Source organism: Cucurbita pepo, chromosome 10 (assembly GCF_057944985.1).
Source record: "Cucurbita pepo subsp. pepo isolate OVF chromosome 10, ASM5794498v1, whole genome shotgun sequence".
Classification (NCBI taxonomy): Eukaryota; Viridiplantae; Streptophyta; class Magnoliopsida; order Cucurbitales; family Cucurbitaceae; genus Cucurbita; species Cucurbita pepo.
The window spans coordinates 19,621,441-19,693,529 of NC_141807.1; the positions used below are offsets into that span (position 1 = coordinate 19,621,441).

General features: G+C 37.5%; 2 protein-coding genes and 1 pseudogene across 2 annotated transcripts; 1 reads left to right on the forward strand and 2 right to left on the reverse strand.

Moving 5' to 3' along the window:
- The first annotated feature begins 12,975 nt into the window (after window positions 1-12,975).
- Window positions 12,976-14,703, forward strand: LOC147790949 (uncharacterized; annotated as a pseudogene).
- A 12,623-nt stretch (window positions 14,704-27,326) lies between these two features.
- Window positions 27,327-27,635, reverse strand: LOC147790950 (uncharacterized). Its single transcript, XM_087127882.1, has one exon. It carries the CDS (start codon window positions 27,633-27,635, stop codon window positions 27,327-27,329), a length of 309 nt encoding a protein of 102 aa, XP_086984008.1.
- Window positions 27,636-31,243: 3,608 nt separating this feature from the next.
- FRI (FRIGIDA-like protein) lies at window positions 31,244-37,273 on the reverse strand. Its single transcript, XM_023688128.2, has 3 exons — window positions 36,001-37,273; window positions 32,331-32,506; window positions 31,244-32,176 (listed from the first exon to the last, which is right to left on the reverse strand). Exons 1-3 carry the CDS (start codon window positions 37,076-37,078, stop codon window positions 31,457-31,459), a joined length of 1,974 nt encoding a protein of 657 aa, XP_023543896.2. The 5' UTR covers window positions 37,079-37,273; the 3' UTR covers window positions 31,244-31,456.
- Between the last annotated feature and the right edge of the window lie 34,816 nt (window positions 37,274-72,089).

Genomic DNA, 72,089 nt, shown 5'->3' on the forward strand with positions numbered 1-72,089 from the left:
TGTCCAAAGCATATTGCCTATGGCCGCATGACAGATGTCCCAGTCTTGCTTGTCTAAGTCGGTTGACAGGGAGGATGTCACGGTCATGCTTGTCTAAAGGATGTTGCTTATGGCCACATGACAGATGTCTCAGTCTTGCTTGTTCGAGTCAGTTGACAGAGACGTCAACCAATTGAATGGGGGAGGATGTCACGGTTATCTTGTCCAAGGCGTGTTGTATATGGTTGCATGCCCATTTCAAACCCCTTTTTCATGCTTTCATCTTAGATAGATCTTTACCATTTCATATCGGGTCAATACGGGGGTGTATGACCATTCACCAGAATCACGTCTACACCCGCCTGGGCAAAAATGCCCCAAAATGTTCTATAAGGGGATATGACTAGTTGTCAACTTCTTCCTACCCGATAGTTATATGCAGTAAGCCGTTGTTGTTGCCTTTTTGCTTACATTCCCATATAACACCAATTTCAAATTTTCAAATCTTGCTTTCAAAACACTCTTTCGAAATCTCTCGGCCCTCGTTTTAAAAAACTTTCTTCTTGAAACGGGGCCAGAGGCTCGAGTATACGTCGCTTGGCCGTAGGTGACTCAAGAAAAAGTAGGCTTAACTCGCTGCTGGGAAGTGAGTGCCGCACAATCGCAAGTCCGCTGCCATCAAAGTGCGATTGTGACACTCAGCGTACTAGTAACGTGACCTAAGACATTGCATAACTACTCTGGTTCTGCCGCCTTACTTGCTTTGATATATGTATGTTTTACTAGAGAGATAATCTGTCGGTTACCTAGTACACAAAAATCATGATCTAAGCATTCATGAAAGTTTAATAAAAGAATATTCCTAAAGATCAAGTAAACACAGACAATCCCTACATACATGCTCAATAGATTAACAACGTCCATCTAGCACTCAGAGCGCATATCACAACACTCCCATCTTCCAATCACGTGCGCCTTGTGTCTACTTCTTGGCCAACCGCGCCTCTCCACTCGTTGTGCGACACGCGTCCTCCCTTGTTTTGCCTACGAAATTTGGATTTCAAGATTCTGATGAGTTTTTCGACCTCTTCCCATTTTTATATCTTTTTATATAGAATCCATCTCTATTTGGTTCTTTCATGAAAGTTGTAGAGTTCTATTCCATCTACATTAATGTATTTTTCTTGGAATTTTTCATCAAATATGTGCAAATTTGTTCACGATCAAAGTTGGCTAAAACATATTTTCTTACCGTTCTTGGAGGCTTCTCGAAACTCCTACTTTCGACTCGATTCGACTTTAGACTTGTAACGACCATAAATTTCTATTTACCTAGAGCCGTTACCGTCATCATAACGTAACTATTTTATGCGAAAATAAGAATTTAAACTATATAATAAAACATAAACTTCATCTTAAAACAGTCACGGACTTATGTGGTCTAAAACATCTTTGAAACAACACAACAAAATACTAAATGAAATAAATAAGTGTTAAAATTACAAACACACTACTCTAACCAAAGTCTAAGAAAATAAGTAGAACTACCCTATGCTTGTGTCATGGTCTTGAATTGCAATGACGAAATAAGCTGTATAGGGTGTCTTGCCTTTACTTGGAATTGAAGTAGCACACGGCTTGAGTATTTTAGAAATACTATGTAAGTGACCTCATTATTGGAGTCAGAGAATGCAAACACATTCAACTCATGATCCAGGGACCTATTGTTAAAACCATCATAGGGGTAGCCTCCAAACTTGACAAATCGTATGTGTAGTACTTCCCTACACACGACTCTCGTGTGCGAGCGTGGATCCCCAGGCGGTTCGCACCGTCCTGGACCCATCATAGTCGAGCTAGCTGTCTGTAACGACGTTCGGAGGTAAGCAGACCCCTGAGTGTCATGCGAGGCATGCTCATCATCATCATAATCGTGTGCGCGTCTGTATTCATCATCATAAATGGAGAAGTAACCGGATATATATGTATACAAAAATGCATGAGGTCCCTATAGTATTCATCTTTAAATTATTCTTATGACACATTACCCTAGTAACATGGAGACATTGGTCTTCATACATTCATCATTGTTAACACCAAATAGGATTGTGTCTTAGAAAACGCATCGTCATAATGCTTAAACGCATTTAATACACACATCATCTTAATATAAAATATCATCATATTAAATCATCTCATCATCATTCATCTTACATCATCATATTTTCATGCATCATCATCATCATGTCATCATATCATGTACATCCTCACATATTCATATAACGTCATCACAATATCACATAACGTCATCACATCATCACATAGCGTCTTCACATACTCATATAACGTCATATTATCATCTAAGACCATAGTCTAATAAGTTTTTTTTTTCCAGTCAGAGTCAAGCCGAGTGAGTTACACCCATCACGCATATATAAGGAGGCTAGAGAATGCGCGGGTCTTCGAGTTGGGTCGGGTTACGTTCTCGGGCGGGCAAGTATCCATTGCACCGTGTGGCTCACTGGGCCGTGAGCGTATGTTGGGTCACAAGCATCTTCTATTGGGTTGAGCTGGATTGTGGTCGTGTGCGTTGGTTGAGGGCTGCGTAATCAGACATGGCCCATGGGTCCAATTCGGTCTAATGAGTCCCTTTACATACTCAATAAGATCCCTTCTACTTCCATTTTCTTGCTCTACAATCTTTTCAATAAACTTTAGAAGATAAAAACATACACTAATGATCGTTATCATTTGTGTTATGAAAATATCGACATATTTCATTCTCCCCCTTGCTATTTTGAAAATAATTTTCATGAAATTCTAAATGATATTGACCCATACAAACATCTTTTGTAATGACAATCCAAAAACCCTCGTGAGGCACGTACAAATTTCATGATGTAAATCAATGAGACGGAGCATATGATATCTCGTTATGTATCGTTCTCCCACTAAATACAATCTATGCTAAATTGATTTATCTAAATTTCTGGATCTGCCATTTTCATAATTCTAATGTTGATTAAGGCTTATCACAATAGATACTTGATAGACGAAACCTTCTCACCTACTTGTTTGCTATAAGCAACTTCATGTAAGCACGTGGAATTGAATTCCAAATTCCAATTTGTTCCTCACGTCGATGATAAACTAAAATTTACAAAAATTATGAAATTTACTTCTAGACATTCTTCCATTTCTTCTATCGTTTCTTTCATTTCTTTCACGTATTTTTATATATAACTTTAATTTTTCTTTTCAACTCTAATCTCAATTTTAAAGTTTTTGTATCTACCACAACAAAAAGTAAGAACTAATTGATTTACCGATTATAGTTATTTATTTATTTATTTATTTTAATTTCGTTATGGTTCTAGATCAAGAATTTACAATATATATATATTATTTATTAAATCACTTCGCTAGGTCTACATTCTATGTCCTGCAATACAATAATAAAATTTAAGGTTTTGGATATAAAGGAATTTGTTAAAGTTTTAAAGTTAAGTTTATGGATGGTTTAGAATATAAAGATGAAATTTATATTTTTTAAAAAAATACTTAATTAAAAGTTTTGTAAGGGTATAATTCTTTTGGTCTCTTTTCTTCATATAAAATATAAAGTAAAATTTATCTCTATCAATTTATGTTAAATGAGGGGAAGGTTTATGCCAATTTATATTTTGTTCGACAGATTTAAAAAGAAAATCATCTCTTTCTTTACATTATTTAATTCTAAAAGTATTGAGAAAACAATTTGATTGAAGAGGTTTTAAAAATTTAAGTTCTATTTTTAATTTTCAGAGAAAATTAAGTAAATACAATCTAGATGATATAATTTAGACGGTGATTCTATTATTATACAAAATTCTTAACAAAGCAAAATTTAATATAAAACAAAGTTGAATGTCTTAGTTGCAATATAAAAAAAATGGATATTGGTGAATTAGAGATATATATTAGAAACTTGATGATATGATGAAATGAATTGAATTATATTCAAAATTATCTATTTAGCTAGATACGTAGACAAGTATGAAACTTTTATTTTTATTTTTTTTATATTGGAATTAGATTCGCAAATGTAATGTACGTGGATTCATAAGTTGAAGGTGAAGAAGGAGGAGTAGCATATGTATATATAAAGGTGAAAGTGGTAAACAATTGACCTAAGGCAAAACAAAGCAAAGCAGAAGAATTACGAGGGTTTCTTAATATATTAGAGTTACCCTGTCCATCAAAGCTCAAGATGACGTTTGGAGTCATAGGAGGTGTGGTGGATTCGATCGGACAAGTAGGTGGTAGTAAGCTTGGAATTTTCGAACCGATTGGGAATTTGGCCGACCAAATTATTCTTGGAATCGCACAATTTGCACTGAATTTTATTGCCCAGGCGTTAGGGCTCGAGCTGAGGTTGAAGGGTTTGATAGATGCTAGAGTCCAAGTGTCGTTGAACGGGAAGCTCTATTACTTTAAGATGGAAGTGGAGGCCGTCATCAATGGCGTATGGGTAGCTCAATATTATGAATGTGAAGTTTTTGTTCCGCTCATTGGCGTTTGGGAATGCAGATCTTACAAGCTTTGCCAACCCAACTAATTCCCTCTCCTACCAACTCTATATGAAATGAATTATGCATACCTATGCTCTTTCATCAATCAATGAAATAAACCTTATTATCTAAATCTCTCTTTTCACCTAATCTATCAATCTTCCGCTCATTGCTTTCAAATCATATAAAATAAATTATAAGATATATAGTGCCATTTTTGAGGTTTCGAGAAATCGGACAACAACGAAAAGAAGATAATGGAAATAAAAGAATAAAGAAAAAAAGAAAAGAAAAGGGGAAATGGGTGATTATAAAATACTCAGTAAGCAGCCTACATGTAGGCTCTCATCGCATTCTTAACCTAATATGTTTCCACGAGCTTGCCATAGAGTCCTAAGAAGTTCAGCCTAGTTCAGGAAACCGTGAATGTTACCTCACACCACACTAGTGTCTATCACAAGTTATTCAATTTGTGTAGTCCCTTATCTTCTCTCAGAGTAGGTTTCCTCCACACACTGGAGTAGCTTCTCACAATATTGCTTATGTTGTGCCTCGTCCACTCTCAGGTGGGTTTATTCTACATACAATATTATATCCTCAATCATCTACTTGTTTAGTCACTCGTCCCCTCTAAAGGCGGGTTATCAAACACACAATAGTGATTCCTTATGCTATCTACTTATGTAGTCCTTCATCCACTCTCAATGCGGGGTATTGTAAAAATAGTAGCAATTTCTCATGTCATCCATTAATGTAGTCCTTCGTCCCTTCTCAAGGCAGGTTATTATATACATAATGGTAGCTCATTATATCGTCTACTCACGTAGTATATCTTGGGTGTCGTGGAGATATATTAGGTTATAGGGCGTCTAGGTGGATTTGGTCACAACAAACATTTCTAGATCGCTCGTGATTTTCTCCTCGTAGCTAAGCCAAATTTCGGGATGCACCTAGATCTCTGATTGTCGTTGATGATCCTAGGGTGCTCAGTGTCACGGTCATGCTTGTCCGAGGCATGTTGCCAATGGTTGCATGCCTATTCCAAGCCCCTTTTTCATGCTTTCATCTTAGATAGGCCTTTACCATTTCATATCGGGTCAATACGGGGGTGTATGACCATTCACCAGAATCACGTCTACACCCGCTTGGGCAAAAATTTTCCAAAATGTACTATAGGGGGATATGACTAGTTGTCAACTTCTCCCTACCCGATAGTTATATGCAGTAAGCCGTTGTTGTTGCCTTTTGCTTACATTCCCATATAACACCAAATTTCTAAAGCCGACAGGTTCAACGAGATGGCACGCCACCTTGAAACAACGCCTATCCTTGAGTTAATTACTAGGGTCGAGACCCTAGAAGACAAGGCCACAAGAGCTAGTATCTTTGAATGTGGGGATTGTTCGACAGGCTCTGTTGCTCGAACGGCGGAACGCACCGAAGGCTTAGACAATGCTCAACTAGCGATCATCCAGATGGTCTCAAAATTGTCTGAAGACTTTAGAGAATCCCTTAGAGCCGAAGTTGTTAGGTTATGGAGCCTGTTGCTTATTTATGGCTTGGTCAACGGTTATATCCGGTAAAGTTATATTTGGTAAAGCTATATCCGGTAAAGCTATATATGGTAAATAGCTATATATAGTAGATGGTTAAATCGGGTAAAGCTATATATAGTAAATAGCTATATATAGTAGATGGTTAAATCTGGTAAAGTTATATATAGTAAACTGAACTATATATATATCCCGTCCGGTAGAGCTTTGAAAATGTACTTTCTATTCTCTGTAATTCTCTCTTACTGTACATACGTGAAGTCATCAATAGAAAAATCCTTTTAGCCAGAGTTCTCCTTGCACTTTTCTCTATCCTGTTCTTTGTGTTCATCTAGATCGAGCGTGTGCGTTGTTGTGCGATCCTAACAACTGGTATCAGAGCTAGGCGAAATTCACCACGATCTGTGAAGATGGAAAGTTCAAAAATTGGAATTGGGAAGTTCGATGGATCCGATTTCTGTTTCTGGAAGATGCATATTGAAGATTATCTGTACCAGAAAGATCTTCACGAACCTCTATTGAGGGTGAAGCTGGATACCATGACCACGGAACAGTGGAAGCTCAAGGATCGACAAGCCTTAGGGATAATCCCGTTGACGCTATCCAGAAACGTGGCGTTTAACATCATCAAGGAGAAGACAATGTCAGATCTGATGAAGGAGCTGTCAAATATGTACGAAAAACCATCGTCTATGAACAAGGTGTATTTGATGCGTAGATTGTTCAATCTACAGATGTTTGAAGGTGGACCTGTTGCTGATCATATAATTGAATTCAATATGATCATAAGTCAACTGAGTTCGGTGGAAATTAATTTCGAAGATGAAATTAAAGCGTTGATTTTGATGTCATCCTTACCCGAGTCATGGGATACTGTTGTTGCAGCAATCAGCAGTTCCCGAGGATCTGATAAACTGAAGTTTGGTGAAATTCGAGATGTAGTTCTCAGCGAAAGTATTCGCAAACGAGAAACTGGAGATTCATCAGGCAATGCTCTCAGTGTTGATCGAAGGGGAAGAAGTAAACCAAAGGGCCTAAACAAAGGGCGATCAAAATCAAAGAACCGAGAAAAATCTCCAAATAGACCAAACGTAACGTGTTGAAATTGTGGAGAAAAATGTCACTTTCGTACAGGTTATACAAGACCAAAGAGGAAGCAGAATCACAAATCTAGAGATGATGATGATTCTATAAATTCCGCAGAAGACATTGGGGATGCTCTAATCCTCAGTGTGGACAGTTCGATTGAATTCTGGATTTTTGATCCAGGTGCATCTTTTCATTCGTCTCCAAATAAAGAGTTGTTCCGAAATTTCAAGTTTGGAAATTTCGAAAAGTGTATCTTGCCGACAACAAAGATTTGGAGATTAAAGGAAAAGGAGATGTCTGCATAAAAACTCCGGTAGGAAATGAGTGGACATTAAAGGATGTCAGATATATTCCTGGTCTCAAAAGAAACCTGATCTCTATTAGTCAGTTGGACAGCACAGGTTATGCAACAAAGTTAGGGAATAGTTCGTGGAAGATTAAGAAGGGTGCTATGGTGGTAGCACGTGGCTCAAAATCTGGAACCTTATACACCACTGCAGGGTGTATGAACATAACTGCTGTTGCTGAGAGTGCTTCAAATTAATGTCTACGGCACAATAGACTTAAACCTATGAGCGCGAAAGGAATGAAGAGGCTGGCTGCGAAAGGATTTTTAGAAGGTCTGAAATCTGTTGATGTGGGTCGTCGTGAGAACTACGTTATGAGCAAGCAGAAACGAGTTAGCTTCACAAGGACCGCCAGAGAATTGAAGAAAGTGCGGTTGGAAATGGAACCAGATGTGGAGCAAGGTTCCAAGACCATGAAGCAAGTGGGAGTTGAGCTTGAGTTGCAGGGAAACTCACCTAGTGATGTTGTAGCAGATACTCAAGAAACTCCTAAAACTACTGCTGAGGAACCAGATATGGAGCAAGGTTCCAAGACAACAAAGCAAGTGGGAGTTGAGGTTGAGTTGCGGAGAAAATCACCAAGTGATCTTGTAGCAGATACTCAACAAACTCCTGAGGTTGTTGCGGAGGAATCAGCAGTGGAGCAAGTGACACCTGAACTGGTGTTGAGAAGATCATCCTGTACTATAAGAGTACCATATATGTATGTATCTTCATTACACTATCTGTTGCTGATGAAAGGGAACCACAACCCTTTGATGAGGCCTTACAATTGGAGGATACAACCAAGTAGGAGCAAGCCATGGATGATGAGACGTCTAGGCTTCAAAAATGCATTGTACTGAGGCTGAGTACGTGACAATAGTTGAAGCTGGAAAGAAGACGATATGGATGACTGACTATCTGGAAGAATGGGCAAGAAGTAGCACGAAGATATTCTTTACAGAGATAGTCAGAGTGTCATACAGTTGGCGAAGGAACCCGGTCTATCATTGAAAGAGAAAACACAGAAGACGATACCATTTCACTTGCAGGTTAGTGAAAGATGGTGATGTGTTTGGAGAAGATAGAGGGTGCAAAGAATCCAGCAAACATGTTGACAAAAAGTGTTGATGTTGGAATATTGAGGTTGTGCAAAGCTTCAATTGATATGGTGCCATGAAGACCATGAAGATGCTCATGGTCGTTTGAGAATGAAATTCTTGGTTGACTAGATCAGTCTCCAAGTGGGAGAATGATTAGGTTATGGAGACGGCTGCTTATTTATAGCTTGGTCAACGGTTATATCCGGTAAAGCTATATTTGGTAAAGCTATATTCGGTAAAGCTATATATGGTAAATAGCTATATATAGTAGATGGTTAAATCTGGTAAAGCTATATATAGTAAACTGAACTATATATATATCCCATCCGGTAGAGCTTTGAAAATGTACTTTCTATTCTCTGTAATTCTCTCTTACTGTACATACGTGAAGTCATCAATAGAAAAATCCTTTTAGCCAGAGTTCTCCTTGCACTTTTCTCTATCTTGTTCTTTGTGTTCATCTAGATCGAGCGTGTGCGTTGTTGTGCGATCCTAACAGAAGTGGTGGATCTAAACACCAAACTAAAGCTCACTATGAGAGCGGTGGGGAAACAAACCCCAATTGGGGGTGTAGCACGATTTAACAAGGTAAAGGTTCCAGAGCCCAAAACCTTATTTGGGGTTTGAGATGCCAAGGCTCTAGAGCACTTTATCTTCGACCTTGAACAATACTTCCTAGCCACAAATATCGTGGCAGAGGAAGGGAAGGTAACGTTGGCGACAATGTACCTAGCCGACGACACAAAGTTATGGTGGAGGTCCAAGTACATGGACATTCAAGATGGTCGATGTACTGTGGACACTTGGGATAACTTGAAACAAGAACTCTGCTCTCAGTTTCTCTCGGGTAATGTCGAGATAATAGTCAGAAGAAAATTAAGAGAGCTGAGGCATACGGGCAGTATCCACAACTATGTTAGGCAGTTTTCTGGGCTTATGTTAGATATTCGTGATATGTCCGAGACAAACAAGATCTTCAATTTTATTATGGGGCTGAAGCGGTGGGTGAAAACCAAACACTACGAACAAAGAGTTCAATCCCTTTCTACTGTTAGATAAATCCCTACCTTTGAGTGAGGGTGATCTGTAACTTTTAGTTAACTATTTTTTAGGTAACTTTAAACCCACAAAATTAGAGTGAGTGGGAAGTACGCCTCGAGCAAAAGCGCCTGAATTAAGTTTTCCACATCTTTCCATTTTTAAATGTAATTTATTATTTAAATATCCCAACTAATGACAAATGAAATTCATCGGGTCTTCAGCGCATACTTTCTCCCTCTGGTAGTCTTCCGTTTATTTTTTTTCTTTCAACAAATTTCCTTCGGCCATTTTTATTCCGTCGACGATTTCCTCGCGATTGTCAGAAGTCAACATCCACAGCCTATGTTGTTGCCGAACGATTGTTTGATCTTGATAGCAATGAAACCTTAGAGATGGGGCGAATCGAGCATCCACAAGTGGTGAAAATGAGAATTATCGACTAAACTCCCTTAGAAGTGGGGGAAGTGATAGCTCCGAAGACGAGGAGGAGGAATACGAATCCTCCCCACAGAGAGGTAGGGCTCCTTGGCGGAGACCATACAAACAGACTAGTTAGTCAAAGCCACGACCCCCCTTCTTGCTTCATATGTAAGGGGGGCTCATCAAGTATATGAATGCCCACAGAAGGCAGCATTACGTGCCTTCCAAGAAAAACTTCGAGCTAATTCAAAAGTTGAGTACGAAACAGTAGAAACAGAAACACAATTAGATAGGATTGTTGGATATCCCCGTATGGGGCACTAAAGTACTTGTCCGCTCTTCAGAAGAGAGTGGAAGAGATCGAAGAGCCAGTGGAACGCGGTCTTATGTATGTCGTGATTTGGGTAAATCATAAAGCAGCCAGAAACACTATCGTCGACTCTAGAGCCACCCATAACTTCATGATGGAGAACGAAGCAAAACGTTTGAATATCCTTTGGTATTGAGATGGAGGGAAGATGAAGGCCGTCAATTCAGCAGCCTTACCCATCTTAGGAGTTGCGAAGAGAACTGCCATCAAACTGGGGACTTGGACGGGATGAACCGACTTTGTTATAGTCAAGATGGATGACTTCGACATCGTGTTAGGGATGGACTTCCTAAACACAAAGTCATCCCCATGCCCCTAGCCAAAAGTTTAGTAATAACAGGGTCACACCCGACGATTATCCAGACAAACACATGCCAGTCAGGAAGGGTGAAAAAGATGTCAACACTACAGTTGAGGCAGGATCTAAACCGTGATGAACTTACACTTATTGCCATTACCGTATCAAAAGAGGGAAGCTCGAGCGAGTCAACCTCAACAAAAGTCTCGCGGTCAACTCAAAAACCTCGCGACATGAGACAATGAAGCCTGACAAAAGTATTTATCTCCATCTAGGAGGATAAATAGCAAGCTTGATGTCATATCAGGGGTTGAATCACCTGCCACGAATGAATGTCATACATCTGAACCCGATCTAGCTGATTTCTACGGCTAGCTAAATGACTTACTAATAGTTGGGTCCATCAGGCCCTCAAATACTATTGTTTTTCGATAATCGGCCAGTGAAATCTGGTGAGAGGAAATCGATTGACGGGAAGTTGTTGGAAGAAAATAAAAATGCGAGAAATAATAGAGAGAGAATTGCTGAAGACTTTTGCTTAAAATGAGGTGATGAAATCTTCTGAACAGATTTACCTATTTAAATATCTAACTTATCCTAAAAATGGCTAGAGAGTGCCAACTAAATCTGATTCACTTCCTGCAAAATTGCCATCTAAAAATTTGGTAATCCATTCGACGTGTTTGTCAAATGGTCAAACGAAGGTATTCAATCAACTAATGAAAACGTGTAAATCTAAATAAGGAAAACCTCAAGTTTTATCTAACAAGCTCCTCCTAAAACCTGTGGTATATCTACCTTATTTTGTTTGAACTCCGATTTGAGCCCTATGGCTCGGTGTCCCTGGCAGCATGTCCTACAGACTCCACATCTTGTTCAGCCACCTCTTCTTCGAGCTGGCGCGCCGCCAGTCCAGGTGGTTTACCTCTTCCTAATAGGTCTTCTATCCTCTGGTACCTGGCCGAGAGGTTGACCGGTTGCTCTATCTCCAACTCTAGGATGTAAAGGCGGTTTGCCGTGCACCGAACTTGAGTGAGCAACTGTCGTCGATCATCGCGGATCCTAAGTAGCCCGCGCTTGATGGAAATGTGGCAGCCGGCCTTATCGAGCTGACCCAGGCTCACAATATTAGCCTTGAGCCTCGGGATGAAGTAGACGCCGGTCAGCTTGTTGTGCTTGCCTCCCTTGCCGACGAACAGGATGGTGCCGCGCCCTTCGATTTCGACGACAGAGCCGTCGCCAAATTTTGCCGTCCCGCGAATCCCCGAGTCAAGCTCGAAGAACGTAGACTTGGCCCCGATCATATGGTTTGTTGCCCCTGTGTCGAGAACCCATCGCCGGTGCTCTTGCTGCTTGCCTCTTTCACCGATTTGAGCGAACACTCGCTCCTCCTTCAGTTGAATTGGCTCCCCAGCCGGTGCCTTTGTTATGCACAGTTGGAGCTCTTCCTCGAGTTCGACGCTCACCGGAGCAGTTATGCCGTCGTCGATTTCCTCCGTGTATTTGGGAAGCTCTTCCTCGAGTTCCACACTCACTGGAGCAGTTATGTCGTCGTTGATTACCTTCGTAGATTTGAAATCAGAATTAGGGACGTCAGGTAGGACTGATGCAGTCACCATGAAAAGAGTCGGCTCGTCCTCCTCAGATTGAGTCACATGGGCCTTCTCGACCGTCTCCTTGTTTATTCACACCTTTGAGCGTGAGATATTGTGACAGTTGGTATCAGAGCTAAGTTGATACGGTTGATATTATTACTCAACGAGATGAATGGTGGAAGTGCTTCTATGGGTTCAGCCGACACTCCACAGAATGCTGAACTACGCCAAAAATGGAAGATAAAATGTGGAAAAGCCTTATTTACATTGTGAACTCTTATTAGCAAGGAATATATTGATCATGTTTGTGATTTAAAGTCACCAAAGAGAGTGTGGGAAACCCTTCAAAAGTTGTTCACTAAGAAAAATACAGCTCGATTGCAATTTCTAGAGAATGAACTGGTTGTGGTAACTCAAGGTAATTTTTCTATTGAAGACTATTTCTTGAAAGTGAAAAATCTATATTCTGAAATTTTAGAATTAGATGCTGAGGAGCCAATGAGTGATGCTCGATTACGATGTTATCTTATTCGTGGATTACGAAAAGAATTAATGCCCTTTGTTTCCTCAATACAAGGGTGGGCAAATCAGCCTACAGTAATTGAACTAGAGAATCTTTTTTCAAATCAGGAAGCCTTAGTTAAGCAAATGACTAGCAGCAATGAGTTTTCTCCAAAGTTAGAAGATGCGTTGTATGTCAAAGATCAAAGGAGACAAAATTATCATTCAAAACCTTCATCCAGTAATGGGAATAAACTTAGAAGTGAGGAGTCATCAAAGAAGCCATTTAAAGCTTGTTACAGGTGTGGAAAACTTGACCAATTTAAACGAGATTGTCAGGTGAAAGTGGTGTGTCATCGTTGCGGAAAGCTAGGCCATATTAAGCCAAATTGCCGAGTCAAAATGCAAGAATCCGAAGCAAATACTGTACATGAAAGTAAAAATTCTTCCGATCCAATTTGGGAATACTGCTTAACCACTGAGGTTCTTGACCAGCCAACAAACGTTGTACATCAAGATGATGTTTCTACAGATGATGCAAATTATGCCGCCCCTGGTGACCCTTCTGTTTATTTCATGGCCTTGGATTTGGGATTCGACGAAAATGATGATTTCGAGCTAACCTTTGGCGATCTTGATGGTCCTTTCCTTTCTAACGAAAATGATGATTTCGAGCTAACCTTTGGCGATCTTGACGGTCCTTTCATTTCCTCTAAGGCTGACGATTTCCTCATCTCCGAAGATTTGGATCAAACTACCAATTCGGTTGACGTACAGGCTGACCGAGAAGCTTCTGGGGTGCTGCTATTCGTGCTTGCAGTTTTGCATGCTCTCTAGGATCTGGAAGCTCTGCGGTTTCATGCAAGCAATCCCCTAATGAAGGTGAGTTTCTAAACTATCAATCTTCTGAATTAAGAACCCAGGTAGTTAGTGTTTTTCAACCCATTCTGGTGGATGGGACTTAAAGAGTCCGAGGATTGTAAATTGTTCTTCCCTAGAGCATGGTAGCGGTGGTAGTGATCATGAATTCTCAGGTGAGAGCCAGCGTCGTCTCACGACTCGGGTTCTGGAAATTTCGGTTATAGTGTCTCTAACGGAATGGATTGCCCATCTTTTAATGCGGGGTATTACGATGTCATTGTCGATCAGAAGATTAAATTAGAGGAAATAGAAAAAATTTGCATGACGAAGAGGAAGAAAGACCTGGATGAAGGAAACCCGGATTTGAGATTAGAAAGTATCAATCCCCAATTGAGTTCCTGTGCTCTAAATGAAGATGAAGAGAAGAGGAAGACGAGGTTGATGAGGAATGGAGAGAGTGCGCAACTTTCCAGGTAGGGGAAAAAGCATTATGAAGAGGAGTTGGAGGATAAATTGAGAAGTATGCATTCAACTATTGCTGAATTGAATAGTAAGATATCTTTTGTGATGATTGTGAACGCAGGCCTGAGACAGCAGCTGAGTGGCATTGGTATGTGTCAGCCTCCTTCTCTTGCTAGGAGTAAAAAGAATGAGAGTAAGAGGGCTGTGGGACGAACTAAGAAGGTTTCCAGTATTAATTTTCTAGGTCTGTTGTTCTTTATTATGCTTTTTGGAGGTCTAGTTCCGGTAGTGAATGACATATTTGGCAATGTTGAAGGAGTTCCTGGCACGTTAGCATTTGTTGGTGATAGGTTATACAATCAAAATCAAGGAAGGGTTTCGAGAGTCAGTAAGTATTCGAATTTATCTCGTGAGAAATCTGATACTTTGAACATCTTAATATGTGAGGAAATTCATAGGAAAGAGGCGGACAATTTTGATGCCTATTCTGATGCAGGCTGGTCGAGAGAATTGGGGATGTCTTCGGAGCTTTGTGAGAAGACGGTTTTCTAGGAAGAGTCCGGCCATGACTATGCTTCGTTTCTCAAGGAATTAGGGATTTTGAGAACCCGCGCAGATCGAACGCGGTCGAGAGAGGAGGCTTCTGATGGGCATATGACAATTGGTAGGGTTTTATTTGAGCACCCACTCTTCAAGGAGGCTCTTGTTAGCTTCAAGAGGGCTTGTGAGCTGCAACCTACTAACGTGAGGCCTCATTTTAGAGCTAGGAACTGCTTGTATGTTCTTGGAAGATACAAAGAGGCAAAGGAAGAGCTTCTGTTGGTATTGGAGGCGGCGGAGATTCTTTGTCCTACCCATTTTAGAGCTTTGAAATTGCTGGGGAGTGCTTTATTTGGAGTAGGGGAATATAGGGCTACCGTTAAGGCTTTAGAAGAGGGCATACTTATGAAACCAGATTATGCTGATCCTCACTGTGATTGTAGATGCTTTGTATAATTTGGGTGGACTTTACGTGGACTTGGGGTTGTTTTTCGCCATTCTTGCTCCCATTTGCACAGGTCCCCCTGAAAAGAGAAAGCGGGTGGCATACGATGCTATTGTATGTCGACTTGTGAATGATTGTGGCACTTATATCAGAAAATTTGATGCAATCAGGTATATCAAATTGTTGAGGGCCATATATGTTCCTAGTCAAGGATCGAGTGAGATAATGGAAGTCCATGGGCAGACATACGGTTGCACCAAGTTGAATTTTTTCATAAAGCTCTCGAAGTTATTGAGAAATAAGCTTGCACTAAGGGAGGCTGTCAAAATTAGTGCAACTTATTGTTAGATGGAATTAATCAAGTTGTTAAGCTATTCAATTTGATTAGGAGTCAACCTCAATCGTGTATTTTAGTTGAGTCTTTGTAGGAGTTATTTATAGGATTTATTTCGGTTTAAATAGAAGCCTTACGCTTGGTAAAACACAATCATAGAAAAGCAGTTCATTATTTTAGTTGTCTCTGTATTATCCTCTTTGATCTTTGAGTAATAATAATTTCATATTTATTCACACCTTTGAGCGTGAGATATTGTGACAGAGAGAGTTCTAATTAAGTTGAGGTCAGATCAACTCTGAGATCAAAGCAACAAGAGTCGAAGACTGGTGAGAAAATACTATGGACCAGTCAAAGTTATTCACAAGATCGGAAAGACGTCGTACAGGATCCATTTCCTCCCATGGATGCAGACTAGCCCCGTTGTCCACGTCAGTAACATTTAACGCTACTCTTCCGAAGTAAAAGACGTCAAGCCTAGATAGGTGACAAGACCTCACACATAGAAGAAGAATCCGGAAGCAAGATGTAGGGTGAACTTTGCGGAGGAGACGCCAAGAGCCAATGAACCAAGAAGCAATTTTCAACAGCTCCATACAGTTTTGACAAGACTCCACAACACTGAAATCAGCTGGAACCACATTGAAGAGACCTAAAATTCAACCTCAGCCTACAACATAGAGTTGTAAAGAGTCGGTTGACAGAGACGTCAACCAATTGAGTGGGGGAAGATGTCACGGTCATGCTTGTCCAAAGCATATTGCCTATGGCCGCATGACAGATGTCCCAGTCTTGCTTGTCTAAGTCGGTTGACAGGGAGGATGTCACGGTCATGCTTGTCTAAAGGATGTTGCTTATGGCCACATGACAGATGTCTCAGTCTTGCTTGTTCGAGTCAGTTGACAGAGACGTCAACCAATTGAATGGGGGAGGATGTCACGGTTATCTTGTCCAAGGCGTGTTGTATATGGTTGCATGCCCATTTCAAACCCCTTTTTCATGCTTTCATCTTAGATAGATCTTTACCATTTCATATCGGGTCAATACGGGGGTGTATGACCATTCACCAGAATCACGTCTACACCCGCCTGGGCAAAAATGCCCCAAAATGTTCTATAAGGGGATATGACTAGTTGTCAACTTCTTCCTACCCGATAGTTATATGCAGTAAGCCGTTGTTGTTGCCTTTTTGCTTACATTCCCATATAACACCAATTTCAAATTTTCAAATCTTGCTTTCAAAACACTCTTTCGAAATCTCTCGGCCCTCGTTTTAAAAAACTTTCTTCTTGAAACGGGGCCAGAGGCTCGAGTATACGTCGCTTGGCCGTAGGTGACTCAAGAAAAAGTAGGCTTAACTCGCTGCTGGGAAGTGAGTGCCGCACAATCGCAAGTCCGCTGCCATCAAAGTGCGATTGTGACACTCAGCGTACTAGTAACGTGACCTAAGACATTGCATAACTACTCTGGTTCTGCCGCCTTACTTGCTTTGATATATGTATGTTTTACTAGAGAGATAATCTGTCGGTTACCTAGTACACAAAAATCATGATCTAAGCATTCATGAAAGTTTAATAAAAGAATATTCCTAAAGATCAAGTAAACACAGACAATCCCTACATACATGCTCAATAGATTAACAACGTCCATCTAGCACTCAGAGCGCATATCACAACACTCCCATCTTCCAATCACGTGCGCCTTGTGTCTACTTCTTGGCCAACCGCGCCTCTCCACTCGTTGTGCGACACGCGTCCTCCCTTGTTTTGCCTACGAAATTTGGATTTCAAGATTCTGATGAGTTTTTCGACCTCTTCCCATTTTTATATCTTTTTATATAGAATCCATCTCTATTTGGTTCTTTCATGAAAGTTGTAGAGTTCTATTCCATCTACATTAATGTATTTTTCTTGGAATTTTTCATCAAATATGTGCAAATTTGTTCACGATCAAAGTTGGCTAAAACATATTTTCTTACCGTTCTTGGAGGCTTCTCGAAACTCCTACTTTCGACTCGATTCGACTTTAGACTTGTAACGACCATAAATTTCTATTTACCTAGAGCCGTTACCGTCATCATAACGTAACTATTTTATGCGAAAATAAGAATTTAAACTATATAATAAAACATAAACTTCATCTTAAAACAGTCACGGACTTATGTGGTCTAAAACATCTTTGAAACAACACAACAAAATACTAAATGAAATAAATAAGTGTTAAAATTACAAACACACTACTCTAACCAAAGTCTAAGAAAATAAGTAGAACTACCCTATGCTTGTGTCATGGTCTTGAATTGCAATGACGAAATAAGCTGTATAGGGTGTCTTGCCTTTACTTGGAATTGAAGTAGCACACGGCTTGAGTATTTTAGAAATACTATGTAAGTGACCTCATTATTGGAGTCAGAGAATGCAAACACATTCAACTCATGATCCAGGGACCTATTGTTAAAACCATCATAGGGGTAGCCTCCAAACTTGACAAATCGTATGTGTAGTACTTCCCTACACACGACTCTCGTGTGCGAGCGTGGATCCCCAGGCGGTTCGCACCGTCCTGGACCCATCATAGTCGAGCTAGCTGTCTGTAACGACGTTCGGAGGTAAGCAGACCCCTGAGTGTCATGCGAGGCATGCTCATCATCATCATAATCGTGTGCGCGTCTGTATTCATCATCATTAATGGAGAAGTAACCGGATATATATGTATACAAAAATGCATGAGGTCCCTATAGTATTCATCTTTAAATTATTCTTATGACACATTACCCTAGTAACATGGAGACATTGGTCTTCATACATTCATCATTGTTAACACCAAATAGGATTGTGTCTTAGAAAACGCATCGTCATAATGCTTAAACGCATTTAATACACACATCATCTTAATATAAAATATCATCATATTAAATCATCTCATCATCATTCATCTTACATCATCATATTTTCATGCATCATCATCATCATGTCATCATATCATGTACATCCTCACATATTCATATAACGTCATCACAATATCACATAACGTCATCACATCATCACATAGCGTCTTCACATACTCATATAACGTCATATTATCATCTAAGACCATAGTCTAATAAGTTTTTTTTTTCCAGTCAGAGTCAAGCCGAGTGAGTTACACCCATCACGCATATATAAGGAGGCTAGAGAATGCGCGGGTCTTCGAGTTGGGTCGGGTTACGTTCTCGGGCGGGCAAGTATCCATTGCACCGTGTGGCTCACTGGGCCGTGAGCGTATGTTGGGTCACAAGCATCTTCTATTGGGTTGAGCTGGATTGTGGTCGTGTGCGTTGGTTGAGGGCTGCGTAATCAGACATGGCCCATGGGTCCAATTCGGTCTAATGAGTCCCTTTACATACTCAATAAGATCCCTTCTACTTCCATTTTCTTGCTCTACAATCTTTTCAATAAACTTTAGAAGATAAAAACATACACTAATGATCGTTATCATTTGTGTTATGAAAATATCGACATATTTCATTCTCCCCCTTGCTATTTTGAAAATAATTTTCATGAAATTCTAAATGATATTGACCCATACAAACATCTTTTGTAATGACAATCCAAAAACCCTCGTGAGGCACGTACAAATTTCATGATGTAAATCAATGAGACGGAGCATATGATATCTCGTTATGTATCGTTCTCCCACTAAATACAATCTATGCTAAATTGATTTATCTAAATTTCTGGATCTGCCATTTTCATAATTCTAATGTTGATTAAGGCTTATCACAATAGATACTTGATAGACGAAACCTTCTCACCTACTTGTTTGCTATAAGCAACTTCATGTAAGCACGTGGAATTGAATTCCAAATTCCAATTTGTTCCTCACGTCGATGATAAACTAAAATTTACAAAAATTATGAAATTTACTTCTAGACATTCTTCCATTTCTTCTATCGTTTCTTTCATTTCTTTCACGTATTTTTATATATAACTTTAATTTTTCTTTTCAACTCTAATCTCAATTTTAAAGTTTTTGTATCTACCACAACAAAAAGTAAGAACTAATTGATTTACCGATTATAGTTATTTATTTATTTATTTATTTTAATTTCGTTATGGTTCTAGATCAAGAATTTACAATATATATATATTATTTATTAAATCACTTCGCTAGGTCTACATTCTATGTCCTGCAATACAATAATAAAATTTAAGGTTTTGGATATAAAGGAATTTGTTAAAGTTTTAAAGTTAAGTTTATGGATGGTTTAGAATATAAAGATGAAATTTATATTTTTTAAAAAAATACTTAATTAAAAGTTTTGTAAGGGTATAATTCTTTTGGTCTCTTTTCTTCATATAAAATATAAAGTAAAATTTATCTCTATCAATTTATGTTAAATGAGGGGAAGGTTTATGCCAATTTATATTTTGTTCGACAGATTTAAAAAGAAAATCATCTCTTTCTTTACATTATTTAATTCTAAAAGTATTGAGAAAACAATTTGATTGAAGAGGTTTTAAAAATTTAAGTTCTATTTTTAATTTTCAGAGAAAATTAAGTAAATACAATCTAGATGATATAATTTAGACGGTGATTCTATTATTATACAAAATTCTTAACAAAGCAAAATTTAATATAAAACAAAGTTGAATGTCTTAGTTGCAATATAAAAAAAATGGATATTGGTGAATTAGAGATATATATTAGAAACTTGATGATATGATGAAATGAATTGAATTATATTCAAAATTATCTATTTAGCTAGATACGTAGACAAGTATGAAACTTTTATTTTTATTTTTTTTATATTGGAATTAGATTCGCAAATGTAATGTACGTGGATTCATAAGTTGAAGGTGAAGAAGGAGGAGTAGCATATGTATATATAAAGGTGAAAGTGGTAAACAATTGACCTAAGGCAAAACAAAGCAAAGCAGAAGAATTACGAGGGTTTCTTAATATATTAGAGTTACCCTGTCCATCAAAGCTCAAGATGACGTTTGGAGTCATAGGAGGTGTGGTGGATTCGATCGGACAAGTAGGTGGTAGTAAGCTTGGAATTTTCGAACCGATTGGGAATTTGGCCGACCAAATTATTCTTGGAATCGCACAATTTGCACTGAATTTTATTGCCCAGGCGTTAGGGCTCGAGCTGAGGTTGAAGGGTTTGATAGATGCTAGAGTCCAAGTGTCGTTGAACGGGAAGCTCTATTACTTTAAGATGGAAGTGGAGGCCGTCATCAATGGCGTATGGGTAGCTCAATATTATGAATGTGAAGTTTTTGTTCCGCTCATTGGCGTTTGGGAATGCAGATCTTACAAGCTTTGCCAACCCAACTAATTCCCTCTCCTACCAACTCTATATGAAATGAATTATGCATACCTATGCTCTTTCATCAATCAATGAAATAAACCTTATTATCTAAATCTCTCTTTTCACCTAATCTATCAATCTTCCGCTCATTGCTTTCAAATCATATAAAATAAATTATAAGATATATAGTGCCATTTTTGAGGTTTCGAGAAATCGGACAACAACGAAAAGAAGATAATGGAAATAAAAGAATAAAGAAAAAAAGAAAAGAAAAGGGGAAATGGGTGATTATAAAATACTCAGTAAGCAGCCTACATGTAGGCTCTCATCGCATTCTTAACCTAATATGTTTCCACGAGCTTGCCATAGAGTCCTAAGAAGTTCAGCCTAGTTCAGGAAACCGTGAATGTTACCTCACACCACACTAGTGTCTATCACAAGTTATTCAATTTGTGTAGTCCCTTATCTTCTCTCAGAGTAGGTTTCCTCCACACACTGGAGTAGCTTCTCACAATATTGCTTATGTTGTGCCTCGTCCACTCTCAGGTGGGTTTATTCTACATACAATATTATATCCTCAATCATCTACTTGTTTAGTCACTCGTCCCCTCTAAAGGCGGGTTATCAAACACACAATAGTGATTCCTTATGCTATCTACTTATGTAGTCCTTCATCCACTCTCAATGCGGGGTATTGTAAAAATAGTAGCAATTTCTCATGTCATCCATTAATGTAGTCCTTCGTCCCTTCTCAAGGCAGGTTATTATATACATAATGGTAGCTCATTATATCGTCTACTCACGTAGTATATCTTGGGTGTCGTGGAGATATATTAGGTTATAGGGCGTCTAGGTGGATTTGGTCACAACAAACATTTCTAGATCGCTCGTGATTTTCTCCTCGTAGCTAAGCCAAATTTCGGGATGCACCTAGATCTCTGATTGTCGTTGATGATCCTAGGGTGCTCAGTGTCACGGTCATGCTTGTCCGAGGCGTGTTGCCAATGGTTGCATGCCTATTCCAAGCCCCTTTTTCATGCTTTCATCTTAGATAGGCCTTTACCATTTCATATCGGGTCAATACGGGGGTGTATGACCATTCACCAGAATCACGTCTACACCCGCTTGGGCAAAAATTCCCCAAAATGTACTATAGGGGGATATGACTAGTTGTCAACTTCTCCCTACCCGATAGTTATATGCAGTAAGCCGTTGTTGTTGCCTTTTGCTTACATTCCCATATAACACCAAATTTCTAAAGCCGACAGGTTCAACGAGATGGCACGCCACCTTGAAACAATGCCTATCCTTGAGTTAATTACTAGGGTCGATACCCTAGAAGACAAGGCCACAAGAGCTAGTATCTTTGAACGTGGGGATTGTTCGACAGGCTCTGTTGCTCGAACGGCGGAACGCGCCGAGGGCTTAGATAATGCTCAACTAGCGATCATCCAGATGATCTCAAAATTGTCTGAAGACTTTAGAGAATCCCTTAGAATGGTTAGGGCCGAAGTGGCGGATCTAAACACCGAACTAAAGCTCACTATGAGAGCGGTGGGGGAACAAACCCCAACTAGGGTTGTAGCACAATTTAACAAGGTAAAGGTTCCAGAGCCCAAACCCTTCTGTGGGGTTCGAGATGCCAAGGCTCTAGAGAACTTTATCTTCGACCTTGAACAATACTTCCTAGCCACAAATACTGTGGTAGAGGAAGGTAAGGTAACGTTGGCGACAATACATAAAGGTGAAGAAGGAGGAGCAGCATATATATAAAGGTGAAAGTGGTAAACAATTGACCTTTAAGGCAAAACAAAGCAAAGCAGAAGAATTACAAAGGTTTCTTAATATATTAGAGTTACACTATCCATCAAAGCTAAAGATGACTTTTGGACTCATATAGGAGGTGTGGTGGATTCGATCGAACAAGTAGGCGGTAGTAAGCTTGGAATTTTCGAACCGATTGGGAATTTGGCCGACCAAATTATTTTTGGAATTGCACAATTTGCATTGAATTTTATTGCCTAGGCGTTAGGGCTCGAGTTGAAGTTGAAGGGTTTGATAGATGCTAGAGTCTAAGTATTGTTGAACGGGAAGCTCTATTACTTTAAGATGGAAGTAGAGGTCATAATCAATGGCGTATGGGATAGCTCAATATTATGAATGTGAAGTTTATGTTCCGCTCATTGGTGTTTGGGAATGCAGATTTTACAAGCTTTGCCAACCCAACTAATTCCCTCTCCTACCTACCCTATATGAAATGAATTATGCATACTTATGCTCTTTTATCAATTAATGAAATAAACCTTACTATCTATATCTCTCTTTTTACCTAATCTATCAATCTTCCCCTCTTTGCTTCAAATCATATAAAACAAATTATAAGATATATGATATGAACCACGACCAAGGAATTTCCATACCTCAAGGTCCAATTACAAGGACAAGAGCCAAGAAGCTACAACAAACCTTATACAGTTATATTCAAGCTATGATGAGCTCATCAAATGAAATTCTAGAAGACGTTGGAGACCTCCCTTATATGTTATGCAAAGTTGAGCTTCAAGACACAGATGAATTAAATGCACTTTAAGTTACATTTAATGAACTCCGTTGAATTTATCAAATAGTCTAAGGATGACTAATAAGCACATTTTATTATTTGCATTATTTAATTATAGTTTAACTATTTGTTTTCATATTTGAGCTAGTTTTAAATATAGGAGTTAAGGTTATATTGTAACCCACGTAGGTTACTATATTCCACCATTAACTAGTCATTTTAATATGGAGGTTATGGGTATTTCTCATTTACTAGCCCATTTAATTTTGGAGTTATGTATCACATAGGTTAAGGTTGTAAAGGCTATATAAAGCCTTCTTTCTTTGATTAGACATCAGATTTTGGAATTAATAATAGAATTTCTATTTTAGCTTTGTTGAGAGCTAAACTTTCTTTGCAAATTCTTGTGTTTAGAACTTGCATGTAGAGTCATTCAAGTGGTATTGATCAAAACTCTTGTGGAGTGATTCGAATCACGAATTTAGAAACGAGTTTTTTTACTCTTGATCTTGATCATCAAGGTAATCCGTTCCATACTTTCCCTTGGGTTGATTTCCATATCAATATATATATAGTGAAATTTAATGTCACAACTCGATTTTTTAGGCTTTGAGAAATCGGACGAGGAGATAATGTAAATAAAAGAATAAAGTTTAAATAAAAACAAACAAATAAAAACAGAGTAAAATTGGGTGCAATTTAAAATATAAAAAATGCCATTGCCGAAATCTAAAATAACAGGGATACAAAACAGGTATTGTTCTGATTATTTACAAAGGGGAACGGGTGTGGGAAATACCAATGCAAGCAACGACCCAACACAAAATACAAAATAGACCCCTCGGGTCGACATCTCTCAGTGATAGTGCATCTCTCAAGCACCTCCCTACCTTGACCGGTACTTAAAAAAGTAAAGGGAATAGGGGTGAGTATAAAATACTCAATAAGCAACCTACATGTAGACTCTCATTGCATTCTTAATCTAATATGTTTCTATGAGCTTGTCATAGAGTCCTAAGAAATTCAGCCTAGGTGAGGAACCCATGAATGTTACCTCGCACCACCCTAGTGTCTATCATAAGTTATTCTATTTGTGTAGTCCCTCATCTCCTCTCAGAGCACATTTCCTCCGCACATAAGAGTAGCTTCTCACTATACTGCTTATGTTGTCGCTCGTCCACACAATAGTATATCCTCAATCGCCTACTTGGGTAATCCTTCATTCCTTTTAAGGGAGGGTTATCATACACACAATAGTGATTTCTCATGCTATCTACTTATCTCTCGTCCACTCTCAAGGCAGGTTATTGTAAAAACGGTAGCAATTTATCATGTCATCCACTTATGTAGTATCTCGTTCCTTCTCAAGGCAGGTTTTTATACACATAGTGGTAGCTTCTTAAATCGTCTACTCACGTAGTATATCTTGGGTGTCGTGGAGATATATTAGATTCTAGGGCGTCTAGGCGGATTAGGTGACAAGAAACATTTCCAGGTCGCTCTGAGTTAGCTCCTCATAACTAAGCCAAATCTCGGGATGCGCCTAGATCTTTGTTCTCCATTCACGATCCTAGGGTTCTCAGCGTACTAGTAACTTTTTGACCAATGACGTTGCATAACCACTCTGATTTTGCCTCCTTAGTCTGATATTGCCTCCTTACTTACTCTGATATATGCATGTTTTACTAGGGAGATAATCTGTGGGTTACCTAGTACACAAAAATCATGATCTAAACGTTCATGAACTTTTAATAAAAGAATATTCCTATCAATCAAGTAAACACAGACAATCCATACATACTCAACAGACTAATAACGTCCATCTAGCACCCGGAGCGCAGATCACAACGCTCCCATCATCTGTTCTCATGCAAGGGCATTTTCATAATTTTCCTTTACATACATGCACACCTATTCAAATTTTTACCTTGTTGTCACGTGTTGCAAGTGGGTTGGTTTGGATCGTAAGGCACGAGTGCAATTCATGGTCAGCGGGTCGAGTCGGGTACGCGGTTCAAGTTGGCTCACGAGATAGACTACTACGTGTCATCTTTGCATTCAACCATGTCGCTCCACCCACTACTCACCATGTGTCTACTTCTAGGCTAGTCGCACCTCTTCACTTGTTGTGTGACACGCGTCCTCCCCTATTTTGCCCAATTTTGATTTCTAGATTCCGATGAGTTTTCCGACCTCTTTCCATTTTTATATCTTTTTATATATAATCCATCCCTATTAGGTTCCTTCTAGTTTCATCTGCATTAACTTATTTTTCTTGAAATTTTTTCATCAAATATAGGCAAAGTTGTTCAAGGCTAAAGTTGGCTAAAACCAATTTTCTTATGTTCTTGGAGGCATCTCCAAACTCCTACTTACGACTAGGTTAGACTTCTTCCTCTCAAACCCTAATTCCTCTCTCTCTCTCTAGCAATCTGTGTCAACAGTCTCCTCAAACCCTACGTTTACTTGGGACACATTTCTATCTTCTACTTTTAGGACCTTCAATAAAATCTTAACTTCACTAAATTTATTAATTTTATCATCAAAGTTTTAATTAATTATTTATAAATAAGTTCAAAAAGCTATCCATCTCAATCTTAATTTGATCTATTTCTTCAACCACAACTTTTAGTTCATAGCTTTCTATTTGTTCATTATTATTACATCTTTCTATTTCTATGACAACCAAAAATAAGATCTAATTTGATCCATCTTACCCTAGATTTACCCTAGAGTCACTACCACATACATGCATAACTTATTTATGTATAAACATTCTTTACCCTAGAGTCACTACCACATACATGGCATAACTTATTTACGTAGAAACATTCATTGGAGACATGAAATGTAAACACATGCAGCATGAATAGAAACCTACCATTTAAAATCATAGTTTCTTAGGTGGCCTCTAGTTTGGACAAATTAGATGTGCAGTACTTCTCTACAAATGACCCACACGTGCGAGCATGACCCACTAAGTGGACTTGCACACTCCTTGGGCCTGCTCGAAGGCACAACGGCTGTGGTATACCATGCCAAGTATGATGATCATCTCATCCTCATCGTGTACGTGTCCGTACTCATCATAGAAGAGGAAGTATCCCGACGCATGTGACCCTATACTTTTCATCTTTAACAAATCATGTGGCACATTCATTCCTCACATATTACCCTAGGTAACATGCATGCATAAGCTTTCATAAATTATATAAGTCATAACATTAACGTAGAGGTTGTGAATTATAAAACTTCTTATTTCTATGTGTAACAGCCCAAGGAGCTTCCCCTTTCGGGCTGCCCTTCAAGGTTTCTAAACTGTATCAGCTAGGGAGAGGTTTCCACACCCTTATAAATAATGCTTCATTCTCATCCCCAATCGATGTGGGATCACACAATCCACCCCCCCTTCGGGGTCCAGCGTTCTCGTTGGCACTCGTTCCCTTCTCCAATCGATGTAAGACCCCCAATCCACCCCCTTCGGAGCTCATCATTCTTGTTGATACATTATCCAGTGTTTGTCTTGATACCCTTTTTAACTGCCTAAGCCCACCACTAGCAGATATTGTCCTCTTTGGGCTTTTCCTTCCGGGTTTCCCCTCAATATTATAAAAATGTGTATGCTAGGGAGAGGTTTTCACATCCTTATAAAAAATGCTTCTTTCTCCTCCCCAACCAATATGGGATCTCACATTATGAGTCTCCTTCGTGTTATCGTCTTGTTGAGACCACAAAATAAGATTTCTTTAAGCATTTCAAACTCCTTTCTTCATTATGTTTCCCTTTCTTTTCTCACTCTCTTTTGTTTCTTTTTCCTTTTCTTTCTCTCTTGCAGGTTTGCTGTGATGGAGTGGCGTGGGGGGAGTTATGAAGGCGTAGGGGGAGCGGTTGCAGTGCAAGGTTCACAACGCTTGCTAGAAATCTTCGGTTTCCGGCGAGTGCCACTTCTTATTTTTATTTTTTGTTTCACTACATTATATACCCATAAAAACAACTTTCTTCATCGAAAGGTTAAACCCCTGTATAACCTAGGATATTTCTCTCCTAACTCATCTTCTTGTTCCCACATGGCTTCTTCTTCTTCTGTTTGGTGGTTTTGCCACAGTACCTTGACAAAGACAATGTCCCTCATTCGTAAAGCTTTCACCTCACGAGCCAAGATCCTTACAGGTTTTTTCTCATAATTCAAGTTCTCGTCAATCTGAAGAAGCTCATAGTCTATCACGTGAGTAGGGTCTGTTATATACTTTCTGAGTATTGACACATGGAACACATCGTGTACACTTGAGAGGGAGGGTGGTAGGGCCATTGGTCCAATTCGGTCTAGGATTTCGATGGATCTGATAAACCGAGGACTTAGCTTGCCGTTACACTTGAATCTTAAAACACCATTCATTGGGGCCACCCTCAATGAACACCATGTCCCCCACTTCCAAACTTCTACGCCTTACATCGGCATAACTCTTCTATTTTCTTTGAAGGTACACATTCTTGCCCTTATCTTTTGTACGGCCTCATTGGTAATTTTAACTAACTCAGGTCCTATTAGTTCTTGTTCACACACCTCATCCCAGCACAACGGGGACCTACACCGCTTTATACCTCATTAGTAATTTTAACTAACTCAGGTCCTATTAGTTCTTGTTCACACACCTCATCCCAGCACAACGGGGACCTACACCGCTTTCCATATAAAGCTTCAAACAGTGTCATTTCAATAGTTGCTTGAAAACTATTGTTGTATACGAATTCCATGAGATGCAACTTAGAGTCCTAGCTACCGGCAAAGTCCAATACACATGCGTGCAACATATCTTCTAAAATTTGGTTCAATCGCTTAATCCGACTGTTTGTTGGGGATGGAAAGTAATACTAAAATTGAGATGAGTACCTAACGCTTTCTAGTGTCCGCGCCAAAATGCTGACATAAAGCGTGGATTCCAATTCGACACTATCGACACTAGAACCACATGCAACCTTACAATTTCTTTCACATAGGTTGAGCTCAATTATCCACAACATACATTGCCTTACCATGTAGGAAGTGTACTTACTTTGTCAATCTGTCAACGGTACCCAGGTTACTGTATATCTTTTCAATGTTCTAGGTAGACCTATGATGAAGTCCATAACGATGTTTTCCACTCTCATTCTGGCCCACTAAGGATTGCAACAACCCTATCATCTTTGTTTATGGGCTTTCACCTATTGGCACACTAGATATTTGCTCACAAATTCTGCTCTACCATGCAGACAAAGGAAGAGATACATGTAGCTACCCAATCTTCCTTCAAACGTTGTACCATGCAGACAAAGGAAAAATTGAGCAACAAATCCTCGAGTTGGTCTCATTGCTCCCGCCATCTCATCCGCTTGGCAAACACAACAACATATTATGAAATTTGATTTAAGATAAAAAGATATTTGTGGAATACATTTTGTTGTATAACTATAATTAATGTGAAATATATTTTATAGAGGTGTAATGGGTTAGGATTTTTTCCCTTTATCTTATTTTTAGGAGTGGGTTGGTAGATATTCTATATTTTAAGAAGTTATTTAGAAGTTGGTTGGTAGTATATTTTTTCGACCAAAACAAGTTGATGTACTCACAGCACTCAATGATTATAAACAGGGAGATCTAACATATTGACGATGACTCTATTACCTAATGTGAGGCAAGCCTATTCCCAAGAAGATATGAAAAATCAGGTAACTTCTGAACCTTTTGAGAATTTCTCAATTGCATCAGTGTAGAGGAAGACAACATATTTAGAATTTACCAAAGACAAATCAGGTGAACACTACAATAGAACTGATCATACAATTGTTGAGTGTCAAATCCTTAAGTTTCACTGTAAATTTTGTGATAAAAGGGGACATATAGAAGATCGATGTCGACAGAAAAATAATTTAAGTCAATCAATGCAACAATGGTGGATATGATCATTGGCTAATATGGTTGAAGCTTCTCAGCTGAATACAGAAGACCGGTCATCTAATTTCATTCCAAATTTTTCTTCTGAGCAATTACAACCGATAGCACAAGATTTATCTGCACTCAATCATCGTCCTTCTAGTAATTCTGACAATTACATCAATGTTGCAGGTTTGTTTTCAATATATGTGTTAATGTTAGCGGTAAATTTGAGAGAGGCAAATGTACCAAAGATGATCAATTATTATTGATAGACTCCAATGCCTTTTATAGAAAAAATACATGAAAACTAATAACAAGAAAACTAACTAACAAACTCAACTAATAACCAGAAACTAACTAACCGAAATTTGCTACCTCAACACTAACTACCTCATGTTCATAATGATCAATTTGCTACCTCAACAATATGCATTATCCATTAACTCTCCTACTTTTAATTCATGAATTCTCGATAGTGGAGGTACGAATCATATAATATCCAAAGCTTATGTTATGACTGAACCAAAGGTTGCAAACATTTCTACAACAAATTTCCCTAAAGGAGAAACAATACATGTGTCACATACTAGTAATGTTTCCTTCAATTCTGACCTTAAATTAAACAATTTTTATGTGTGTCTTCATTCAATTTAAACCTGATGTCCATTAGCAAAACTTACCAATGACTTGAAATGTTGTGTCACCTTTTATCCTGATTCTTTTGTTATGTAGAACTTGGCTACGGGAAAGATGATTGGCTCGGGTAAACAATTCGGAGGTCTCTATCATATTTCTTCATCTGCAATAAAATTTTAAACTCATCAAGTATCTCAGTCATATGATTTGTGGCATTTATGCCTGAGTCATCCTTCATTTTATCGTTTTAAATTTATAGTTGATCAACTAAATCCTAATAATGCTACTTTTTCTCATAGCTATAGTATTTTCCCGTTAGCAAAACAAACTAGGTTGTCATTTTCAAGAAACTCAATAACAATGCATTTTGTCTTTGGTCTGTTACATTGTGATATTGGGGATCTCATAAAATTCCTTCCCATTCTGGTTTGTATTTTTTCTGACCATTGTTGATGATTTTACTTGTGTACTTGGACTTTTCTTATGCAACATAAATCAGGAGTACGTCATTTATTAATGAAATTTGTTAAATTCGTTCAAACACAATTTCACATTACTATCAACATAGTACGATCAAACAATGGGACTAAGTTCCTATCTTTGCAACCATTTTTTACTTCTTGTGGCATTGAATTTCAGTGCACTTGTGTCTATATTCCACAACAATAGAACGTAAGCGTCGTCATATCCTAAATGTAGCTAGGTCTCTTCTCTTTCAGTCACAGGTTCCACTTAATGTTTGGGAGAGTGCATTTTAACTTTAGTTTATCTTATAAATAGAACACCATCACCATTTTTGTCTAACATGACACCCTTTGAAACACTCTACAAAAGACCACCTACATTTCATCATCTTAAAATTTTTTATGGTAAATATTATGCAACTGTAGTACATCCTAAGCAAAAATTTGAACCTCGGACAATTTCTTGTGTTTTCGTTGGATATCCTAATGGTCACAAAGGTTACAAGTTGTATGACATACAATCTCACAAATTTTTTATCAGTCGTGATGTTAAATTTTGTGAAGATGATTTTCCTTTTTCAACATCTTCACAAACTTTGACATTAGCTTCTTCAACTCCTATTTTCCCATTCCATGATTCATCCTACTCAAACATCCATTTTCCTCTTATTTCGACATCTCCTCCACCTTCTATTCTTTATCTAGATTCATCCACTAATTCTAATTCTGTCCCACCTAAACCTAATACATAAGTTCCACCCCGATGTTCTACTCGCACCAAAAGTTAAAAACATTTGACTTTTAAACCAACCTTTTTTTACCTCTAAAATTTGAGAAGTATAATACTAACAATTAAAAACATTTGACTTTTGGATTGTTGTTGAAGTTCTATCTCAATTTAAGAAAATAAGATGTGTTATATCACTAAAATGCAAAGTTTACATGCATAAGTTGAGTAACGAACTTTGTATCAGCGAATACATAGTAAATCTAAAAGACAAACATCCATCCCTTCTCTGCTGCTGATACAAGAAAATGTGTTTCAACAATCCTATCCAAAAGTTGAAGCAGCAGTTTCTGTTATATTATGAGACAGAGGGATATTAAGGGTCAATTGTAGAAGTAGGGTGGACGGGGATGACTGGACAGTCGAACGTGAGGCAAAGTGCTCGTTTCAGTACTGCTGCTCTTGGGTGCATCATTTTCTAACACAACCGCATCACCAAAATGATACAGATCAACGAACCCCCCCTCTACGGCTGAATGAGACACAACGGGTGGCGGTGGCGTAGGGGTTGTCGTAAGTGTCGTCGGCATAGCTTGTTGAATAAAGCTTTGCTCTACTGATATATCTTTGAAAGCTAACTCCCGAGTTTGCCCCATTTCGTTGCTGCTATCCATTCCAGCATTGGAGATACTAATATCCATATCGGCGGGTAAAACTACAGTTTCAACCAAACTCGATCCATGCAAAGACGAAGACATTTGGTAATTACCGAACTGATCCACACCTGCACCATCAAATAATGTAGCTGCTGCATTTTGTTCCAACAAGCCATTGACTGGTGGATAAGATGTAACAGGAAATCCTCCTTTACTTCGCTTTGTTTCCTGACTCGGATACTTCTGTGTGGAAGCTTCATCTGTTTTTCTCTTCATACTCGCATTATCTTCCATTCGTTTCCCAAGTTCCACAATATCATTCTCCAAGTTTTTTATCATTTCGTGAATTTCCCATCCGGGAAGAGACTTCACAGGATCCAACTTGTGATCTTCCAAACATTTGAGAACACATTTCAGAGAACCCAATTTCTCTTCACTCACTCGTCTCTGACAAAAACATGCAAGTAACTCAATAGGTAAGTAATTTCTATAAGGAAAGGAACAAGCTAAATGGTGTTGGAACAGAACTAAAATAAAAGAATGAATGAAGGAACTATAATAAAATAAAGACTAAACTAATGCCCATAGATTGAGACCATACCAGCTGCATGGTTGAACCTCGTACTTCATTTATTCTTTTTTTCCACGTTTCATCACACTCTTGGAGAAATGACAACAGAATTTCCTGTGGTGGAAATACATCCTCCAAACCAAAAGCATAAATAATATCAACAGCTTCAACATTCATACTCTTCTTCACCATCCCCTTTATAATGTCTGTTATATAATAGTCAAGCAGCCAAATGAGAATGGGATTTGATCTAAACCCAGTGGCAAACAAACATATGCCAATTAGACTCCAAGGCTGAACAAGCAACTTACAGCTATTAAGGAAATTGAAATCGTCAAGTGTTACTATTTAAAGTTAACTTTTTTTTTTTTTTTTTTTTTTTTTTTTTAATTCTAATTTAATTTTTGATAAGAAACAAAAACTGAAGGGATGGACTTCCAAAATGTTCATGGGGAAAAAAGTCGATGCCTAATCCATGGGAGGTTTACAAGGAAAACCTCCAGCTGAAAAGAGAAACCATGAAATAACGATTCAAACTAATAGAGGGCAAAAAAGACAACGATTCAAACTATCAAAAGTTTTCTTCTCTTCATTGAACATTTGATTGCTTTTTTTTGTTCCAAGTGAACCATAACAATGTCCTGATGACGGATGGGCTCAAGGGTTTTCCTCTCTCATCAAAGGATGTGCTTCAAGGGCAAAAGATAGCATGCTGTGTGCATGTGGCGGCTCCTTTGATAAGGCAGTAAAACAGCTGAGCATGGGAGCATCCAATCCCAAAAGATGAGCAAATGGGCACAAAATAAATAGATGACTCTGTGTTTTGACTTCTTCCTTGCATAGTAAGCACCAATTTGGTGAGATGGGCATCCACAGTGTTCTTCTGATGTTTGTCACGGCTACGAAATAAATAGAACAAATGGACACAAATAAATAGAGCAAATGGACACGAAATAAATAGATGACTTTGTGGTTCTGTTTCTTCCTTGCACAGTGAGCACCAACTTTGCAATATGGGAAACCGTGGTGTTCTTCTTCAAACTATGTCATGGGTTTACAAGCAGGAACAATACTCCCTAAGAAAAGAAAATGACCTTTTTGGGTGAGTTTTCCTTCCACTGACCCTATCTCCCGAATGGTGGACACGTTTTTGCTAGAAAAGGCAAATAAAGAGGGTAAGAAAATTCTGAAGTTTCAATACTGATCCATAGATCTCTCTAAAAATAGGTGCTGGATTCATTGCCAACATGAGTGATCTGCTGTAGATGAGCTCATTTAGGGGAAAGATGCGCTTCCACGCTTCTACGGACAAATTAATACAAGGTTTTTGGACACACTTTTAGTCAATGTTGGTGGCCAACTGTTGAATTATGAGTTCTTTCATTTTTACATTTAATTTTTTAAGTTTAATGTTTCAAGTTTCCAATTTAAAGTTAGATCTAACATTTCAGTTTTTTGCCTTTAAAGTTCTCTTTTTAAGTTTTGTGCGTTTCTACTTCTAATGTGGTTTTAACTTGTAAGTCAGTAGCATTAATTAGGTTGATTCTTGTACCTATATATGGGTGAACTTAAAGATTCAATCACCATTTTTGTTCTACTTTAATTAGAATTTTATTTAACTATTGGATTCCACTCTATCCAATTTTTCTTTTTGTTTAGCAAAGGTTAAGATTTTGATTATTGCTTGCACAATATTTTCCATCACTTTAATCCTCTCTCAACAGCACCAAGTTTAGCAACAACGATCTTTCTCCATTATTTATCCATTTCCTCACAGCATATCAACCTAACTAAAATTGCTTGATTTTTAAAGCTTGAGGCCAAAAATTCAAAGGCCACCTTCTTCAAGGTCAAACTTCTTCCTTTTCCCACTTAAGACGATGGAAACCACCTTTGACATTGTTATCTTTCCAAAGGAACCTCCAGCTAACCAAGTCCAGAGATAAAAACAACTTTGTTTGGTAACTATAACAGAAGTAATACAACGATAGATCAATGTGGAAGATTACTTGGGGCTGTTTTACATGCGTATCATGATTCTGTCTTGGGAGGTCACTCCAAGTTTTGACGAACATAGAAGAGATTGACAGGAAATTGTATTGGGTTGGGATGAAGAGGAACGTTAAGGAATATGTGGAAAAAAGCGTAGTTTGCCAACGAAACAAAATCTTGACTACTTATCTAGCAAGACTGCTACAACCACTACAAGCAACATACCAATTAGGGAAGACATAAGCATGAATTTTATTGAGGGAGAGCCAAAATCAGAAGGGTGAAATATGACTTCAGAGGTGGTTGACCGCTTGAGCAAGTGTATGCTAGTCCCCTGACCACACATTTACTGACAAAAGGGTGGCTAGTGCCTTTATCAGAGAAATAGCTCAACTTCATGAGTTTCCATGCCCTGTTATATCTAATCTTGATCACATATTTCTCAGCCATTTTTTGGGTTGAGCTCTTCCATTTTCACGACACATCTCCATTGGAGTAAGACCTACCACCCTCAATTTGACAAATAGATGGAAGTGGTTAACAAGTGCTAGAGACTTATTTATGGTGCATCTACAACGAAAAGCCCTAAAAGTAGATTGACCAATTGTCGTGGACAAAATTTTGGTACTACACTACCTATCATATTTCGATTGGCACCACACCATTTCACGTTGTTTATGGTCGCCCCACAATGAGTCGTCAGAACCATCTTGATACAGCCCAAAATTGCATGAAAAAATTAGTAGATTGTACATGAACTGAGATGAAATTCACAAAGGTGCATCTGAAATTGAGGCCCCGTCATTGACACTCAGTCACCACACAACACAACGAGAAGCTGACACCCAAGTATTTTTGGTCCTTATCGCATTATATCTTGAATTGGATTAGTTGCCTATAGGTTTGCTCTCACCAACAACGTCTATCCACTACGTCTTTCACATATCCAAACTGAAGAAAGAAGTAGGGACAACCCACACAGTCTAGAAAAGACCCCCTTTTTTGAATGATGAGTTCAAATGGATTACAGAACCCCGAGAGGTTTACAGGTATCAAAAGAATGCAAGCTCTGGCAATATTGCCGTGCTATTGCAATGAAAGGATTTACCACCGTAAGACGCCACATGGAAATTGTATGAAGTCATGGAACAACAGTTTCATGCATTTCACCTTGGGGACTAGGTGACACTGAAACCAGGGGGTAATGTTAGACCTCCTATAGTTCATATGCATGCTAGGAGGAGCAGAAATGTAATCACGGAGGAGGAAACACAGAATGTTGGTCATGTTATTTTGGCTTTGTATTGTGTGCTTTTGTATTCCTGTGTATATTGGTTTTGTGGTGGTTTTGTTTGGTAGCTGGTCATTTTGTAAGAAAAAACTTGTTGTAGGAGTCCCAATCCTCCCGAAAGGTTGGGGTATCTTGTATTAGCTTATGGCTCTTTTGTTGAAAGAATACATCGAAAGTAAGAAAGATACCTTACACTAGTCTAATACTACCTAACATATCAGACACAATAGCAGCATTATGAACAAAAGTTAAATCAGATATAAACAAGAACCACGCAGTAAAACAGTTAAAAAAAATGGAAGCTAATTCCAATTTTTAAGCAAGGCAATAAAGCAATGAAACTAATCCATTAAGAGATAGACGACAAGGGAAAAGCATGTATTCTTTCGAAAAGTCAGACGAGTTGGAATTGCATACCAGGAATACGTGTACAAAGACCATGCGAACGGCGAAGGGCATTCGATATTCCCTTTGAATTACTCGATCGCAAGAGATCCCTTAAATCGTTATTTGTGAAAACAGTAGGAATTCCAAAAGACGCAAGAAAAAGAAGCAAACCCCTGGCATCTATTTCGCTAGCCTTACAGGAACCACTTTCATTAACAATTCTTTTTCTCCAGGCAATGGCAGCACGGTGAGCTTCCACCTTCAAGGAGGGCTCAATTTTTATTCTTCTGTCATTTTCAGTCTCAGCTGAACCAGAGATCAGAAAAAGTTCTAAGATGAGGACGGAGGATTGTCTAGCATGAACCATAGGAGAATCCTTGCTGTAGGCCTTTCTGCCCTGAAGGTAAAAGCGGCCAATGCAATCGAACACGAGTTGAGCCGGGTTGGGAGCAAATTTTAGAGCAAGCGGAATTTCATGCCGGAGGCTATCGAGGTCCGAGAGATGAGAAACTATGTACTTGCGTAGGCCACGGCTGCACATCGTTTCGCAGAGATGCTCAAGCTCGGAGAGAGAGGAGGATTCTGGTTGCTTATCCATGGCTTCTTTTCCGTCATTTTTACCGAAATCGCTACTAGTTTCAGGGAGATTGTTTCTAGGACTACGCAACAGATGGGTGCTCGAAGAAACAGGATTTCGTCCACTTTTTAGGGTTGCGACGGTAGAAGAAGAATTGTAAGGTAAGGCAATTTTTCCATCACCGACCGATAGCAGTTGTCGATGATTATCCAGCAAACAGTTGGATGAGGAGATAAGTCGTTTCGAACGTGCATCTATGGCGTTGTGAATGGAACCTAGATGATCCTGCAATTCGCTCAATCGGCACTGGAATGCATGAATCGCACTCGATAAGCTGCCAAGTTCATCAATATATGAAAAGTTGAGAAACGGAAATTGAGTTTCCTGAGGCTCTGATTCTGATCCAAGTTCTGGTAATTGACATGACCCTTTCTCCAATTGTGCATCAGACTTCGATGCCTCCGAATGTTCTTCCACCTTCACGGCTTCCACGAGGGAATCAACAGCGGGAGCCATGGCGTCACTTTCCATGAGTGAAATTGATTTCTTCGGCTTGAGGATCTCTTTCTTAAGGTTGTAGGTTATGGTGAAAACGTCATATTCATAAATCGAATTTGGAGAGGAAGGTTGGAGTTCAGGCTGGAATGGGCGGAAAGAGAGAGCTGCGAAAGGTTGGGATGAAGGAAAGATAGGAGAAGATGAAAGAAGCAGATTAGGGTTTCTTTAAAATTTTAATTTTGTCTTTAATATAAAATTTATATATGGGCTAAATTATAAGTCTCCTCATGCCTAGTTGTCGACTAAGATAAATAAATTTCAAAAAAAGAGAGAAAAAAAAAAAAAAAAACCAAATAACTTCGAAATTGAAATTAAAATGCATAAGAGATTTTTTTTTTTTTTTTTTTTTTTAAGTCAAATTATAAAAATATAAAATAATATAATTGGAAACATCCATTTTTACTCGGTTGAATGATTCTGAGTGAAATATGAGATACCGATGTGGTTGCAAGGTACTTAGCTAGATTAGACTTATCAATGATTGTTGTTCGCTCTTTCTAGTTTGGTAATTGAAGTTGAATGTCACCTGATTGCGCCGAAATCCAAATCTTTTACACTCATAACCCTGAGTCAAGTTCAATACCTATTTATGCTTTTTTTTATATGCCTTGGTAACAAAAATCACTCATGGAAATCACTCATGGAGAGACATAGTTTTAAGGATTTTAAGGATGAGGGTTGAGGGTGGAGGGTTAAGGGTTGATGGTAGAAGCTTTCGGGTTTAGGGGCTTAGGGTTTGGGGGTTTGAGGTTTTGGGTTCCGAGTTTCGGGTTTTGGGTTTCGGATATAGGGTTTAGGGGTTTTAGGATTTAAGAGTTAGAGGTTAGGGGTTCAAGGTCCAAGGTTCATGGTTACATCTATGGAATATAACTCGAAAATGGCCCAAAATTTAAACTATTTAATTGTGTTTTTTGTCTTGAACAAATATGTCACATTTATCAAATTTGAACATTTCTTACCATTTCGTTCAAAAATATTGAAAGTAACATAGTTTGTTCACATAATGATTTAAGTGTCTCAATTAGGGTATTCTTAAGAGGGTTCGAATTGTAAGGTCTTATACAACATACTACATTGTTTTTTCTTCCCTATTTTACTCTTAGTATAATCTCTAGTGAATTTAGTAAGAGACTAAAATGAGAAAACAATTTTTCTGAATGACTTAGCGTCCCTCGTTTCAAAAGAGAAAAAAGTGTCATTGGTATACCTATAGAAAATGACTCGAAAATGACCCGATAATGAAAATATTTAAGGTTTGTTTTTTTTTTTTTTTTTACTAAACATGTGTCAAATTCATCAAATTTGAATGTTCCTTGTAATTTAGTTGAAAAATATTTAAAGTAACTTAGTTTTTCACATAATGATTAAAATGTCTCTATTAGGTTCTTCTCGAGAGGGTTGAGGTTGTGAGATCTTATAGACATGAGTACATGTTTTTTGTTTTCTTTCTTATTTTACGCTTAGAACAATCTTTAGTGGCTTTGGTATGATACTAAAATGAGAAAACAACTTTTTTGGTATGATACTAAAATGAGAAAACAACTTTTCTAAACGAGTTAATGACCCTCGTCTCAAAGAGGGAAAAAAGTGACAATCACCTATGGAAAATGTCTCGAAAATGGCCCAAAAATGAAAGTATTTAGGTTTGGTATTTTTACTAAACATGTGTCGAATTCATCAAATTTTATTTTTCCTTACAGTTTCGTTAATTTTTTTTTTTAAAAAAAACTTAGTTTTTTCACATAATACTTTAGTGGATTTGGTATGATACTAAAACGAGAAAACAACTTTTCTGAACGAGTTAATGACTATCGTCTCAAAGAGCAAAAAAAGTGTCAATGGTACACCTAAGAAAAATGGCTCGAAAATGGCCCGAAAATGAAAGCGTTTAAGTTTGGTATTTTTACTAAAAATATGTGCCAAATTCATCAAATTTGAATGTTTAATACAATTTTGTTAAAAAATATGAAAAAAAAAAACTTAGTTTTTTCACATAATGCCTTAAGTGTCTCCATTAGGGTCTTCTCGAGAAGGTTCAAGTTGTGAGGTATTATAAACATGAGTACATGTTTTTTTTTCTTCACTATTTTACGCTTAGTACACTATTTAGTGAAAATTGTATGATACTAAAACGAGAAAACAACTTTTCGGAACGTGTTAATTTCCCTCATCTCAAAGAGGAAAAAAATTGTCAATGGTACACCTCTGAAAAATGAATCGAAAATGGCCCGAAAATGAAAGCATTTAAGTTTGTATTTTACTAAACATATGTGTTAGATTAATCAAATTTGAACGTTCCTTATACTTTCGTTGAAAAATATTGAAAGAAACTTAGTTTTTTCACATAATGCTTTAAGCGTCTCCATTAGGGTTTTCTCGAGAAGGTTCACGTTGTGAGATCTTATAGACATGAGTACATATTTTTTCTTTATTATTTTATGCTTAGTACAATATTTAGTGAAAATTTTATGATACAAAAACGAGAAAACAACTTTTTTGATGAGTCAATTTCCCTCGTGTCAAAAGGGAAAAAATGTGTCAATGCTACACCTATGAAAAATGACTAAAAAATTGTCCAAAAATGAAAGAATTATTTTTATTATTATTATATTTTTTTTTTACTAAACATATGTGTCAACTTCATCAAATTTGAATGTTCCTTAGGGTTTAGGATAGAATGGAACTGTCTTTGATTGAGACTGCAGATATATAGAAAGTGTTCCGCAAAGTAAGGAAGGAAAGACTCAAGATGAATGAGACTAAACAACTCTACCTATCGGTCTCTTCCCTTTTCTTTCCTCTCCCTTCGAGAACTCGGTAAAGCAGCTTTGCTCCTTCCCCTCGTAAACTCTTAAGAATCTTTCGTTCTTTCATTCAGGAAGGAAAGATTGTCGATGGTCATATATCTATATGTAACAGTGTTCCATTATTGTGAGTTTAGGGTTTAGGGTTTAGGGTTTAGGGTTTTGGGGTTTTAGGGTTTAGGGTTTTAGGGTTTAGGGTTTAGGGTTTTAGGGTTTAGGGTTTAGGGTTTAGGGTTTTGGGGTTTTAGGGTTTAGGGTTTTAGGGTTTAGGGTTTAGGGTTTTAGGGTTTAGGGTTTAGGGTTTAGGGTTTTTCCCCTTTGAGAAAAAAATTCGTATTTTAACCAATTATATGTGTAAGATTCTTAAACTTGACCGTTCCTTACAGATTCGTCGAAAAAGATCGAAAGAAACAAAGGTTTTTCAGATAGTGATTCAGGTGCTTACATGAGGGTGTTTTCATAAAGGTTGAGGTTGTGAAGTCTTATCGACACGAGTAAATGTTTTTTTTCTTCCTTATTTTAAGCTTAGGACAATCTTTAGTGGATATGGTAGGATACTAAAACGAGAAACAACTTTTCAGATCGAGTTAACGACTATGTCTTAGAGGGAAAAAAAGTTTCTATGTTAACACCTATGGAATTTGACTGCAAAATACCCCGGAAGCGAAAGTGAAAAAAATTTGTATTTTAACAAATTATATGTGTAAGATTCTTAAACTTGAGCGTTCCTTACAGATTTGTCGAAAAAGATCGAAAGGAACAAAGGTTTTTCAGATAGTGATTCAGGTGCCTACACGAGGGTCTTTTCATATGGGTTGAGGTTGTGAAGTCTTATCGACACGAGTAAATGTTTTTTTTCTTCCATATTTTAATCTTAGGACAATCTTTAGTGGATATGGTATGATACTAAAACGAGAAACAACTTTTCAGATCGAGTTAACGACTATGTCTTAAAGGGGTAAAAACTTCCTATGTTAACACCTATGGAATTTGACTGCAAAATACCCCGGAAGCGAAAGTGAAAAAAATACGTATTTTATCAAATTATATGTGTAAGATTCTTAAACTTGAGCGTTCCTTACAGATTCGTCGAAAAAGATCGAAAGGAACAAAGGTTTTTCAGATAGTGATTCAGGTGCCTACATGAGAGTCTTTTCATATGGGTTGAGGTTGTGAAGTCTTATTGACACGAGTAAATGTTTTTTTTCTTCCATATTTTAATCTTAGGATAATCTTTAGTGGATATGGTATGATACTAAAATGAGAAAACAACCTTTCAGATCGAGTTAATGACCATGTCTCAAAGGGAAAAAAAGTTCCTATGTTAACAACCTTTGTTATTTGACTGCAAAATGGCCCAGAAGCGAAAGTGAAAAAAATTCATATTTTAACCAAATATATGTGTAAGATTCTTAAACTTGACCGTTCCTTACAGATTCGTCGAAAAAGATCGAAAGAAACAAAGGTTTTGCAGATAGTGATTCGGTAGCCTCCATGAGGGTCTTTTCATAAGGGTTGAGATTGTGAAGTCTTATCAACACGAGTAAATGTTTTGTTTCTTCCATATTTTAAGCTTAGCACAATCTTTAGTGGATATGGTATGATACTAAAATGAGAAAAGAACTTTTCAGATCGAGTTAACGACCATGTCTCAAAGGGGAAAAAAGTTCCTATGTTAACACCTATGGAATTTAACTGCAAAATGGTTCGTAAGCGAAAGTGAAAAAAATTCATATTTTAACCAATTGTATGTGTAAGATTCCTAAAATTGACTGTTCCTTACAGATTCGTCGAAAAAGATCGAAAGAAACAAAGGTTTTTCAGATAGTGATTCGTTAGCCTCCATGAGGGTCTTTTCATAAGGGTTGAGGTTGTGAACTCTTATCGACACGAGTAAATGTTTTTTTTCTTCCATATTTTAAGCTTATGAGAATCTTTAGTGGATATGGTATGATACTAAAACGAGAAAAGAACTTTTCAGATCGAGTTAACGACATGGTCTCAAAGGGGAAAAAAGTTCCTATGTTAACACCTACGGAATTTGACTATAAAATGGTCCGTAAGCGAATGTGAAAAAAATTCGTATTTTAACCAATTGTATGTGTAAGATTCCTAAAATTGACTGTTCCTTATAGATTCGTCGAAAATGATCGAAAGAAACAAAGGTTTTTAAGATAGTGATTCGGTAGCCTCCATGAGGGTCTTTGCATAAGGGTTGAGGTTGTGAAGTCTTATCGACACGAGTAAATGTTTTTTTTCTTCCTTATTTTAAGCTTAGGACAATCTTTAGTGGATATGGTATGATACTAAAACGAGAAACAACTTTTCAGATCGAGTTAACGACTATGTCTTAGAGGGGAAAAAAGTTTCTATGTTAACACCTATGGAATTTGACTGCAAAATTGCCCGGAAGCGAAAGTGAAAAAAATTCGTATTTTAACCAATTATATGTGTAAGATTCTTAAACTTGACCGTTCCTTACATATTCGTCGAAAAAGATCGAAAGAAACAAAGGTTTTTCAGATAGTGATTCGGTAGCCTCCATGAGGGTCTTTTCATAAGGGTTCAGGTTGTGAACTCTTATCGACACGAGTAAATGTTTTGTTTCTTCTATATATTAATTTTAGGACAGTCTTTAGTGGATATGGTATGATACTAAAACGAGAAAAGAACTTTTCAGATCGAGTTAACGACATGGTCTCAAAGGGGAAAAAAGTTCCTATGTTAACACCTATGGAATTTGACTGCAAAATACCCCGGAAGCGAAAGTGAAAAAAATTCGTATTTTAACAAATCATATGTGTAAGATTCTTAAACTTGAGCGTTCCTTACAGATTCATCGAAAAAGATCAAAAGGAACAAAGGTTTTTCAGATAGTGATTCAGGTGCTTACATGAGGGTGTTTTCATAAAGGTTGAGGTTGTGAAGTCTTATCGACACGAGTAAATGTTTTTTTTCTTCCTTATTTTAAGCTTAGGACAATCTTTAGTGGATATGGTATGATACTAAAACGAGAAACAACTTTTCAGATCGAGGTAACGACTATGTCTTAAAGGGGAAAAAAGTTCATATTTTAACAAATTATATGTGTAAGATTCTTAAACTTGAGCGTTCCTTACAGATTCGTCGAAAAAGATCGAAAGCAACAAAGGTTTTTCAGATAATGATTCAGGTGCCTACATGAGGGTCTTTTCATATGGGTTGAGGTTGTGAAGTCTTGTCGACACGAGTAAATGTTTTTTTTCTTCCATATTTTAATCTTAGGACAACCTTTAGTGGATATGGTATGATACTAAAACGAGAAACAACTTTTCAGATCGAGTTAACGACTATGTCTTAAAGGGGAAAAAAGTTCCTATGTTAAGACCTATGGAATTTGACTGCAAAATGGCCCGTAAGTGAAAGTGAAAAAAATTCGTATTTTAACCAATTATATGTGTAAGATTCTTAAACTTGACTGTTCCTTACAGATTCGTCGAAAAAGATCGAAAGAAACAAAGGTTTTTGAGATAGTGATTCGGTAGCCTCCATGAGGGTCTTTTCATAAGGGTTGAGGTTGTGAACTCTTATCGACACGAGTAAATGTTTTGTTTCTTCAATATTTTAAGCATAGGACAATCTTTGGTGGATATGGTATGATACTAAAACGAGAAAACAACTTTTCAGATCGAGCTAACGACCCTGTCTCAAAGGGGAAAAAAGTTTCAATGTTAACACCTATGGAATTTGAGTGCAAAATGGCCCGAAAGCGAAAGTGTAAAAAATTCATATTTTAACCATTTATATGTCTAAGGTTCTTAAACTTGAGCGTTCCTTACAGATTCATCGAAAAACATCGAAAGAAACAAAGGTTTTTCAGATAGTGATTCAGGTGCCTCCACGTGGGTCTTTTCATAAGGGTTGAGGTTGTGAAGTCTTGTTGACACGAGTAAATGTTTTTTTTCTTCCATATTTTAAGCTGAGGACAATTTTTAGTGGATATGATATGATACTAAAACGAGAAAACACCTTTTCAGATCGAGCTAACGACCCAGTCTCAAAGGGGAAAAAAGTTTCAATGTTAACACCTATTGAATTTGAGTGCAAAATGTACCGAAAGCGAAAGTGAAAAAAATTCTTATTTTAACCATTTATATGTGTAAGGTTCTTAAACTTGAGCGTTTCCTTACAGATTCGTCGAAAAACATCGAAAGAAACAAGAGTTTTTCAGATAGTGATACGAGTGCCTCCTCGAGGGTCTTTTCATAAAGGTTGAGGTTGTGAAGTCTTGTGGACACGAGTAAATGTTTTTTTTCTTCCATATTTTAAGCTTAGGACAATCTTTAGTGGATATGGTACGATACTAAAACGAAAAAACAATTATTCAGATCGAGTTAACGACCTTGTCTCAACGGGGAAAAAAGTTCCTATGTCAACACCTATGGAATTTGAGTGCACAATGGCCCGGAAGCGAAAGTAAAAAAAATTCGTATTTTAACCATTTATATGTGTAAGACTCTATAACTTGAGCGTTTCCTTACAGATTCGTCGAAAAACATCGAAATTAACAAAGGTTTTTCATATAGTTATTCGAGTGCCTCCACGATGATCATTAAATAAGGGTTGAGGTTGTGAAGTCTTGTCGACACGAGTAAATGTTTTTTTTCTTCCCTATTTTAAGCTTAGGACAATCTTTAGTGGATATGATATGATACTAAAACGAGAAAACAACTTTTCAGATCGAGTTAACGACCCTGTCTCAACGGGGAAAAAAGTTCCTATGTTAACACCTATGGAACTTGAGTGCAAAATGTCCCGGAAGCGAAAGTGAAAAGAATTCTTATTTGAACCATTTATATGTGAAAGATTCTTAAACTTGAGCGTTTCCTTACAGATTCGTCGAAAAACATCGAAAGAAAGAAGGGTTTTTCAGATAGTGATTCGAGTGCCTCCACGAGGGTCTTTTCATAAGGATTGAGGTTGTGAAGTCTTGTCGACACGAGTAAATGTTTTTTTTTGTCCATATTTTTAGCTTAGGACAATCTTTAGCGGATATGGTATGCTACTAAAACGAGAAAAGAACTTTTCAGATCGAGTTAACGTCCCTGTCCTAATGGGCAAAAAATTTCCTATGTTAACACCTATGGAACTTGAGTGCAAAATGGCCCGGAAGCGAAAGACAAAAAAACTCGTATTTGAACCATTTATATGTGTAAGATTCTTAAACTTGAGCGTTTCCTTACAGATTCGTCGAAAAACATCGAAAGAAACAAAGGTTTTTCACATAGTCATTCGGGTGCCTCCACGAGGGTCTTTTCGTAAGGGTTGAGGTTGTGAAGTCTTTTCGACAAGAGTAAATGTTTTTTTTCCTCCATATTTTAAGCTTAGGACAATCTTTAGTGGATATGGTATGATACTAAAACGAGAAAACAACTTTTCAGATCGAGTTAACGACCCTGTCCCAATGGGCAAAAAAGTTCCTATGTTAACACCTATGGATTTTGAGTGCAAAATGGCCCGGAAGCGAAAGTGAAAAAAATTCGTATTTTAACCATTTATATGTGTAAGACTCTTAAACTTGAGCGTTTCCTTACAGATTCGTCGAAAAATATCGAAAGAAACAAGGGTTTTTCAGATGGTGATTCGAGTGCCTCCACGAGGGTCTTTTCATAAGGATTGAGGTTGTGAAGTCTTGTCGACACGAGTAAATGTTTTTTTTTGTCCATATTTTTAGCTTAGGACAATCTTTAGCGGATATGGTATGCTACTAAAACGAGAAAGCAACTTTTCAGATCGAGTTAACGACCCTGTCTCAACGGGGAAAAAAGTTCCTATGTTAACACCTATGGAACTTGAGTGCAAAATGGCGCGGAAGCGAAAGTGAAAAAAATTCGTATTTGAACCATTTATATGTGTAAGATTCTTAAACTTGAGCGTTTCCTTACAGATTCGTCGAAAAACATCGAAAGAAACAAAGGTTTTTCACATAGTCATTCGGGTGCCTCCACGAGGGTCTTTTCGTAAGGGTTGAGGTTGTGAAGTCTTTTCGACAAGAGTAAATGTTTTTTTTCCTCAATATTTTAAGCTTAGGACAATATTTAGTGGATATGGTATGATACTAAAACGAGAAAACAACTTTTCAGATCGAGTTAACGTCCCTGTCTCAACGGGGAAAAAAGTTCCTATGTTAACACCTATGGATTTTGAGTGCAAAATGGCCCGGAAGCGAAAGTGAAAAAAATTCGTATTTGAACCATTTATATGTGTAAGATTCTTAAACTTGAGCGTTTCCTTACAGATTAGTCGAAAAACATCGAAAGAAACAAGGGTTTTTCATATAGTCATTCGGGTGCCTCCACGAGGGTCTTTTCGTAAGGGTTGAGGTTGTGAAGTCTTTTCGACAAGAGTAAATGTTTTTTTTCCTCAATATTTTAAGCTTAGGACAATATTTAGTGGATATGGTATGATACTAAAACGAGAAAACAACTTTTCAGATCGAGTTAACGACCCTGTCCCAATGGGCAAAAAAGTTCCTATGTTTACACCTATGGATTTTGAGTGCAAAATGGCCCGGAAGCGAAAGTGAAAAAAATTCGTATTTCAACAATTTATATGTGTAAGACTCTTAAACTTGAGCGTTTCCTTACAGATTCGTCGAAAAACATCGAAAGAAACAAAGGTTTTTCACATAGTCATTCGGGTGCCTCCACGAGGGTCTTTTCGTAAGGGTTGAGGTTGTGAAGTCTTTTCGACACGAGTAAATGTTTTTTTTCTTCCATATTTTAAGCTTAGGACAATCTTTAGTGGATATGGTATGATACTAAAACGAGAAAACAACTTTTCAGATCGAGTTAACGACCCTGTCCCATTGGGCAAAAAAGTTCCTATGTTAACACCTATGGATTTTGAGTGCAAAATGGCCCGGAAGCGAAAGTGAAAAAAATTCGTATTTTAACAATTTATATGTGTAAGACTCTTAAACTTGAGCGTTTCCTTACAGATTCGTCGAAAAACATCGAAAGAAACAAGGGTTTTTCATATAGTGATTCGAGTGCCTCCACGAGGGTCTTTTCGTAAGGGTTGAGGTTGTGAAGTCTTTTCGACATGAGTAAATGTATTTTCTCTTCCCTATTTTAAGCTTAGGACAATCTTTAGTGGATATGGTATGATACTAAAACGAGAAAACAACTTTTCAGATCGAGTTAACGACCCTGTCCCAATGGGCAAAAAAGTTCCTATGTTAACACCTATGGATTTTGAGTGCAAAATGGACCGAAAGCGAAAGTGAAAAAAATTCGTATTTTAACAATTTATATGTGTAAGACTCTTAAACTTGAGTGTTTCCTTACAGATTCGTCGAAAAACATCGAAAGAAACAAAGGTTTTTCACATAGTCATTCGGGTGCCTCCACGAGGGTCTTTTCGTAAGGGTTGAGGTTGTGAAGTCTTTTCGACACGAGTAAATGTTTTTTTTATTCCATATTTTATGCTTAGGACAATCTTTAGTGGATATGGTATGATACTAAAACGAGAAAACAACTTTTCAGATCGAGTTAACGACCCTGTCCCATTTGGCAAAAAAGTTCCTATGTTAACACCTATGGATTTTGAGTGCAAAATGGCCCGGAAGCGAAAGTGAAAAAAATTCGTATTTTAACCATTTATATGTGTAAGACTCTTAAACTTGAGCGTTTCCTTACAGATTCGTCGAAAAACATCGAAAGAAACAAGGGTTTTTCATATAGTGATTCGAGTGCCTCCACGAGGGTCTTTTCGTAAGGGTTGAGGTTGTGAAGTCTTTTCGACACGAGTAAATGTATTTTCTCTTCCCTATTTTAAGCTTAGGACAATGTTTAGTGGATATGGTATGATACTAAAACGAGAAAACAACTTTTCAGATCGAGTTAACGACCCTGTCCCAATGGGCAAAAAAGTTCCTATGTTAACACCTATGGATTTTGAGTGCAAAATGGACCGAAAGCGAAAGTGAAAAAAATTCGTATTTTAACAATTTATATGTGTAAGACTCTTAAACTTGAGTGTTTCCTTACAGATTCGTCGAAAAACATCGAAAGAAACAAAGGTTTTTCACATAGTCATTCGGGTGCCTCCACGAGGGTCTTTTCGTAAGGGTTGAGGTTGTGAAGTCTTTTCGACACGAGTAAATGTTTTTTTTATTCCATATTTTATGCTTAGGACAATCTTTAGTGGATATGGTATGATACTAAAACGAGAAAACAACTTTTCAGATCGAGTTAACGACCCTGTCCCATTTGGCAAAAAAGTTCCTATGTTAACACCTATGGATTTTGAGTGCAAAATGGCCCGGAAGCGAAAGTGAAAAAAATTCGTATTTTAACCATTTATATGTGTAAGACTCTTAAACTTGAGCGTTTCCTTACAGATTCGTCGAAAAACATCGAAAGAAACAAGGGTTTTTCATATAGTGATTCGAGTGCCTCCACGAGGGTCTTTTCGTAAGGGTTGAGGTTGTGAAGTCTTTTCGACACGAGTAAATGTATTTTCTCTTCCCTATTTTAAGCTTAGGACAATGTTTAGTGGATATGGTATGATACTAAAACGAGAAAACAACTTTTCAGATCGAGTTAACGTCCCTGTCCCAATGGGCAAAAAAGTTCCTATGTTAACACCTATGGATTTTGAGTGCAAAATGGCGCGGAAGCGAAAGTGAAAAAAATTCGTATTTGAACCATTTATATGTGTAAGATTCTTAAACTTGAGCGTTTCCTTACAGATTCGTCGAAAAACATCGAAAGAAACAAGGGTTTTTCATATAGTGATTCGAGTGCCTCCACGAGGGTCTTTTCGTAAGGGTTGAGGTTGTGAAGTCTTTTCGACACGAGTAAATGTATTTTCTCTTCCCTATTTTAAGCTTAGGACAATCTTTAGTGGATATGGTATGATACTAAAACGAGAAAACAACTTTTCAGATCGAGTTAACGACCCTGTCCCAATGGGCAAAAAAGTTCCTATGTTTACACCTATGGATTTTGAGTGCAAAATGGACCGGAAGCGAAAGTGAAAAAAATTCGTATTTTAACAATTTATATGTGTAAGACTCTTAAACTTGAGCGTTTCCTTACAGATTCGTCGAAAAACATCGAAAGAAACAAAGGTTTTTCACATAGTCATTCGGGTGCCTCCACGAGGGACTTTTCGTAAGGGTTGAGGTTGTGAAGTCTTTTCGACACGAGTAAATGTATTTTCTCTTCCCTATTTTAAGCTTAGGACAATCTTTAGTGGATATGGTATGATACTAAAACGAGAAAACAACTTTTCAGATCGAGTTAACGTCCCTGTCCCAATGGGCAAAAAAGTTCCTATGTTAACACCTATGGATTTTGAGTGCAAAATGGCCCTGAAGCGAAAGTGAAAAAAATTCGTATTTTAACCATTTATATGTGTAAGACTCTTTAACTTGAGCGTTTCCTTACAGATTCGTCGAAAAACATCGAAATTAACAAAGGTTTTTCACATAGTCATTCGGGTGCCTCCACGAGGGTCTTTTCGTAAGGGTTGAGGTTGTGAAGTCTTTTCGACACGAGTAAACGTATTTTTTCTTCCATATTTTAAGCTTAGGACAATCTTTAGTGGATATGGTATGATACTAAAACGAGAAAACAACTTTTCAGATCGAGTTAACGACCCTGTCCCAATGGGCAAAAAAGTTCCTATGTTTACACCTATGGATTTTGAGTGCAAAATGGCCCGGAAGCGAAAGTGAAAAAAATTCGTATTTCAACAATTTATATGTGTAAGACTCTTAAACTTGAGCGTTTCCTTACAGATTCGTCGAAAAACATCGAAAGAAACAAAGGTTTTTCACATAGTCATTCGGGTGCCTCCACGAGGGTCTTTTCGTAAGGGTTGAGGTTGTGAAGTCTTTTCGACAAGAGTGAATGTTTTTTTTCCTCCATATTTTGAGCTTAGGACAATCTTTAGTGGATATGGTATGATACTAAAACAAGAAAACAACTTTTCAGATCGAGTTAACGACCCTGTCCCAATGGGCAAAAAAGTTCCTATGTTAACACCTATGGATTTTTAGTGAAAAATGGCCCGGAAGCGAAAGTGAAAAAAATTCGTATTTTAACCATTTATATGTGTAAGACTCTTAAACTTGAGCGTTTCCTTACAGATTCGTCGAAAAACATCGAAATTAACAAAGGTTTTTCACATAGTCATTCGGGTGCCTCCACGAGGGTCTTTTCGTAAGGGTTGAGGTTGTGAAGTCTTTTCGACACGAGTAAACGTACTTTTTCTTCCATATTTTAAGCTTAGGACAATCTTTAGTGGATATGGTATGATACTAAAACGAGAAAACAACTTTTCAGATCGAGTTAACGACCCTGTCCCAATGGGCAAAAAAGTTCCTATGTTAACACCTATGGATTTTGAGTGAAAAATGGCCCGGAAGCGAAAGTGAAAAAAATTCGTATTTTAACCATTTATATGTGTAAGACTCTTAAACTTGAGTGTTTCCTTACAGATTCGTCGAAAAACATCGAAAGAAACAAAGGTTTTTCACATAGTCATTCGGGTGCCTCCACGAGGGTCTTTTCGTAAGGGTTGAGGTTGTGAAGTCTTTTCGACACGAGTAAATGTATTTTCTCTTCCCTATTTTAAGCTTAGGACAATGTTTAGTGGATATGGTATGATACTAAAACGAGAAAACAACTTTTCAGATCGAGTTAACGTCCCTGTCCCAATGGGCAAAAAAGTTCCTATGTTAACACCTATGGATTTTGAGTGCAAAATGGCCCGGAAGCGAAAGTGAAAAAAATTTGTATTTTAACCATTTATATGTGTAAGACTCTTAAATTTGAGCGTTTCCTTACAGATTCGTCGAAAAACATCGAAAGAAACAAAGGTTTTTCACATAGTCATTCGGGTGCCTCCACGAGGGTCTTTTCGTAAGGGTTGAGGTTGTGAAGTCTTTTCGACAAGAGTAAACGTATTTTTTCCTCCATATTTTAAGCTTAGGACAATCTTTAGTGGATATGGTATGATACTAAAACGAGAAAACAACTTTTCAGATCGAGTTAACGACCCTGTCCCAATGGGCAAAAAAGTTCCTATGTTAACACCTATGGATTTTTAGTGAAAAATGGCCCGGAAGCGAAAGTGAAAAAAATTCGTATTTTAACCATTTATATGTGTAAGACTCTTAAACTTGAGCGTTTCCTTACAGATTCGTCGAAAAACATCGAAAGAAACAAAGGTTTTTCACATAGTCATTCGGGTGCCTCCACGAGGGTCTTTTCGTAAGGGTTGAGGTTGTGAAGTCTTTTCGACACGAGTAAACGTATTTTTTCTTCACTATTTTAAGCTTAGGACAATCTTTAGTGGTTATGGTATGATACTAAAATGAGAAAACAACTTTTCAGATCGAGTTAACGACCCTGTCCCAATGGGCAAAAAAGTTCCTATGTTAACACCTATGGATTTTGAGTGCAAAATGGCCCGGAAGCGAAAGTGAAAAAAATTCGTATTTTAACAATTTATATGTGTAAGACTCTTAAACTTGAGTGTTTCCTTACAGATTCGTCGAAAAACATCGAAAGAAACAAAGGTTTTTCACATAGTCATTCGGGTGCCTCCACGAGGGTCTTTTCGTAAGGGTTGAGGTTGTGAAGTCTTTTCGACACGAGTAAACGTATTTTTTCTTCCATATTTTAAGCTTCGGACAATCTTTAGTGGATATGGTATGATACTAAAACGAGAAAACAACTTTTCAGATCGAGTTAACGACCCTGTCCCAATGGGCAAAAAAGTTCCTATGTTTACACCTATGGATTTTGAGTGCAAAATGGCCCGGAAGCGAAAGTGAAAAAAATTCGTATTTCAACAATTTATATGTGTAAGACTCTTAAACTTGAGCGTTTCCTTACAGATTCGTCGAAAAACATCGAAAGAAACAAAGGTTTTTCACATAGTCATTCGGGTGCCTCCACGAGGGTCTTTTCGTAAGGGTTGAGGTTGTGAAGTCTTTTCGACAAGAGTAAATGTTTTTTTTCCTCCATATTTTAAGCTTAGGACAATCTTTAGTGGATATGGTATGATACTAAAACGAGAAAACAACTTTTCAGATCGAGTTAACGACCCTGTCCCAATGGGCAAAAAAGTTCCTATGTTAACACCTATGGATTTTTAGTGAAAAATGGCCCGGAAGCGAAAGTGAAAAAAATTCGTATTTTAACCATTTATATGTGTAAGACTCTTAAACTTGAGCGTTTCCTTACAGATTCGTCGAAAAACATCGAAAGAAACAAAGGTTTTTCACATAGTCATTCGGGTGCCTCCACGAGGGTCTTTTCGTAAGGGTTGAGGTTGTGAAGTCTTTTCGACAAGAGTAAATGTTTTTTTTCCTCCATATTTTAAGCTTAGGACAATCTTTAGTGGATATGGTATGATACTAAAACGAGAAAACAACTTTTCAGATCGAGTTAACGACCCTGTCCCAATGGGCAAAAAAGTTCCTATGTTAACACCTATGGATTTTTAGTGAAAAATGGCCCGGAAGCGAAAGTGAAAAAAATTCGTATTTTAACCATTTATATGTGTAAGACTCTTAAACTTGAGCGTTTCCTTACAGATTCGTCGAAAAACATCGAAAGAAACAAAGGTTTTTCACATAGTCATTCGGGTGCCTCCACGAGGGTCTTTTCGTAAGGGTTGAGGTTGTGAAGTCTTTTCGACACGAGTAAACGTATTTTTTCTTCCATATTTTAAGCTTAGGACAATCTTTAGTGGTTATGGTATGATACTAAAATGAGAAAACAACTTTTCAGATCGAGTTAACGACCCTGTCCCAATGGGCAAAAAAGTTCCTATGTTAACACCTATGGATTTTGAGTGCAAAATGGCCCGGAAGCGAAAGTGAAAAAAATTCGTATTTTAACAATTTATATGTGTAAGACTCTTAAACTTGAGTGTTTACTTACAGATTCGTCGAAAAACATCGAAAGAAACAAAGGTTTTTCACATAGTCATTCGGGTGCCTCCACGAGGGTCTTTTCGTAAGGGTTGAGGTTGTGAAGTCTTTTCGACACGAGTAAATGTATTTTCTCTTCCCTATTTTAAGCTTAGGACAATGTTTAGTGGATATGGTATGATACTAAAACGAGAAAACAACTTTTCAGATCGAGTTAACGTCCCTGTCCCAATGGGCAAAAAAGTTCCTATGTTAACACCTATGGATTTTTAGTGAAAAATGGCCCGGAAGCGAAAGTGAAAAAAATTCGTATTTTAACCATTTATATGTGTAAGACTCTTAAACTTGAGCGTTTCCTTACAGATTCGTCGAAAAACATCGAAAGAAACAAAGGTTTTTCACATAGTCATTCGGGTGCCTCCACGAGGGTCTTTTCGTAAGGGTTGAGGTTGTGAAGTCTTTTCGACACGAGTAAACGTATTTTTTCTTCCATATTTTAAGCTTAGGACAATCTTTAGTGGTTATGGTATGATACTAAAATGAGAAAACAACTTTTCAGATCGAGTTAACGACCCTGTCCCAATGGGCAAAAAAGTTCCTATGTTAACACCTATGGATTTTGAGTGCAAAATGGCCCGGAAGCGAAAGTGAAAAAAATTCGTATTTTAACAATTTATATGTGTAAGACTCTTAAACTTGAGTGTTTACTTACAGATTCGTCGAAAAACATCGAAAGAAACAAAGGTTTTTCACATAGTCATTCGGGTGCCTCCACGAGGGTCTTTTCGTAAGGGTTGAGGTTGTGAAGTCTTTTCGACACGAGTAAATGTATTTTCTCTTCCCTATTTTAAGCTTAGGACAATGTTTAGTGGATATGGTATGATACTAAAACGAGAAAACAACTTTTCAGATCGAGTTAACGTCCCTGTCCCAATGGGCAAAAAAGTTCCTATGTTAACACCTATGGATTTTGAGTGCAAAATGGCCCGGAAGCGAAAGTGAAAAAAATTTGTATTTTAACCATTTATATGTGTAAGACTCTTAAATTTGAGCGTTTCCTTACAGATTCGTCGAAAAACATCGAAAGAAACAAAGGTTTTTCACATAGTCATTCGGGTGCCTCCACGAGGGTCTTTTCGTAAGGGTTGAGGTTGTGAAGTCTTTTCGACAAGAGTAAACGTATTTTTTCCTCCATATTTTAAGCTTAGGACAATCTTTAGTGGATATGGTATGATACTAAAACGAGAAAACAACTTTTCAGATCGAGTTAACGACCCTGTCCCAATGGGCAAAAAAGTTCCTATGTTAACACCTATGGATTTTTAGTGAAAAATGGCCCGGAAGCGAAAGTGAAAAAAATTCGTATTTTAACCATTTATATGTGTAAGACTCTTAAACTTGAGTGTTTCCTTACAGATTCGTCGAAAAACATCGAAAGAAACAAAGGTTTTTCACATAGTCATTCGGGTGCCTCCACGAGGGTCTTTTCGTAAGGGTTGAGGTTGTGAAGTCTTTTCGACACGAGTAAACGTATTTTTTCTTCCATATTTTAAGCTTAGGACAATCTTTAGTGGATATGGTATGATACTAAAACGAGAAAACAACTTTTCAGATCGAGTTAACGACCCTGTCCCAATGGGCAAAAAAGTTCCTATGTTAACACCTATGGATTTTTAGTGAAAAATGGCCCGGAAGCGAAAGTGAAAAAAATTCGTATTTTAACCATTTATATGTGTAAGACTCTTAAACTTGAGCGTTTCCTTACAGATTCGTCGAAAAACATCGAAAGAAACAAAGGTTTTTCACATAGTCATTCGGGTGCCTCCACGAGGGTCTTTTCGTAAGGGTTGAGGTTGTGAAGTCTTTTCGACACGAGTAAACGTATTTTTTCTTCCATATTTTAAGCTTAGGACAATCTTTAGTGGATATGGTATGATACTAAAACGAGAAAACAACTTTTCAGATCGAGTTAACGACCCTGTCCCAATGGGCAAAAAAGTTCCTATGTTAACACCTATGGATTTTGAGTGAAAAATGGCCCGGAAGCGAAAGTGAAAAAAATTCGTATTTTAACCATTTATATGTGTAAGACTCTTAAACTTGAGCGTTTCCTTACAGATTCGTCGAAAAACATCGAAAGAAACAAAGGTTTTTCACATAGTCATTCGGGTGCCTCCACGAGGGTCTTTTCGTAAGGGTTGAGGTTGTGAAGTCTTTTCGACACGAGTAAACGTATTTTTTCTTCCATATTTTAAGCTTAGGACAATCTTTAGTGGATATGGTATGATACTAAAACGAGAAAACAACTTTTCAGATCGAGTTAACGACCCTGTCCCAATGGGCAAAAAAGTTCCTATGTTAACACCTATGGATTTTTAGTGAAAAATGGCCCGGAAGCGAAAGTGAAAAAAATTCGTATTTTAACCATTTATATGTGTAAGACTCTTAAACTTGAGTGTTTCCTTACAGATTCGTCGAAAAACATCGAAAGAAACAAAGGTTTTTCACATAGTCATTCGGGTGCCTCCACGAGGGTCTTTTCGTAAGGGTTGAGGTTGTGAAGTCTTTTCGACACGAGTAAACGTATTTTTTCTTCCATATTTTAAGCTTAGGACAATCTTTAGTGGATATGGTATGATACTAAAACGAGAAAACAACTTTTCAGATCGAGTTAACGACCCTGTCCCAATGGGCAAAAAAGTTCCTATGTTAACACCTATGGATTTTTAGTGAAAAATGGCCCGGAAGCGAAAGTGAAAAAAATTCGTATTTTAACCATTTATATGTGTAAGACTCTTAAACTTGAGCGTTTCCTTACAGATTCGTCGAAAAACATCGAAAGAAACAAAGGTTTTTCACATAGTCATTCGGGTGCCTCCACGAGGGTCTTTTCGTAAGGGTTGAGGTTGTGAAGTCTTTTCGACACGAGTAAACGTATTTTTTCTTCCATATTTTAAGCTTAGGACAATCTTTAGTGGATATGGTATGATACTAAAACGAGAAAACAACTTTTCAGATCGAGTTAACGACCCTGTCCCAATGGGCAAAAAAGTTCCTATGTTAACACCTATGGATTTTGAGTGAAAAATGGCCCGGAAGCGAAAGTGAAAAAAATTCGTATTTTAACCATTTATATGTGTAAGACTCTTAAACTTGAGCGTTTCCTTACAGATTCGTCGAAAAACATCGAAAGAAACAAAGGTTTTTCACATAGTCATTCGGGTGCCTCCACGAGGGTCTTTTCGTAAGGGTTGAGGTTGTGAAGTCTTTTCGACACGAGTAAACGTATTTTTTCTTCCATATTTTAAGCTTAGGACAATCTTTAGTGGATATGGTATGATACTAAAACGAGAAAACAACTTTTCAGATCGAGTTAACGACCCTGTCCCAATGGGCAAAAAAGTTCCTATGTTAACACCTATGGATTTTTAGTGCAAAATGGCCCGGAAGCGAAAGTGAAAAAAATTCGTATTTCAACAATTTATATGTGTAAGACTCTTAAACTTGAGCGTTTCCTTACAGATTCGTCGAAAAACATCGAAAGAAACAAAGGTTTTTCACATAGTCATTCGGGTGCCTCCACGAGGGTCTTTTCGTAAGGGTTGAGGTTGTGAAGTCTTTTCGACAAGAGTAAATGTTTTTTTTCCTCCATATTTTAAGCTTAGGACAATCTTTAGTGGATATGGTATGATACTAAAACGAGAAAACAACTTTTCAGATCGAGTTAACGACCCTGTCCCAATGGGCAAAAAAGTTCCTATGTTAACACCTATGGATTTTTAGTGAAAAATGGCCCGGAAGCGAAAGTGAAAAAAATTCGTATTTTAACCATTTATATGTGTAAGACTCTTAAACTTGAGCGTTTCCTTACAGATTCGTCGAAAAACATCGAAAGAAACAAAGGTTTTTCACATAGTCATTCGGGTGCCTCCACGAGGGTCTTTTCGTAAGGGTTGAGGTTGTGAAGTCTTTTCGACAAGAGTAAATGTTTTTTTTCCTCCATATTTTAAGCTTAGGACAATCTTTAGTGGATATGGTATGATACTAAAACGAGAAAACAACTTTTCAGATCGAGTTAACGACCCTGTCCCAATGGGCAAAAAAGTTCCTATGTTAACACCTATGGATTTTTAGTGAAAAATGGCCCGGAAGAGAAAGTGAAAAAAATTCGTATTTTAACCATTTATATGTGTAAGACTCTTAAACTTGAGCGTTTCCTTACAGATTCGTCGAAAAACATCGAAAGAAACAAAGGTTTTTCACATAGTCATTCGGGTGCCTCCACGAGGGTCTTTTCGTAAGGGTTGAGGTTGTGAAGTCTTTTCGACACGAGTAAACGTATTTTTTCTTCCATATTTTAAGCTTAGGACAATCTTTAGTGGTTATGGTATGATACTAAAATGAGAAAACAACTTTTCAGATCGAGTTAACGACCCTGTCCCAATGGGCAAAAAAGTTCCTATGTTAACACCTATGGATTTTGAGTGCAAAATGGCCCGGAAGCGAAAGTGAAAAAAATTCGTATTTTAACAATTTATATGTGTAAGACTCTTAAACTTGAGTGTTTCCTTACAGATTCGTCGAAAAACATCGAAAGAAACAAAGGTTTTTCACATAGTCATTCGGGTGCCTCCACGAGGGTCTTTTCGTAAGGGTTGAGGTTGTGAAGTCTTTTCGACACGAGTAAATGTATTTTCTCTTCCCTATTTTAAGCTTAGGACAATGTTTAGTGGATATGGTATGATACTAAAACGAGAAAACAACTTTTCAGATCGAGTTAACGTCCCTGTCCCAATGGGCAAAAAAGTTCCTATGTTAACACCTATGGATTTTGAGTGCAAAATGGCCCGGAAGCGAAAGTGAAAAAAATTTGTATTTTAACCATTTATATGTGTAAGACTCTTAAATTTGAGCGTTTCCTTACAGATTCGTCGAAAAACATCGAAAGAAACAAAGGTTTTTCACATAGTCATTCGGGTGCCTCCACGAGGGTCTTTTCGTAAGGGTTGAGGTTGTGAAGTCTTTTCGACAAGAGTAAACGTATTTTTTCCTCCATATTTTAAGCTTAGGACAATCTTTAGTGGATATGGTATGATACTAAAACGAGAAAACAACTTTTCAGATCGAGTTAACGACCCTGTCCCAATGGGCAAAAAAGTTCCTATGTTAACACCTATGGATTTTGAGTGCAAAATGGCCCGGAAGCGAAAGTGAAAAAAATTCGTATTTTAACCATTTATATGTGTAAGACTCTTAAATTTGAGCGTTTCCTTACAGATTCGTCGAAAAACATCGAAAGAAACAAAGGTTTTTCACATAGTCATTCGGGTGCCTCCACGAGGGTCTTTTCGTAAGGGTTGAGGTTGTGAAGTCTTTTCGACAAGAGTAAACGTATTTTTTCCTCCATATTTTAAGCTTAGGACAATCTTTAGTGGATATGGTATGATACTAAAACGAGAAAACAACTTTTCAGATCGAGTTAACGACCCTGTCCCAATGGGCAAAAAAGTTCCTATGTTAACACCTATGGATTTTTAGTGAAAAATGGCCCGGAAGCGAAAGTGAAAAAAATTCGTATTTTAACCATTTATATGTGTAAGACTCTTAAACTTGAGCGTTTCCTTACAGATTCGTCGAAAAACATCGAAAGAAACAAAGGTTTTTCACATAGTCATTCGGGTGCCTCCACGAGGGTCTTTTCGTAAGGGTTGAGGTTGTGAAGTCTTTTCGACACGAGTAAACGTATTTTTTCTTCCATATTTTAAGCTTAGGACAATCTTTAGTGGATATGGTATGATACTAAAATGAGAAAACAACTTTTCAGATCGAGTTAACGACCCTGTCCCAATGGGCAAAAAAGTTCCTATGTTAACACCTATGGATTTTTAGTGAAAAATGGCCCGGAAGCGAAAGTGAAAAAAATTTGTATTTTAACCATTTATATGTGTAAGACTCTTAAACTTGAGCGTTTCCTTACAGATTCGTCGAAAAACATCGAAAGAAACAAAGGTTTTTCACATAGTCATTCGGGTGCCTCCACGAGGGTCTTTTCGTAAGGGTTGAGGTTGTGAAGTCTTTTCGACACGAGTAAACGTATTTTTTCTTCCATATTTTAAGCTTAGGACAATCTTTAGTGGATATGGTATGATACTAAAACGAGAAAACAACTTTTCAGATCGAGTTAACGACCCTGTCCCAATGGGCAAAAAAGTTCCTATGTTAACACCTATGGATTTTGAGTGAAAAATGGCCCGGAAGCGAAAGTGAAAAAAATTCGTATTTTAACCATTTATATGTGTAAGACTCTTAAACTTGAGCGTTTCCTTACAGATTCGTCGAAAAACATCGAAAGAAACAAAGGTTTTTCACATAGTCATTCGGGTGCCTCCACGAGGGTCTTTTCGTAAGGGTTGAGGTTGTGAAGTCTTTTCGACACGAGTAAATGTATTTTCTCTTCCCTATTTTAAGCTTAGGACAATGTTTAGTGGATATGGTATGATACTAAAACGAGAAAACAACTTTTCAGATCGAGTTAACGTCCCTGTCCAAATGGGCAAAAAAGTTCCTATGTTAACACCTCTGGATTATGAGTGCAAAATGGCCCGGAAGCGAAAGTGAAAAAAATTCGTATTTTAACCATTTATATGTGTAAGACTCTTAAATTTGAGCGTTTCCTTACAGATTCGTCGAAAAACATCGAAAGAAACAAAGGTTTTTCATATAGTCATTCGGGTGCCTCCACGAGGGTCTTTTCGTAAGGGTTGAGGTTGTGAAGTCTTTTCGACAAGAGTAAACGTATTTTTTCCTCCATATTTTAAGCTTAGGACAATCTTTAGTGGATATGGTATGATACTAAAACGAGAAAACAACTTTTCAGATCGAGTTAACGACCCTGTCCCAATGGGCAAAAAAGTTCCTATGTTAACACCTATGGATTTTGAGTGCAAAATGGCCCGGAAGCGAAAGTGAAAAAAATTTGTATTTTAACCATTTATATGTGTAAGACTCTTAAATTTGAGCGTTTCCTTACAGATTCGTCGAAAAACATCGAAAGAAACAAAGGTTTTTCATATAGTCATTCGGGTGCCTCCACGAGGGTCTTTTCGTAAGGGTTGAGGTTGTGAAGTCTTTTCGACAAGAGTAAACGTATTTTTTCCTCCATATTTTAAGCTTAGGACAATCTTTAGTGGATATGGTATGATACTAAAACGAGAAAACAACTTTTCAGATCGAGTTAACGACCCTGTCCCAATGGGCAAAAAAGTTCCTATGTTAACACCTATGGAATTTGAGTGCAAAATGGCCCGGAAGCGAAAGTGAAAAAAATTCGTATTTTAACCATTTATATGTGTAAGACTCTTAAATTTGAGCGTTTCCTTACAGATTCGTCGAAAAACATCGAAAGAAACAAAGGTTTTTCATATAGTCATTCGGGTGCCTCCACGAGGGTCTTTTCGTAAGGGTTGAGGTTGTGAAGTCTTTTCGACAAGAGTAAACGTATTTTTTCCTCCATATTTTAAGCTTAGGACAATCTTTAGTGGATATGGTATGATACTAAAACGAGAAAACAACTTTTCAGATCGAGTTAACGACCCTGTCCCAATGGGCAAAAAAGTTCCTATGTTAACACCTATGGATTTTGAGTGCAAAATGGCCCGGAAGCGAAAGTGAAAAAAATTTGTATTTTAACCATTTATATGTGTAAGACTCTTAAATTTGAGCGTTTCCTGACAGATTCGTCGAAAAACATCGAAAGAAACAAAGGTTTTTCACATAGTCATTCGGGTGCCTCCACGAGGGTCTTTTCGTAAGGGTTGAGGTTGTGAAGTCTTTTCGACAAGAGTAAACGTATTTTTTCCTCCATATTTTAAGCTTAGGACAATCTTTAGTGGATATGGTATGATACTAAAACGAGAAAACAACTTTTCAGATCGAGTTAACGACCCTGTCCCAATGGGCAAAAAAGTTCCTATGTTAACACCTATGGATTTTTAGTGAAAAATGGCCCGGAAGCGAAAGTGAAAAAAATTCGTATTTTAACCATTTATATGTGTAAGACTCTTAAACTTGAGCGTTTCCTTACAGATTCGTCGAAAAACATCGAAAGAAACAAAGGTTTTTCACATAGTCATTCGGGTGCCTCCACGAGGGTCTTTTCGTAAGGGTTGAGGTTGTGAAGTCTTTTCGACACGAGTAAACGTATTTTTTCTTCCATATTTTAAGCTTAGGACAATCTTTAGTGGATATGGTATGATACTAAAATGAGAAAACAACTTTTCAGATCGAGTTAACGACCCTGTCCCAATGGGCAAAAAAGTTCCTATGTTAACACCTATGGATTTTTAGTGAAAAATGGCCCGGAAGCGAAAGTGAAAAAAATTTGTATTTTAACCATTTATATGTGTAAGACTCTTAAACTTGAGCGTTTCCTTACAGATTCGTCGAAAAACATCGAAAGAAACAAAGGTTTTTCACATAGTCATTCGGGTGCCTCCACGAGGGTCTTTTCGTAAGGGTTGAGGTTGTGAAGTCTTTTCGACACGAGTAAACGTATTTTTTCTTCCATATTTTAAGCTTAGGACAATCTTTAGTGGATATGGTATGATACTAAAACGAGAAAACAACTTTTCAGATCGAGTTAACGACCCTGTCCCAATGGGCAAAAAAGTTCCTATGTTAACACCTATGGATTTTGAGTGAAAAATGGCCCGGAAGCGAAAGTGAAAAAAATTCGTATTTTAACCATTTATATGTGTAAGACTCTTAAACTTGAGCGTTTCCTTACAGATTCGTCGAAAAACATCGAAAGAAACAAAGGTTTTTCACATAGTCATTCGGGTGCCTCCACGAGGGTCTTTTCGTAAGGGTTGAGGTTGTGAAGTCTTTTCGACACGAGTAAATGTATTTTCTCTTCCCTATTTTAAGCTTAGGACAATGTTTAGTGGATATGGTATGATACTAAAACGAGAAAACAACTTTTCAGATCGAGTTAACGTCCCTGTCCAAATGGGCAAAAAAGTTCCTATGTTAACACCTCTGGATTATGAGTGCAAAATGGCCCGGAAGCGAAAGTGAAAAAAATTCGTATTTTAACCATTTATATGTGTAAGACTCTTAAATTTGAGCGTTTCCTTACAGATTCGTCGAAAAACATCGAAAGAAACAAAGGTTTTTCATATAGTCATTCGGGTGCCTCCACGAGGGTCTTTTCGTAAGGGTTGAGGTTGTGAAGTCTTTTCGACAAGAGTAAACGTATTTTTTCCTCCATATTTTAAGCTTAGGACAATCTTTAGTGGATATGGTATGATACTAAAACGAGAAAACAACTTTTCAGATCGAGTTAACGACCCTGTCCCAATGGGCAAAAAAGTTCCTATGTTAACACCTATGGATTTTGAGTGCAAAATGGCCCGGAAGCGAAAGTGAAAAAAATTTGTATTTTAACCATTTATATGTGTAAGACTCTTAAATTTGAGCGTTTCCTTACAGATTCGTCGAAAAACATCGAAAGAAACAAAGGTTTTTCACATAGTCATTCGGGTGCCTCCACGAGGGTCTTTTCGTAAGGGTTGAGGTTGTGAAGTCTTTTCGACAAGAGTAAACGTATTTTTTCCTCCATATTTTAAGCTTAGGACAATCTTTAGTGGATATGGTATGATACTAAAACGAGAAAACAACTTTTCAGATCGAGTTAACGACCCTGTCCCAATGGGCAAAAAAGTTCCTATGTTAACACCTATGGATTTTTAGTGAAAAATGGCCCGGAAGCGAAAGTGAAAAAAATTCGTATTTTAACCATTTATATGTGTAAGACTCTTAAACTTGAGTGTTTCCTTACAGATTCGTCGAAAAACATCGAAAGAAACAAAGGTTTTTCACATAGTCATTCGGGTGCCTCCACGAGGGTCTTTTCGTAAGGGTTGAGGTTGTGAAGTCTTTTCGACACGAGTAAACGTATTTTTTCTTCCATATTTTAAGCTTAGGACAATCTTTAGTGGATATGGTATGATACTAAAATGAGAAAACAACTTTTCAGATCGAGTTAACGACCCTGTCCCAATGGGCAAAAAAGTTCCTATGTTAACACCTATGGATTTTTAGTGAAAAATGGCCCGGAAGCGAAAGTGAAAAAAATTTGTATTTTAACCATTTATATGTGTAAGACTCTTAAACTTGAGCGTTTCCTTACAGATTCGTCGAAAAACATCGAAAGAAACAAAGGTTTTTCACATAGTCATTCGGGTGCCTCCACGAGGGTCTTTTCGTAAGGGTTGAGGTTGTGAAGTCTTTTCGACACGAGTAAATGTATTTTCTCTTCCCTATTTTAAGCTTAGGACAATGTTTAGTGGATATGGTATGATACTAAAACGAGAAAACAACTTTTCAGATCGAGTTAACGTCCCTGTCCAAATGGGCAAAAAAGTTCCTATGTTAACACCTCTGGATTATGAGTGCAAAATGGCCCGGAAGCGAAAGTGAAAAAAATTCGTATTTTAACCATTTATATGTGTAAGACTCTTAAATTTGAGCGTTTCCTTACAGATTCGTCGAAAAACATCGAAAGAAACAAAGGTTTTTCATATAGTCATTCGGGTGCCTCCACGAGGGTCTTTTCGTAAGGGTTGAGGTTGTGAAGTCTTTTCGACAAGAGTAAACGTATTTTTTCCTCCATATTTTAAGCTTAGGACAATCTTTAGTGGATATGGTATGATACTAAAACGAGAAAACAACTTTTCAGATCGAGTTAACGACCCTGTCCCAATGGGCAAAAAAGTTCCTATGTTAACACCTATGGATTTTGAGTGCAAAATGGCCCGGAAGCGAAAGTGAAAAAAATTTGTATTTTAACCATTTATATGTGTAAGACTCTTAAATTTGAGCGTTTCCTTACAGATTCGTCGAAAAACATCGAAAGAAACAAAGGTTTTTCACATAGTCATTCGGGTGCCTCCACGAGGGTCTTTTCGTAAGGGTTGAGGTTGTGAAGTCTTTTCGACAAGAGTAAACGTATTTTTTCCTCCATATTTTAAGCTTAGGACAATCTTTAGTGGATATGGTATGATACTAAAACGAGAAAACAACTTTTCAGATCGAGTTAACGACCCTGTCCCAATGGGCAAAAAAGTTCCTATGTTAACACCTATGGATTTTTAGTGAAAAATGGCCCGGAAGCGAAAGTGAAAAAAATTCGTATTTTAACCATTTATATGTGTAAGACTCTTAAACTTGAGTGTTTCCTTACAGATTCGTCGAAAAACATCGAAAGAAACAAAGGTTTTTCACATAGTCATTCGGGTGCCTCCACGAGGGTCTTTTCGTAAGGGTTGAGGTTGTGAAGTCTTTTCGACACGAGTAAACGTATTTTTTCTTCCATATTTTAAGCTTAGGACAATCTTTAGTGGATATGGTATGATACTAAAATGAGAAAACAACTTTTCAGATCGAGTTAACGACCCTGTCCCAATGGGCAAAAAAGTTCCTATGTTAACACCTATGGATTTTTAGTGAAAAATGGCCCGGAAGCGAAAGTGAAAAAAATTTGTATTTTAACCATTTATATGTGTAAGACTCTTAAACTTGAGCGTTTCCTTACAGATTCGTCGAAAAACATCGAAAGAAACAAAGGTTTTTCACATAGTCATTCGGGTGCCTCCACGAGGGTCTTTTCGTAAGGGTTGAGGTTGTGAAGTCTTTTCGACACGAGTAAACGTATTTTTTCTTCCATATTTTAAGCTTAGGACAATCTTTAGTGGATATGGTATGATACTAAAACGAGAAAACAACTTTTCAGATCGAGTTAACGACCCTGTCCCAATGGGCAAAAAAGTTCCTATGTTAACACCTATGGATTTTGAGTGAAAAATGGCCCGGAAGCGAAAGTGAAAAAAATTCGTATTTTAACCATTTATATGTGTAAGACTCTTAAACTTGAGCGTTTCCTTACAGATTCGTCGAAAAACATCGAAAGAAACAAAGGTTTTTCACATAGTCATTCGGGTGCCTCCACGAGGGTCTTTTCGTAAGGGTTGAGGTTGTGAAGTCTTTTCGACACGAGTAAATGTATTTTCTCTTCCCTATTTTAAGCTTAGGACAATGTTTAGTGGATATGGTATGATACTAAAACGAGAAAACAACTTTTCAGATCGAGTTAACGTCCCTGTCCAAATGGGCAAAAAAGTTCCTATGTTAACACCTCTGGATTATGAGTGCAAAATGGCCCGGAAGCGAAAGTGAAAAAAATTCGTATTTTAACCATTTATATGTGTAAGACTCTTAAATTTGAGCGTTTCCTTACAGATTCGTCGAAAAACATCGAAAGAAACAAAGGTTTTTCACATAGTCATTCGGGTGCCTCCACGAGGGTCTTTTCGTAAGGGTTGAGGTTGTGAAGTCTTTTCGACACGAGTAAACGTATTTTTTCTTCCATATTTTAAGCTTAGGACAATGTTTAGTGGATATGGTATGATACTAAAACGAGAAAACAACTTTTCAGATCGAGTTAACGTCCCTGTCCAAATGGGCAAAAAAGTTCCTATGTTAACACCTCTGGATTATGAGTGCAAAATGGCCCGGAAGCGAAAGTGAAAAAAATTCGTATTTTAACCATTTATATGTGTAAGACTCTTAAACTTGAGCGTTTCCTTACAGATTCGTCGAAAAACATCGAAAGAAACAAAGGTTTTTCACATAGTCATTCGGGTGCCTCCACGAGGGTCTTTTCGTAAGGGTTGAGGTTGTGAAGTCTTTTCGACACGAGTAAATGTATTTTCTCTTCCCTATTTTAAGCTTAGGACAATGTTTAGTGGATATGGTATGATACTAAAACGAGAAAACAACTTTTCAGATCGAGTTAACGTCCCTGTCCAAATGGGCAAAAAAGTTCCTATGTTAACACCTATGGATTTTGAGTGAAAAATGGCCCGGAAGCGAAAGTGAAAAAAATTCGTATTTTAACCATTTATATGTGTAAGACTCTTAAACTTGAGCGTTTCCTTACAGATTCGTCGAAAAACATCGAAAGAAACAAAGGTTTTTCACATAGTCATTCGGGTGCCTCCACGAGGGTCTTTTCGTAAGGGTTGAGGTTGTGAAGTCTTTTCGACACGAGTAAACGTATTTTTTCTTCCATATTTTAAGCTTAGGACAATCTTTAGTGGATATGGTATGATACTAAAACGAGAAAACAACTTTTCAGATCGAGTTAACGACCCTGTCCCAATGGGCAAAAAAGTTCCTATGTTAACACCTATGGATTTTGAGTGAAAAATGGCCCGGAAGCGAAAGTGAAAAAAATTCGTATTTTAACCATTTATATGTGTAAGACTCTTAAACTTGAGCGTTTCCTTACAGATTCGTCGAAAAACATCGAAAGAAACAAAGGTTTTTCACATAGTCATTCGGGTGCCTCCACGAGGGTCTTTTCGTAAGGGTTGAGGTTGTGAAGTCTTTTCGACACGAGTAAACGTATTTTTTCTTCCATATTTTAAGCTTAGGACAATCTTTAGTGGATATGGTATGATACTAAAATGAGAAAACAACTTTTCAGATCGAGTTAACGACCCTGTCCCAATGGGCAAAAAAGTTCCTATGTTAACACCTATGGATTTTTAGTGAAAAATGGCCCGGAAGCGAAAGTGAAAAAAATTTGTATTTTAACCATTTATATGTGTAAGACTCTTAAACTTGAGCGTTTCCTTACAGATTCGTCGAAAAACATCGAAAGAAACAAAGGTTTTTCACATAGTCATTCGGGTGCCTCCACGAGGGTCTTTTCGTAAGGGTTGAGGTTGTGAAGTCTTTTCGACACGAGTAAACGTATTTTTTCTTCCATATTTTAAGCTTAGGACAATCTTTAGTGGATATGGTATGATACTAAAACGAGAAAACAACTTTTCAGATCGAGTTAACGACCCTGTCCCAATGGGCAAAAAAGTTCCTATGTTAACACCTATGGATTTTGAGTGAAAAATGGCCCGGAAGCGAAAGTGAAAAAAATTCGTATTTTAACCATTTATATGTGTAAGACTCTTAAACTTGAGCGTTTCCTTACAGATTCGTCGAAAAACATCGAAAGAAACAAAGGTTTTTCACATAGTCATTCGGGTGCCTCCACGAGGGTCTTTTCGTAAGGGTTGAGGTTGTGAAGTCTTTTCGACACGAGTAAATGTATTTTCTCTTCCCTATTTTAAGCTTAGGACAATGTTTAGTGGATATGGTATGATACTAAAACGAGAAAACAACTTTTCAGATCGAGTTAACGTCCCTGTCCAAATGGGCAAAAAAGTTCCTATGTTAACACCTCTGGATTATGAGTGCAAAATGGCCCGGAAGCGAAAGTGAAAAAAATTCGTATTTTAACCATTTATATGTGTAAGACTCTTAAATTTGAGCGTTTCCTTACAGATTCGTCGAAAAACATCGAAAGAAACAAAGGTTTTTCATATAGTCATTCGGGTGCCTCCACGAGGGTCTTTTCGTAAGGGTTGAGGTTGTGAAGTCTTTTCGACAAGAGTAAACGTATTTTTTCCTCCATATTTTAAGCTTAGGACAATCTTTAGTGGATATGGTATGATACTAAAACGAGAAAACAACTTTTCAGATCGAGTTAACGACCCTGTCCCAATGGGCAAAAAAGTTCCTATGTTAACACCTATGGATTTTGAGTGCAAAATGGCCCGGAAGCGAAAGTGAAAAAAATTTGTATTTTAACCATTTATATGTGTAAGACTCTTAAATTTGAGCGTTTCCTTACAGATTCGTCGAAAAACATCGAAAGAAACAAAGGTTTTTCACATAGTCATTCGGGTGCCTCCACGAGGGTCTTTTCGTAAGGGTTGAGGTTGTGAAGTCTTTTCGACAAGAGTAAACGTATTTTTTCCTCCATATTTTAAGCTTAGGACAATCTTTAGTGGATATGGTATGATACTAAAACGAGAAAACAACTTTTCAGATCGAGTTAACGACCCTGTCCCAATGGGCAAAAAAGTTCCTATGTTAACACCTATGGATTTTTAGTGAAAAATGGCCCGGAAGCGAAAGTGAAAAAAATTCGTATTTTAACCATTTATATGTGTAAGACTCTTAAACTTGAGTGTTTCCTTACAGATTCGTCGAAAAACATCGAAAGAAACAAAGGTTTTTCACATAGTCATTCGGGTGCCTCCACGAGGGTCTTTTCGTAAGGGTTGAGGTTGTGAAGTCTTTTCGACACGAGTAAACGTATTTTTTCTTCCATATTTTAAGCTTAGGACAATCTTTAGTGGATATGGTATGATACTAAAATGAGAAAACAACTTTTCAGATCGAGTTAACGACCCTGTCCCAATGGGCAAAAAAGTTCCTATGTTAACACCTATGGATTTTTAGTGAAAAATGGCCCGGAAGCGAAAGTGAAAAAAATTTGTATTTTAACCATTTATATGTGTAAGACTCTTAAACTTGAGCGTTTCCTTACAGATTCGTCGAAAAACATCGAAAGAAACAAAGGTTTTTCACATAGTCATTCGGGTGCCTCCACGAGGGTCTTTTCGTAAGGGTTGAGGTTGTGAAGTCTTTTCGACACGAGTAAACGTATTTTTTCTTCCATATTTTAAGCTTAGGACAATCTTTAGTGGATATGGTATGATACTAAAACGAGAAAACAACTTTTCAGATCGAGTTAACGACCCTGTCCCAATGGGCAAAAAAGTTCCTATGTTAACACCTATGGATTTTGAGTGAAAAATGGCCCGGAAGCGAAAGTGAAAAAAATTCGTATTTTAACCATTTATATGTGTAAGACTCTTAAACTTGAGCGTTTCCTTACAGATTCGTCGAAAAACATCGAAAGAAACAAAGGTTTTTCACATAGTCATTCGGGTGCCTCCACGAGGGTCTTTTCGTAAGGGTTGAGGTTGTGAAGTCTTTTCGACACGAGTAAATGTATTTTCTCTTCCCTATTTTAAGCTTAGGACAATGTTTAGTGGATATGGTATGATACTAAAACGAGAAAACAACTTTTCAGATCGAGTTAACGTCCCTGTCCAAATGGGCAAAAAAGTTCCTATGTTAACACCTCTGGATTATGAGTGCAAAATGGCCCGGAAGCGAAAGTGAAAAAAATTCGTATTTTAACCATTTATATGTGTAAGACTCTTAAATTTGAGCGTTTCCTTACAGATTCGTCGAAAAACATCGAAAGAAACAAAGGTTTTTCACATAGTCATTCGGGTGCCTCCACGAGGGTCTTTTCGTAAGGGTTGAGGTTGTGAAGTCTTTTCGACACGAGTAAACGTATTTTTTCTTCCATATTTTAAGCTTAGGACAATGTTTAGTGGATATGGTATGATACTAAAACGAGAAAACAACTTTTCAGATCGAGTTAACGTCCCTGTCCAAATGGGCAAAAAAGTTCCTATGTTAACACCTCTGGATTATGAGTGCAAAATGGCCCGGAAGCGAAAGTGAAAAAAATTCGTATTTTAACCATTTATATGTGTAAGACTCTTAAACTTGAGCGTTTCCTTACAGATTCGTCGAAAAACATCGAAAGAAACAAAGGTTTTTCACATAGTCATTCGGGTGCCTCCACGAGGGTCTTTTCGTAAGGGTTGAGGTTGTGAAGTCTTTTCGACACGAGTAAATGTATTTTCTCTTCCCTATTTTAAGCTTAGGACAATGTTTAGTGGATATGGTATGATACTAAAACGAGAAAACAACTTTTCAGATCGAGTTAACGTCCCTGTCCAAATGGGCAAAAAAGTTCCTATGTTAACACCTATGGATTTTGAGTGAAAAATGGCCCGGAAGCGAAAGTGAAAAAAATTCGTATTTTAACCATTTATATGTGTAAGACTCTTAAACTTGAGCGTTTCCTTACAGATTCGTCGAAAAACATCGAAAGAAACAAAGGTTTTTCACATAGTCATTCGGGTGCCTCCACGAGGGTCTTTTCGTAAGGGTTGAGGTTGTGAAGTCTTTTCGACACGAGTAAACGTATTTTTTCTTCCATATTTTAAGCTTAGGACAATCTTTAGTGGATATGGTATGATACTAAAACGAGAAAACAACTTTTCAGATCGAGTTAACGACCCTGTCCCAATGGGCAAAAAAGTTCTTATGTTAACACCTATGGATTTTGAGTGAAAAATGGCCCGGAAGCGAAAGTGAAAAAAATTCGTATTTTAACCATTTATATGTGTAAGACTCTTAAACTTGAGCGTTTCCTTACAGATTCGTCGAAAAACATCGAAAGAAACAAAGGTTTTTCACATAGTCATTCGGGTGCCTCCACGAGGGTCTTTTCGTAAGGGTTGAGGTTGTGAAGTCTTTTCGACACGAGTAAACGTATTTTTTCTTCCATATTTTAAGCTTAGGACAATCTTTAGTGGATATGGTATGATACTAAAATGAGAAAACAACTTTTCAGATCGAGTTAACGACCCTGTCCCAATGGGCAAAAAAGTTCCTATGTTAACACCTATGGATTTTTAGTGAAAAATGGCCCGGAAGCGAAAGTGAAAAAAATTCGTATTTTAACCATTTATATGTGTAAGACTCTTAAACTTGAGCGTTTCCTTACAGATTCGTCGAAAAACATCGAAAGAAACAAAGGTTTTTCACATAGTCATTCGGGTGCCTCCACGAGGGTCTTTTCGTAAGGGTTGAGGTTGTGAAGTCTTTTCGACACGAGTAAACGTATTTTTTCTTCCATATTTTAAGCTTAGGACAATCTTTAGTGGATATGGTATGATACTAAAACGAGAAAACAACTTTTCAGATCGAGTTAACGACCCTGTCCCAATGGGCAAAAAAGTTCCTATGTTAACACCTATGGATTTTGAGTGAAAAATGGCCCGGAAGCGAAAGTGAAAAAAATTCGTATTTTAACCATTTATATGTGTAAGACTCTTAAACTTGAGCGTTTCCTTACAGATTCGTCGAAAAACATCGAAAGAAACAAAGGTTTTTCACATAGTCATTCGGGTGCCTCCACGAGGGTCTTTTCGTAAGGGTTGAGGTTGTGAAGTCTTTTCGACACGAGTAAACGTATTTTTTCTTCCATATTTTAAGCTTAGGACAATCTTTAGTGGATATGGTATGATACTAAAACGAGAAAACAACTTTTCAGATCGAGTTAACGACCCTGTCCCAATGGGCAAAAAAGTTCTTATGTTAACACCTATGGATTTTGAGTGAAAAATGGCCCGGAAGCGAAAGTGAAAAAAATTCGTATTTTAACCATTTATATGTGTAAGACTCTTAAACTTGAGCGTTTCCTTACAGATTCGTCGAAAAACATCGAAAGAAACAAAGGTTTTTCACATAGTCATTCGGGTGCCTCCACGAGGGTCTTTTCGTAAGGGTTGAGGTTGTGAAGTCTTTTCGACACGAGTAAACGTATTTTTTCTTCCATATTTTAAGCTTAGGACAATCTTTAGTGGATATGGTATGATACTAAAATGAGAAAACAACTTTTCAGATCGAGTTAACGACCCTGTCCCAATGGGCAAAAAAGTTCCTATGTTAACACCTATGGATTTTTAGTGAAAAATGGCCCGGAAGCGAAAGTGAAAAAAATTCGTATTTTAACCATTTATATGTGTAAGACTCTTAAACTTGAGCGTTTCCTTACAGATTCGTCGAAAAACATCGAAAGAAACAAAGGTTTTTCACATAGTCATTCGGGTGCCTCCACGAGGGTCTTTTCGTAAGGGTTGAGGTTGTGAAGTCTTTTCGACACGAGTAAACGTATTTTTTCTTCCATATTTTAAGCTTAGGACAATCTTTAGTGGATATGGTATGATACTAAAACGAGAAAACAACTTTTCAGATCGAGTTAACGACCCTGTCCCAATGGGCAAAAAAGTTCCTATGTTAACACCTATGGATTTTGAGTGAAAAATGGCCCGGAAGCGAAAGTGAAAAAAATTCGTATTTTAACCATTTATATGTGTAAGACTCTTAAACTTGAGCGTTTCCTTACAGATTCGTCGAAAAACATCGAAAGAAACAAAGGTTTTTCACATAGTCATTCGGGTGCCTCCACGAGGGTCTTTTCGTAAGGGTTGAGGTTGTGAAGTCTTTTCGACACGAGTAAATGTATTTTCTCTTCCCTATTTTAAGCTTAGGACAATGTTTAGTGGATATGGTATGATACTAAAACGAGAAAACAACTTTTCAGATCGAGTTAACGTCCCTGTCCAAATGGGCAAAAAAGTTCCTATGTTAACACCTCTGGATTATGAGTGCAAAATGGCCCGGAAGC

Excerpts from the sequence above, each read along its gene's own strand:
- FRI (XM_023688128.2), bottom strand. The coding sequence starts at position 37,078 with ATGGAAAGTGACGCCATGGCTCCCGCTGTTGATTCCCTCGTGGAAGCC. Across the intron at positions 32,507-36,000 it reads TCTTTGTACACGTATTCCTG|ACATTATAAAGGGGATGGTG; the intron begins GTATGCAATTCC and ends ATTATATAACAG. Across the intron at positions 32,177-32,330 it reads GAGGTTCAACCATGCAGCTG|AGACGAGTGAGTGAAGAGAA; the intron begins GTATGGTCTCAA and ends TGTTTTTGTCAG.
- LOC147790950 (XM_087127882.1), bottom strand. The coding sequence starts at position 27,635 with ATGGCCCTACCACCCTCCCTCTCAAGTGTACACGATGTGTTCCATGTG.